Genomic DNA, 60,001 nt, shown 5'->3' with positions numbered 1-60,001 from the left:
AAGTGTGACCGTCAGGACTGGCTCTTGAGTGGAGAAGAAGAAGCGCGCGTTCTTTCTTTTCTAGGGCGAGAGCCGCTTTTGCCCTCAACCCATTACATGCAGGTGGAAATATAACGAAAATCCTCCGCCGCCGCTGCCGGAACGAAATGTTCAGGAAACACCAGCCTAACGAAGTACTGAAAACGAAACTTCTCCGTCGGAGGAAGACCTGACGGCGCAGCTGTGATCCGACGCTGCGGGTTAACCACAACGGAACGCGATAAACTAGCAAGCTCAATCACCACAACGTCACTGCACTGGTCGAAACAGGAGCCGACTACTTTGTCGTCAGTACGCCATTCGTTGCGCAACCACACACACGGACAGAGAGAAGAAGCGAAACGGAAACACAGCGCTGACACTCACAACTAAACTTTTTATTGCAGAAACAACACTTATATGATCAACCCCCTACGTTCCCCGCATGCGCAAACCGAGAGAACACATAGAGCTTGCGTACGGATAAAAGCTTCACATGAAGAAGGTGGGGGCTAGATACGGCGTAAATGTTGCCTTGTCCGCCCCCAATAAGTTAATACAAAATATTACGTTTTCTTGAATGTCGCCTTTCTATGAAAAAATCCCCAAGCTGGGCCATAATGTCCATATTTAAGGCTGCATCAAAAACCCACGAAAGCGTAAACATTCATGAAACATATTTTAAGTGAAGAGCCTACGATCGTTCTGTAGGGAACATTATGTCCTAGCCTAATCTAGAAAAAAAGAGATTTTTTGAAAATGCGTTTTACGAGCCATAGTTTCGAGCTTTCCGAAAAACGTCACATGCGGTTTGCGGCACTGAAAAATTTTTTCTGCCAAAAATATTTCGGCGCAACACTTCTTGCTTTGGATAGACAGTCCTCGATTTTTTTCATTCAAATCGCACATAGTCGAGTGCCAAGGCTGGGACAGTTGGCGTGGACTGACCCTTATATAATTACGGGACTGCTGTGTTGAAGGAAAACTTTGCCTGAATTGTTGGTTTCCCAGGGTGTAGCCGACGGTGACCACTGTCGAAAGTGAGGGGGGACTCCAACCACCCAACTTTTCTCAGTGGAGGAGGGGGGGGGGGGCTAGCACCCCCTTGCTCCCCGATAGATACGCCTACCCGTACAAAAATGTATGTAGACAGTCAACAGACCCTCTAAAAATGGGTTTAGACAGTCTATTGACTGTCAAATATATTTTTGTAAGGGTATACTGTTGTGTAGGGCAGGAGCGCGGCGTAACCCGCGGCGGGCCGACGGAGAGGCCGAACGACGGGAGGGCATCATAACTTATTTCAGCGCACACTGACACACGGACACAGAAAAGAAGGGTACACCACAAGCGCTACTATCAACTGAAGGTTTTATTCAGAAAAGGAACATATATATATCAAAGTAGTCACCCTCTGCCCATGCGCACCGTCGTAGTTTCAAATCCATGTCATCGTACCGTATCTCATGTGTTCATTATCCGCTTTGGCAGTGACACTTCTTTTTCGAAAATTGTCACTGACGGCTGGCTGATACAGGACGATTGCCTAATGTTGATGTGAAATGCCTCCGCAATCTCTCGTGAACCCGCGTGAACCCTACCACGGGTAAGCTAAACCAGTGGAAGTTACGAAAGTGGACAACGCATGTTGACAGACTTACGGAGTTAGTGTGGAACAATGTCCGTCCAACCCTGCAGGCTCCTAAGAAGGATGTGCCTCTGGAAGGAAAACTTCTGGTGTTAGGGGACGTACCCTTGAGTGAACGTGAACGAGATGTGCTGAAACTTGGACCTAAGTTCTGTTTAGATTCTTCTATGGGTACCGTGGAATGTTTGGCCATGACGCGAAATGCAGCGAGGTATGTAGCGGATACGGACAGGGATCGTTTTGTTTCCGAGGGTGTTGATGCCGTTATCAGGGCGGGTCCGCTAGAGAAAGGAAGAGCCTCTTTGGGACGGTTATCTGGCGCGTTGGCAAAAAAAGGTGCACATCTCCTTGAATCGGACAAGGAAGGCCACTTTGTGGTTCTTGACCAGTCCATGTTTGCGGAAAAGGCGTTAACAGCCGTCCGCAAGAACTTCAGGGAAGTACGTGATAATGCAACCAAGGCAAAATCACGTATTCTCGAAATGTGCAATCGGTGGAATTTGGCAGGTCTAACTGCCTCCGTCAGGAAAGAAACCCGATCCACATTGAATCTGTTTTTTGCCGCCAAGACTCACAAGCCAGGGATACCCTTTCGCTCGATTGTTTCGGAGCGAGGTACATGGCAAAAGGCCGTCTCCACGTACCTTCAAAAACACCTTGGATCTTTGAAGATCCCTGACCCGTTTTCCGTACGTAACTCAGCTGCAGTAACTGATTACTTTTCGAATTCTGATTGCACCAATTGCTACGGAATAAGTATAGATATAGAAGACTTGTTTTACTCTCTCCCGCATGATCTTTTGATGGCGCGGGTTGCAGACTGCATTGTAAAGGATAACGATGAAATTGTTTTTAGGAACAACTGTGGTATTACAGTGGAAAGCTTTCTAGAGCTGCTCAGTTTTTACTTGAACCACACCTTCGTTGACTTCAAGGATAAGCTGTTTATTCAAAAATCTGGAGTCTGTATCGGATCAAAAGTTGCACCCGTACTGAGTGACATTTTTTTTAGTAGAATGGACCGTGATTTACTGCCAGTTCTACATGGGGTTGCCAATACGGTATTCCGCTTCGTAGATGATTACTTGGTACTGGGCAGCAATGTGCCATTAGATACGTTTGTGCAGGATGTCCTGGTAGCCTTTGAGGCAAAAGGAGGAGGGCTGAAATTCACCTACGAGGTACCTGTTCAAGACACCTTGCAGTTTTTAGACCTTATGCTATATTTTTCAGCCGACCATACATGCTTTAAGTACGCTCCCCGATCACAAAAACCCCTTCTGAGCTACCACTCCTTCCATTCCAAGGTAATAAAAAACGGAGTGGCCACATCCTGTCTAAAATCCACTGTTACCAAGTCGTGTCATCATTTGGCACAGGAGAGTTTCAGGGAGCAAGTTATTAGGCTAAAACACGCCGGCTTTCCCGAGTCTGTTTTGCAGGAAAGTTGCAGGCGCCTTATTAAGCACATAAAAGGCAGCCAAGATCAACAGCAGGAACAGGAACGGAGCAGAGTAGCGGTGATACCCTACGTACATGCGCTGTCACACCGAATTAAAAAGACCGCCCATAGGTATGGGCTAAATGTTGTTTTCACGGCCAAGAATAAACTAGCCAAGCTGTGCCCCATGGTTAAGAAGAAGCTGGAAGATGTAGGACGAGGAGGCGCACAAACTTGCAAGATTAAGCACAACGTCTGTTTTGTTCCATGTGTGTTTAACCTTGTTTACTGTATTTCTCTCACATGCGGACGAGTGTACATGGGGCAGACTGGTCGCTGCATAAATATTCGCCTAGGAAGCACCAGTCATCTTTAAAGGGCAGGCCGCTAACGCATTTGGCCTTACACTGTGCAAAGTGTGGTTGCGAGGCGCGCTTTTCAAATACAATCATTTTGTTTAAGCATCATGATCGCACCGCACGAGAGATTGCGGAGGCATTTCACATCAACATTAGGCAATCATCCTGTATCAGCCACCCGTCAGTGACAATTTTCGAAAAAGAAGTGTCACTGCTAAAGTGGATAATGAACACATGAGATACGGTACGATGACATGGATTTGAAACTACGACGGTGCGCATGGGCAGAGGGTGACTACTTTGATATATATAGTATGTTCCTTTTCTGAATAAAACCTTCAGTTGATAGTAGCGCTTGTGGTGTACCCTTCTTTTCTGTGTCCGTGTGTCAGTGTGCGCTAAAATAAGTTACGATGCACTCATACCAACTAGCTCGTCTTTCAGTATTACTTCAGACGGGAGGGCGCGCGGAGTGACGACGCAGAGACCAAGCTTCAGTGAGACTGACGGGAGACTGCTCTCCCGCGTTTATTGCAGGAGGTTTTAAGGAGAGAGAAGAAAGGCTATTGGTCAGCGGGGCACGGGTCACATGACCGGCATGACCACGCCGGATTGGTGGTAGCAAAGAGGCATGGAAGAGCCCTAGCTCCACCTAGTAGCAAGAATAGAGACCTCTACCGCACTGGTGTCATAGCATGTCACCAGGGGTCGCGAGAGACAACATATACCCCTGACAAATGGGCACTCTAAAGTCCTTTACACAAGGGAACATCCGCCGGCAAGGTGTTCATGCGCAGTGACAAACGACAGAGGAGGATCTCCCTCCTGGCAACATTCCTTTCCGGGAAAGCAGATCCTGCATCTACTTTTCGAACGTAAACGGTATTCTCTCACATGCAGCTCTTTAAAGAAGGCTCACCAGGTGTCGCATAATTCGTGATGTTATAAAGATGTGCGGCCCCCCGAAAATGCACTGCTGAGGCAGTGACATCACCCTTCGTACAAACGCATAACATCACTAGCGCCGCCATGTTGAATTCCAGCATTGACATTTGCTTTGCCGATAGTGTGGTGCATTGTAGTCTGCACAATGGACGCTATCCAACAGCGTGGTTTTTAAAATGTATTCTCTCCAGCTGATCTAACGATCAGCACCTTTCTTTTCTCTCTTCTTTCTTTTTTGCGGCGCTCATCCGAGAAACCGGAGCTAATCGCGGAGGCCACGAACCACCTCAATGCAGCGCCATGTGTCATCAGCGCAACTTCTTTCTCCACAGAGTCCTTCAGAGCAACAAAAAGTGTTTAACGCAAAAGTACTTTACTCAGAACTTGTTGCTGGACTAGTTGGTACATAACTTTAAGTTACTTTACTTTTGCCTATGTGTCAGGGGTATTACAGTAAAAGTTCGTTAATTCAAACTCGGTTAATTCGAACTGCCGCCCTGGTCCCGGAAGAGCCCTGTGTATTTCTATGGGGAAAAACTCCTGAAAATTTGAACATGTCGGACTCCACAACACTTAATTCGAACTGGGAGCTCATGATTTTCCATCACTCCTCGCAGAAATCGGCCCAAAGTGATCAAAATATGTTGCAAAACCAAACCAAAACAAATTTACTAGAGATGCAAAACAACGAAACAGCAGCATTTCTCAGCAGATGAGAAGTCGAACGTTGCACTGGAGCTCCCAAGAGCTTTGCAACTTGCGTGGTGCTCTGGGATCGCAGAAGAAACACAAGCAAATACAAATTACTGCTTACTTTCAGTTTTCATTGCGTTAACTCTGGCATGTAAATAAAAGTGTTTTGCAGCACATACAGCGTCATAAATTTTGAAATTATGGCTCACTGCTCAGATGAATGCACCTCGGTACTTGTTTCTGGCATATATATTAATTCTCCACGAACTTAATTTACGAAATCACCTGCCACAAGCGTGGGGTAGCGCTTAATTCGCTATAATTAAGTCCAGAAGTGGTTTTTTGGGGTTCTGACCGCGTAGTGCAGCACTATCTCTATTCATTCAAGCACCCACCTGTTAATTCGAACAATTTCATAATCCCCTTCGAGTTCAAATTAGCGAGCTTTTACTGCATACGCTTGTCCCAAAAGGGAGGCAGCATTCCTTGAAGATGCCAGCGCGGCCACACTGCGATGGAAGGGGGGTTTCTTTGTGTTTCATTTCGCATTCATTGTTTTGTTGTTTCTTCTTTCTGCTTTTCCTATGTCTGTAGGAAACATCAAACCTTCATTTCGGAGTAAGCACTCATCTTGGTCGTTTATGTGTTTCCCGTCCTGCTTCACGCTACGCCAATTCAGCTAAACTGGAAAACCAACTAGCCCAAACCGTTAGTCTGCTAAGTAGAAAGACGTTGAAGTAAGCGTGACTATTACCGCAGTAGCAAGGAAGGAGCCTTCCCTTCTCCCTTTTATAGTAAGAGCCATGTGCTCCCCACTGTGTTGGGAGTTCGTACTGGTATGAGTCACCTTTCAGAGTCAATAGATGTAGAAACCTTCAATTTCATTCATCGTACAGAGTGTGCTCCAAAAGAGGGCAACATAGGTCACCACCAGTGGCTATATTAAACAAAAATTCTTCTGAATTATTCACAGAAAACAAGATAAGCTTTGTGACAGAGCTGAAGCGAGCCAGAGAAAGGGACTCGCGCTGACGACACACTCAGCCCTTTCTTGGACTACGTCTCCAGGTGCAGGGACCGGTTACCATGCATCTGGGATGACCTGGGCGATGTCGCATTGTCGCCGCCACTACAAAGAAGATAATCGGCTCCATCGAGCAATCCGCTTAGGTGCTTGCAGCAGTGCAGCGTCTAAGCAGGACTCTGGTCTAAGCTTCAAAGGAACTTCTTGGTGCAGTGATGTGGTGGCTGTATGGTGGTTCTGCCGGGCCCACCTCGCCCCTTCGCAGGGGTGGAACGAAGGTGGTCCCAAACGTTCTTCCCCTTCGGGGCGTCATGTTGAGAGTGTTACCTTATTGGACAAATGAGGTGAACAGTATTTTCCCTAGCAATCGTCCAAAACACATTTAAGCCTGGCTTCGGCCCACTAGAAGAGGCATCCACTACCGACAAGTAAACATCTCTTTACTTTTTATCTCCGAACCTCGCTGTGTGTCTTCCTCACTGCTACCTTGAGGCCTCCTGGCCGGATTGCGAGTCTTGACAGTGCCCTTTGAGGCTATTCAGCAACACTTGGCACTTGTCCTACTCGGTACATTCAATGGTGCAGTGGAAGTTAAATGACCTTGGAAGGACGTTCTTGGAATTGAGCGTGGCTCTGTTGAGTGTGACGACAAAAGTCCAAATTGATCGTCGTCTCACACCCGAGAGTAGAAGGGATGTTTTATGGGGAGCCGAGGAGTGGGACATTCATGAAAAAGAAAAGTGTGTCAATAGGAGGAGCATTCCAATGCTTTGTTTCAGGAAGGGTTGTTCATGCCCTCACAAGCTGCAAAGTAAGGTCTGCATTTTTTTCTAAGACAGAGCGAAGCATTGTGAACGGGTAAAGGAGAATCTCCTCCCTGCACTCTCTCTCTCCCTCTCTCCACACATTTTTGCCCTTTTCTCCTTATCTACGCACATTTCCAACAAAGGTTTCTTGGGTGCCGCCAAAGTCCCCTCTCTGGGCTGCTGGAAATATGCGTGACCTACACCACCACCTCCCCTCAAAAAAAAAAAAAAAAAAACACTGCCGATGCAATGACGTCAGCCTTTGTGATCCCACGTGTTTTGTCGCTAGTTTCGGTTTTAATGCATAGTCTAGCTACACTGGTGGCTCTGTTGTTGTCTTGTATATATGGGTGTTCTAAAATAAAGCGGCATTCGGTTTTGTTGTGTTATGGTGGCTTGTCCGCTCTCTTCTTCGCAGCCTCAGGCCGGGACACCACATTGGCGACGAGTTTTAATGAAGGCGTTACCTCGCCTGCAGCCATGCCGCCCGTCATGAGCTTCTCCGGCCTCAACCCACCGCCACCGTTTTTTCCCGCGCAGGGCCGCCCACTGGTTCCATGGCCGCAATGGTTTCACATGTTTGAAACCTTTCTTTTGGCCTCTGGAGCATCGGACTTTACGCCCAAATGACACAAAGCCCTCCTGCTACACAATCTGGGAATTGAAGGACAACGTATTTTCTTCACACTGCCACCCCACGTCTCCGAAACCACCCCTCCACCCCCCCCCGCGGGTTCTACCACGACTGAGACCGATGAAGTCACGAAGTTGGCCGCTGCCCCATCATCATACGACCAAGCCGTCACTGCGTTGACGCAGCATTTTGCCTCGGCAAGCAATGCTGTCGTGGAACGCCATCGCTTCCGCCTACGCACCCAGCAGCCAGGCGAGTCCATACAAGAGTATGTCGCCGCTTTACGGGAGCTTGCTTCTTCATGTTCTTTCGTCACCACGGACGACTCTCCCCGCGACCAGTTCGTAGAAGGCATCTCGTCAGAAAATCTTCGTGAACGTCTGCTTTTAGAAGGGTCATTGCTCTCTTTTTCACGTGCCGTACTCCTGGCACACAACTCGAACAGGCTGCTCAGCAAGTTCGTGAGCTTGTTTTCGGGCACGTTCAGCAGCTGACTTTGCGAGGCAGTCAGTTTTCAAGAGGTTCAATGTGGCCGCGCTCGTCTTCTCATTGGTTATTGTTGCCGCAGTCAAGCCCCCGTCGCCAGCTGCACGACTCAGTTTCCCTTGAGCGCTTCAGCGGCTCGAACAATGCGTCTCCGTGCTGTTATTGTTGTGGTTCCTGCCAGCACCGCTTCCATCCATGAAGTTGACTGCCAGGACTTGTCCAGTTCTTACCGTGGCCGGTCCTGCACGAGCCGGCATTTTCGTTGATGTTTCTTGTTGACTCGGGATCGTCTGTTTCCATCTTGGAAGAGAGCATTTTCAAGCAATATTTTGCTAATGAGTCGCTTCTTTCCGCTCCACGAGTGAAGCCGCTCGATTACTCCAAGCGCTGCGTTCCTGTACGTGGTTGTTTCTTCACGAAGTCACGTTCAAGGGATGTACAGCGTATCTCCTGCTCTATGTTGTGGTGGAAGGAACATCCATCCTCGGCATTGATGCGATCAGAGTTCTGGACCTGCACATTGAAGGGTCGTCCCTGCATTGCTTCGAGACGTCGACCATGCCAGCAACACTCGACACCGCTCAGCTCTCAGGCTCGTGCCAAGTTTCGCCGTCCAACTCCCTTCCGAAGATCCTGTCTAGCGAGTTCAGCTCCCTCTTCGGCCCGGGCCTTGGGTTTGCCAAGGGCTTCGTTAATCGCATCAAGACTTGACTCGAGGTGCTTCCTGTGACATCGAAACTTCGGCGCCTTCCACTGACACTCCAACCTCAAGTTTCGGAAGAGCTCCGTAGATTAGAAGATCTGGATGTCCTCGAGCGCATTAATGCCTCGGAGTGTGTCTCCCCTATCGTTGTAGTAAGGAAGAAGGACGGTGGCATCCGACTCTGTGTCGACCTTCGGGAACCTAATAAAGCTGTCATCGCTGACAGTTTTTCACTTCCTCACATGGAAGAGCTCTTGAACAGCCTCGTCGGTGCAACAACCTTCTCTAAGTTGGATCTTGCGTCCGCCTACCACCAGGTCCTGCTGCACCCCGAGAGCCGAAACTTGACTGCATTCGTGACTCACGACGGCCTGTTCCGTTTCAAGCGCGTATGCTTTGGGCTGGTGTCTGCCCTCACAGCCTTCCAGCAGCTTATGTCGCAGATTCTCAAGGGGTGTTCTGGCGTTTTGTTCTACACAGACAATACAGTAAAAGCTAGTTAATTTGACTCTCGTTAATTCGGAAAATCTGTTAATTCGGACACGTCATCTGGTCCCTGTAAAATAACAGAGAGCTGAGCTAGTTGGTAAGTATTCATTCTAAAAAGACAGGGCGTGCAAACAAGGACACAAGAAAGAAGTCAGGACACCACAAACGCCGACTAACAACTGAAGAGACGCACAACGGCTGAAAAGAAAGAAGGCACGAAAACTTATCTGCGCATGCCCATGCAACAGGCGAACCTATCAATCCGGCACGCGTGGCGGTCTACGTTGAAGATAACTGTTAAGGCATTTGATTTCATCTTTATGCAAGTTAATCGACGGTTGGCTCACGCATGCGTTACCACTATTCTCGATATGCCATGCTTCTATCATCAGGCGCGTTTCTTCATTTCTATGACGGTACAACACTGCGCATTCATCGAATTTTGGCGTGCACTTACAATCTCGACAATGTAAAGATAGATTAGAAGGTGAGCCTCCTGTTAGCGATCTCTTATGTTCTAATAATCTCTGGTTGATGCATCGGCCCGTCTGTCCTACGTAGAAGCGGCCGCAGCTGAAAGGGATCTTATACACCACACTCGTACGGCAATCAGTGAATTTGTTGGTGTGTTTTACGAAACAAATATCGGTCCGCTTCTTGTCTTTTACTCGCTCATTCTTCCTCTGCACAGCGGCGCAAATCTTACCTAGCTTATTGGCAGCCGTGAAAACAACATTAACGCCGTATCTACTTCCTACTTTCTTTAGCCTGTGAGACACGCAATGAATGTACGGTATACCTACGACACGTTTCTTCTTATCGCTTTCTGCAACCATGCTCGGACTTAACACAATAGACTTCTTTAAACGTTCAGCGACCGTGGCCACTGCATCACGAGGATACCCTACATCTAAAAGACGCGTAACCTGTGCGTTAAAGCTATCACTCATTTTGTGCTCACACGACTTGGTGAGGGCTGATTTAAGGCAAGACATGGCGATACCGTTTTTTACAACCTTCGAGTGCTTCGACGAAAAATTTAACAGCGGTTTCGAAGATCTAGGAGAATACTGCCAGCACACGTGGTTCGTCTGGAACGTTAAAGAAATGTCTAGAAATTGTATTCCATTATTCTGAGGCACCTCTTTAGTAAATCTCAGCCCACCTCCATTAATTTCAAATTTTTCGCTCACGGAAGTTACCACCTTTTCAAGGTCCTCACCACTACAAAAGATCAAGTAATCGTCCACATAACGAAACACCTTAATAACCGAATTACCTAAGGCGCCTTCCAAAAGATTGTCATCTACCGGACATGCCAGGAGGATATGTGCCATATTGACTGCGGAATCATGGCGTCAAGTGAGATTTTACCAGGAATGCCTCAAGGTCCGTTGTTCGACTTCGCGTGACGATCGCCGCCAGAAGCAGATGTACGCCGACTGGATGAGGGTAGCTAACCAGCATGCGGAATTCATATGGAGGGTAAAACTTCGAGAACTTCAACCATGTAAGAGGAAGATTATTTCTACTGTTTCATCGCAAAATAACTTGCTAGTCCTTGGAGGAGCAGCCTTAGATGATAGTCACCGTAAAACCCTAGCCTTAGGTCCTAAATACTGTTTTAAGCCGAACCTGAAACCAATAGACGTTTTAAGTTTGCCGCGTACAATCACTAGACTTGTTCCTGAAGAAGAGCGTTCCCACTGCATTTCAGACTGCGTTGCTAGCATCAAGGGTTCAAATATGCATCTCAAGTGTTCTGATCCTGTCCAGCCTTTGGTTAATTACTGTGTCGAAAAGAAACTCAGGCCAGTAATTTCAGATAAGGAAGGGTATTTTGTAATTATGCCGGACAGTTTGTTCTCAGAAAAAGCATTAACAGCCATAGAAAAGAATTTTAGGACGGTAAAACTTAAGCCATCGGTAGTCAGGCAACGTGCTGTCGACCTTTTGTTAAGACATAATCTTGAGAGAATAGCTTGTAATGTCAAGAAGGCTAAATCACTTACTTTAGAATTGTTTTTTTCAGCCAAAACACATAAGAACGAGATCCCATTTCGAGCAATCGTTTCAGAGCAAGGCACCTGGCAAGTCGCTGTATCTAGTTATTTGCAGAACTGCTTGACCTCTTTGAGTTTTTCAGACCCTTTTCGTATGCGTAATTCTCAGGCACTAGTGCAGTTCCTCTCCGAGGAGAACCCCGGCTGTTGTAAGGCTTTTAGTATGGATATTGAAGACCTGTATTATTCTTTGCCGCATGAGGAGTTGTTAAATTGTGTTAATGAATGTATTAACGAACAAGCGCACCAGACCGTTTTCACCGATAAATGTGGTGTTTCTACCGGGGCTTTTCTAGAAATCCTTTCCATGTATTTAAAGTCGACGCTTGTAGGTTGGAAGGAAGGCGTTTATGTGCAGAAATCAGGGATATGTATTGGTTCTAAGGTTGCTCCGGTTCTTAGTGATTTATACCTTAGCAAGATTGACAATCTTTTGGAAGGCGCCTTAGGTAATTCGGTTATTAAGGTGTTTCGTTATGTGGACGATTACTTGATCTTTTGTAGTGGTGAGGACCTTGAAAAGGTGGTAACTTCCGTGAGCGAAAAATTTGAAATTAATGGAGGTGGGCTGAGATTTACTAAAGAGGTGCCTCAGAATAATGGAATACAATTTCTAGACATTTCTTTAACGTTCCAGACGAACCACGTGTGCTGGCAGTATTCTCCTAGATCTTCGAAACCGCTGTTAAATTTTTCGTCGAAGCACTCGAAGGTTGTAAAAAACGGTATCGCCATGTCTTGCCTTAAATCAGCCCTCACCAAGCCGTGTGAGCACAAAATGAGTGATAGCTTTAACGCACAGGTTACGCGTCTTTTAGATGTAGGGTATCCTCGTGATGCAGTGGCCACGGTCGCTGAACGTTTAAAGAAGTCTATTGTGTTAAGTCCGAGCATGGTTGCAGAAAGCGATAAGAAGAAACGTGTCGTAGGTATACCGTACATTCATTGCGTGTCTCACAGGCTAAAGAAAGTAGGAAGTAGATACGGCGTTAATGTTGTTTTCACGGCTGCCAATAAGCTAGGTAAGATTTGCGCCGCTGTGCAGAGGAAGAATGAGCGAGTAAAAGACAAGAAGCGGACCGATATTTGTTTCGTAAAACACACCAACAAATTCACTGATTGCCGTACGAGTGTGGTGTATAAGATCCCTTTCAGCTGCGGCCGCTTCTACGTAGGACAGACGGGCCGATGCATCAACCAGAGATTATTAGAACATAAGAGATCGCTAACAGGAGGCTCACCTTCTAATCTATCTTTACATTGTCGAGATTGTAAGTGCACGCCAAAATTCGATGAATGCGCAGTGTTGTACCGTCATAGAAATGAAGAAACGCGCCTGATGATAGAAGCATGGCATATCGAGAATAGTGGTAACGCATGCGTGAGCCAACCGTCGATTAACTTGCATAAAGATGAAATCAAATGCCTTAACAGTTATCTTCAACGTAGACCGCCACGCGTGCCGGATTGATAGGTTCGCCTGTTGCATGGGCATGCGCAGATAAGTTTTCGTGCCTTCTTTCTTTTCAGCCGTTGTGCGTCTCTTCAGTTGTTAGTCGGCGTTTGTGGTGTCCTGACTTCTTTCTTGTGTCCTTGTTTGCACGCCCTGTCTTTTTAGAATGTCCCTGTAAATATACGCATCACTCTATGAGACTGGGCGCTCGTTATTTCGGACAGATTTGACCGCAAATCGGATAATTCGGCGACTTTCGGGCCGCTGGCAAGGCTAAAAAACGAAAAAAGAACAATTCGGAACAGAAGTGAAGCTCAAAGGCAGCATCGCCATGGACATCAATTATCCACTTGGCTTGACTTGAGACTGGTTGAACACCTTTTCTTCGCGTGTGGGTTTGGCGGTGCCATTTTATTGCTTTGTTCCCGTTGGTGTGCTGCATCATTGAACGCCGTTTCATCGAGGAACGATTCAGTACGGCTCCTTTAGCTTGATCGTTGCTGGTGCTTTTGTGCCGACTTCTCGTGTGAACGCACTCTCCGCTGATGGCAATGCCGGCGAAGTGGCCCAAGTACGAGGCCAAGGACTGCACCACCACCAAAGTAGAAATTTCGCGTGCCCTGAAAAATGGGCTCTCCCGACAAGAAGTTGCTCCTGTGCCACGACGTCGGCAAACAATACGACCCGACTCCAGCGATGCCGCAGTGGCCCAAGTGTCGCCGGACGACGGTGCCGATGATGAGCAGGATTTCGGAAGTGTTATGCCTGATGCAGTGACACTCGACAATTATATCGGCATTGGTGGTGGCGTTGCCACTGCCGACTCTCTAACTGATGAGCAAATCGTCAAGGAAGTGATGCATGGCGACGAATCCGAGAACGAAGAGCCTAAAGAGGAGCAGCCACACCATGAGCCTCGTACTGTGAAAGAAGCCGCGGAGGCCCTCGTCGTCCTTGGAGAATTTTGTTTTAGCACTGCAGGAGGCATGCGAGCTGCTGAGCACCTTGAAGGGCTCAGAAAAATTGTGTCCGCGCGAATTTCTGCTTGAAAACAGACATGCATCCGCGATTACTTTGTAAAGTAAAGGTATGTTGAAAAAACTCTTGCCTTTATTGTGTTTATTTCGACCATTGGATGATTCGGACGTTCGGTTAATTCAGGCATTTTTTCCGGTCCCTAGAAATCCGAATTAACGAGCTTTTACTGTATTACTGTGTTCGGCCGCTTCAAACAAGAGCACTTTATGAATTTGGCCGCAGTTCTCCGCGGCATCAAGGCTGCTGGACTCAAGCTCAAATGCACCTTTTGCATCAAAGAAATAGGGTCACAGCTTAAGGCATTTCACCGCTGCCTGAAAAAGTGGATTGAATACCGCACACCCCCGCTCCTACTGACGCTGCTGGTTTGCATTTGTTTCTCCGCACTTGCCTGCGTCTGGGCCTGCGAGCGTTGGCACACATACCTTTGGGGACGGTGCTTCACACTTCGTATGGACCATCAAGCCTTGGTCTCTCTTCTGTCATCTCAAGGCTCAGGAAGACGTCCTCTTCGCATCGCGTGCTAGTCGAACGTCTTATGCGCTATAATTATACGGTGGAGTACCGTAAAGGCTCGGATAATCAAGTTGCGGATGCCCCGTCCCGCCTTCCAGTTTCGCAGGAAGATACCTTGTTCAACGAAGAGGTTGTGTCTCTCATTGCCCCACTTTGCCTCACAACACAGCAGTTCCAGCAGTCCCTGCATGAAGATGCTACCTTGGAACAAGTAAAGGCTTACGTCTCATCATCTTGGCCTCCCCACAGGTCCGTCTCGGTTGAACTACAGTCGAGCCCGCTTATAATGAACTCAAAAGTGTCGCGAAAAGTGGTCGCTATATCAGTAGTTCGTTGTATATGGACTCGCCTTTAAAAACGTGCGCTTAGCGGCCAAGCCGTTTTTTTTTTTTCTCTGCACTTTTATTAAAGTGCACCCAACCCCTCCGGTGACAAGCTAAGCCTTTTCGTGTCGTGAAGCGACGCCCGCTACGTGCTCACGAGTGAATTACCCGCCTTTGCTGTGAACTGACACCGTTTCACCGAAGCGCGGTACTGCCACGTGGAGCCGATCATCCCTGGCTGGTTGCGTGCAGCGCGTCCCCTACTTGGCTCGCGGACTCATTGCCGGGCCGCTTGCTGTATGCCGTATGCGCGCGTTTGTACGTTTTTCGTGCCTGCTTCACTCTGGACCGTGCACGGGTGCGGCTAGCAGCCTGTCCGTTCAACGCGGCGAACAAGCATTTTGCAAGCAACGCGCACTCTACGTCACCACGATGCTCTCGCAGCCCTGCACGACGATGCGCGGCGCACTTGAGTTCTCACCTAGTCAAACACGCAGTATACGCTCGCTGTCAGTACATCGACGTTTCTCGGTGCCCGCACCGCTCAACAACAGCGAGCTACTTTCGTTTCTACGAAACGAGGCACACTTTAAAGCGATCTCGCACGACGCGGCGGCGGCGAACTTGCGAACGGCAGTATGGCACGCTCGTACCGCCGTCAATCCGCACAGTGTACGACGTACGCCACACGCACGGCCGAGCAGATATCTGCAGATGGCTGTGATATAAGGTTGTCGGCTATAAGTCATAACTGCACGTTCATCGACGGCCGCCACCTCGCCTTCGCTCTTTTGTGGTGCTTATACGCGAAGGCATCGCCGCAATCGCGCGGAAATCGTTATCACCGATCGACCGGCCTCTGCCGTTACCGAGAAGACGGACGACCTTTTGCAGCACATTGTGGCGTCAACGAGTTTAGGGACGCAGTGAACCTTTATGCGGTGAAAGTTATCGCGGTTATCACTTCTTGCATTTATGCCTTCTTGCGTTCCATTGATTGGTTCATTGTAGGCGGTCGTAGCTGCAGAGAACGGCGTCAGGAAAGGTTACCAGGCGAAAGCTGACCGCAAGTCTTCATGCTGCCTCCTCTTTTTTTTTTTTTCCTCACTGCCATTCTGCCACTGAAGAAAAGGCTCGAAAGTGAGAGACCTCGCTCGCAGCGTCCAAAATCTGCGTGCGGTGCTCGCCAATCAGGGATATCTTAGTCGCGAGTAAACTGGAGCGGCACGCTTTAGAAGGCCTGTTTTAACTTTCTTTCGCTTCGTGTGCGCCATATTTTACCGCGACTGTGTCTGAAGTGTTCGTTGTAGAAGTAGGAGGCTTTAAAAAATGTTCGCTATACCGTATTTACTCGATTCTACTGCGCCCTCGATTGCAACGCGCACCCGTTTTCCGCGACCAAAAAAAAAAAGTAAAACATCGATTGTAATGCGCACCCATTTTTCGTGAGAGAAAAGAACAAAAAAATGTCCGCAGGAGTCAAACTTCGCGCATTCAGAAGAACAAGCATTTGGGTTTTAAAGAACTAAAGTTTCAAAAAAGTAAAACACTAAGCCAAAAGCGGGCCTTGCCGCTAAACCTGTCACCACTACGGCGGCGATACGAGTCGTGTAATGGATCAGTCCTCGTCGCTGTCGGACAACTCCTTGTCGCTGTCAACGCACTTCGATTTCGGGAAACCGGCCCTGCTTTGGTCCACTGAAACCTTTTCGTGAAGCTTTGCTGTAAAAAAATCTTCTGCTTCTGTTTGCGCCAGTCTTGCACGCACGTTTTCAAAACTCCGAATGACCGCAATGCGGCCCGATTTCCGTCCGTCTCTGCACATGTAATAACTATTATTTTAAATGCGGCATCATGGTGCACTCGTCGAGTATTTGGAGTCGGCGCTTCCATGCCGTCGATGCGAACGCAAAACGGGATGACAATCTCATCACACGTACGAACTGAAACAATAATGGCACAAATGGCCAAGGCGCGTAGGAGGCGGCCATTTTGAAATGCCGACGGCAATACGATAACCCGAGTTTTTTTTTTTTTCGGTACTCGATTCTAACGCGCATGCGATTTTTGGACTCGTTTTATTGGAAAAAAGGTGCGCGTTAGATTCGAGTAAATACGGTATGTGGACACAGCTTCAATGTTTAGCATTAAAAAATCGTAAGTGCACCCAAATATGGTCGTTATAACCGATAGATCGTTATACGTGGGATCGTTATAAGTGGGTTCAACTGTACAGCCATTTTTTGCTGTGCATGAAGAACTGCCTGTGGTCGACCACTTGCTTTTGTGTGGAGAACGCCTCGTAATCCCTCCGCACCCTTACCCCACAGGTTATTTCCACTGCACACCTCGGGATAGTTCGCACCAAGGCACGACTGCGAGAGCGATTTTGGTGGCCTGGAATGGGCAGGCAAGTGGAGCTTGCCATCCACAACTGCTTAGTTTGCCAGAATGCAGACAAGAGTGCCAAGACTCTCTGCTCTGCTGCAACCTGTACCCCTTTCAGAGCGGCCATGGCAGAAGGTCGCCATCGATATTGTTGGTCCCATGGAAAGAGCACCACACGATTGCCGGTTCGCCATCACCCTCATAGACTACTTCTACAAGTGGCCGGAAGTAAAGTTCTGCAGCGAGGTGTCGACGCACACAGTGACAAGCTTTCTGCTCTCAGTATTTTCTCGAGAGGGCTACCCCAACGAAGTTGTGTGACAATGGCCCTCAGTTTTGCCCCCAAGAATTCAACCAGTTCCTGAAGGATCGTGCCATTCGCCTCTTTCACTCTTCGTTGTACTACCCCCATGCAAATGGACTTGTAGAATGCTTTAACCGTGTGTTCAAAAACTTCGTACAGACAGCTTTGCTGGAACATCGGCCACTCCACCCAGAGGTCATCGAGTACCTTGGCATCTACCAGTGCACACCGGAAGCGACAACGGGGGTCGCCCCGGCTCTGTTGCTGCATAGAAGGCTGCCGAGAACACGTCTGGACGTCGTCGGGTACCCGTCCTCTTCTTTCTTCTAAGACCCAGCCACCGAGCTCAGTTTGCTGCCTCGTAGGGTGAAGCAAAAGCAAAAGAGCAGCAAGAAGCAGACACATCTTCGTCGAGCCGCAAAGAGACTTCGTTCGGGTGAGGAAACCCGCCGTCACCTTCAAGGGAGACCTCTCGCTTGGCAGTCCCCGTAGAGTGGTGGAACAGCGCAAACGGTCCTCTTTCCGCCTCAATGATGGCAAGACATGGAATGCATCTAAGCTTGCCAAAGTTCCTTCAGATTCCTATTCTTTGCGTTCACTGGAGACTTGGAATGTGCCAGAGACTAGCACACCTGTGTCGCCGTCACTGGGAAATCCTGAGCTACCAGCTGCTCATGGGGCATCACAAGTGGCGGCTGCAGCTCTGCCTGTTCCTGTGACCTCACATGCTGCTCACGACGCCGGCACAACTGAACCACAAGCAGGTGAGCCTGCTGTGGTGGCCAACCAAGCTGTGAAGGCCAACCAAGCTGCTTCAGACCCGGGCCTCCCTGAACCACAACCGTGTCCGGCTCCAGTGCGGACTCAATTACCAAGGTCAAGACTCCCTCCGAAACACTACGACGACTATGTGCGATAGATAATGGTTTTTTTCTTGAGCAGTTTGTTTCTTTTTCTTCATCAATAATTAGTTAGTGACCAACTTCATGGGGAGGGCAGGGAGTTTCATACATTTTGTATACAGAGTATTCTTTTCTGTTTCTGGGTTGGTGCCTGGTCACTGGGTTGGTCATACACCTTGTGACGAGAGTTGTGCACAAAGTGTCTTGGATTTAACACACTAACACTGAAGGTTTTAAGGGGGGGAATATGTTGCGTCACTAGTTTCGGTTTCAATGCATAGTCTAGCAACATTGGTGGCTCTGTTGTTGTATATATGGGTGTTCTAAAACAAAGCGGCATTCGGTTTTGTTGGGTTATGGTGGCTTGTCCACTCTCTTCTTCGCGGCCCCAGGTCGGGGCACCACACCACACAAGTCTGGAAAGGAGGAGCTGCTTCTCTCCAATGGAAAGGACTGTTGGACCAGGCTAGCTATGTGAGCAATAACCTCCGATGAACCCCGTGAATTTTATTAGCCGGAAAACGACACCATGAGGGAGCGCAGAACCACATGCACACATTTGCGCTGGCCATGAAACGAGGTTCTTTACGTTTTGCAAGGTAGCATCAGGTGCAGCGCCACGCAGTCTTGTATGTTATGCTGTTGGCTGCTCACACGACGTTGCAAAAGAAAACAAGCCTTTTTGTTGTTGCACGAGGAAAAGAAAATATCAAACGGCAAGGAAGATGGCTGCATCATATCGGGAGGAAAAACACTGCCAACGAGGGAGGCATTGCAACATAAGTTACCCATTATAACTGTTTTGTATACACTTGCTTCTCAAAGTCTTTCAGATGAAGCTAAGGCTTGATACTGCTTCTTACCGATAAAAAGCAACGTGACATCACCGGTTACGTTTTCACAAACGGTTTCGATAACAGTGAAAACCCGACAATTCTAGCTCGCTCGTATTAGGTCGGGTACTTGAAACCGGTGATAGCAATTACACCAAAATCTTCAGTGTGTTATTTTTCCATTTCCGAACATTTACTGCCCGTGCAAATAAGTTTCACCAGAGTCCTTTTTGAAGAACGCTGGTTCCTCTCTGTTGCATTTCAAGTGAGCGCTTCAATGCGACACATGCGACACATGCGTTGCACTACCTTAAAAAATGCACGCCCTAATGTGAAGGAATGTGTCTTCACCTACTCGCCCTCTTCCCTTCAGTTACTGCGAGCTGTGCAATTAACACTTACGTGAAGAGTAACATTGTTTTTACAACTTCTTTTCTTTTAGCTACATTTTTCTTTGTTTTGATAATATTTGAAATAAATCTGTTTGAAATTAATACTGTTGGAAAGACCAATTCTTCCTCTATCATTTGGTACCCCCTGCACTTCAGCATCAATCAATTCAAGCGATCTCTCCGCGGTCACAAAAGTGTTAACCCTTTCTGGGTTTCACCGTACATGTACGGCGCTGCCTGTGCGTTTTCGATCATTTCTCTTGCTTGGAATGTGCTGCCACGCTTAGGGAATACGTGCAATTTGTTTCACAAGCCGATGTCTCTTCATTGGTTTCTTTTTGCTTTCCAAAGCAGAGCAGCAGCTTTCACTTGCACATCAGAATGCGCGCACGCGGTGCGGCTGGTTTCGGTTTCGTCCTTCGGTTGGTTATTGCTTCTCGCGCTCGCAACGCTGATGGCTGTCTGGTTTCTAATCTCTCAAAGGGTGACTGCTTGTTCCTCTCTCGTTTATTGCTCCCCGGGGCATGATTACATCTGTTTCCGTGCGGCGCTAAATTACACAAACGACGACGCTGTGGATGCGTTTCCCGTTTTGGAGACTCGGAAAAACTAACTCCGTCTCGTTGGCTGCAAGACGAAGGATTATAATAGCTTTTTCACTCGTTTTGCTTTCCTGACGGGTGCACATCATAGTTTTTTTTTCGTGCGCTCACTTGCGCAGTTCGCTTACGCTATGAAAGTGCGCGCCGGTTGCCCTGCTGCTAGTGAGTCGAGCGGCAATTCTTCCGATGCGAACTATTCCCCAAGTGCCGAATCAGAATCTGATTTATTGGATTTGAGTTCGTCAGACGAGGGTTTTCTGATGAGTTCAGACTGATGATGAAGGAGCGACATCTGAAAGCCATGCTTCAAAGACTATCACATGCTGAAAAGCTTTTAGTGTTAGAGCACAAACATTTTTCACCAAAAAAGTACTCTGGTGTGCTTATTTTTGTATGTCTGTGAGCTATGTTTAATAAAATGCATAATTTTTATTTATAAAAAATCATATAAGTGTTCTTTTTTAGGATTTTGCTTGATGTTACTACGAATAAACGATGTGTATGTAACAACAAAAATAATTTTTTTTGTCACCTTACAGTCACACAAAAAAAAATTTAGACAATTTTTTTCTTAAATAGAATCGTCTGAAGAATTTATTTCAGCAATAAAAAAATTAAACAACTTTGCACTGCATTTCACAAAAAAATTCGACCCTCAAAGGGTTAAGGAACCCTCCCCTTTTCCAGTGGTGGCACTGGGCCCTCCACATTGGATGAACGTCACGGACCATGGTCAGCAACAAGGAGCGCCTGTTATGTAGGACATTCATGCGTGTAACTTTTGCCCTCTCTGAAGTGAAAGGAAGGGCCTTGTGTTTTAAACTTTGACCACTTTTGCACCACGCAGGCATTTCATACTTTACAGACAGGATCTCGAACGAGCAATCTCAAGCCACACTTGCTTGTTTACGATGAGCAAGCCAGGTGGGAAGCCCTTGAAAAGGAAAGGTATCGGATAGAGAGTAAAGAGATGCTGCTGATGCATTTGAAAGAAATATATGCAGCTGGGTAGATCCCGAAATGCATAGAGCACATAGCTAGAACAGTACTGGAGTAGAGTGCCTGATCGAAGTGCACAGAATACACTCAAACCTCATTATAACAAAGTCACATCTGCTACGAAAATAACTTCGTTATAAACGTTTTTTTGTAACATTGTATCTATGACAAGACTATTATTCAATGACTTCGTTATAACCGATAATTCGTTATATCGAGGTTTGAGTGTAGATCTATATATTCACCACAGGGGTTTTCCTCGAGATAGAGATAAAAGGGATCAGGAAGTCTGTAGGCACAGTAGGCAGATGCAACATATGACGTATGTGAAAGACACTGTGTAGTGCATGCACCAGGCCTTGGCAGAACAAGAACACTGCATTAGACAGAACCAACCAAATGTGGCTGACCCACCTCCAATGTTGCAGCGGCGAGCAATCTCCCAGAGTACCAATCCCAGGGCATAGATGTCAGCACGCTTGAACGAGTCGAAGTGGTTCATGTTGATGCTTTCATCCAACACCTCAGGAGCTAGGTAGCGCTTGGTGCCCACACGTGGATTTGGCGGGATGTCTACAGAGTTGGTGGCTGAGTCGTAACGCACAGCCAGTCCCAGATCAGCAATGGCACATGCCCCGCTGCTCTTCACCAAAATATTCTTGCTTTTGATATCACGATGAGCGATGGCCGGTTTCCCTGCAGGCACAAAGGTATCGTCTGTATGACAGCAGTATCCCTTTGCACTACTCCCGAAGAAAATGGCCAACTTGTTTGCTCTGTTGGATACCATTATTACACCGGTCCTTTCTTAAAGGGCCCCTAAACCACCGAGAGGTCGAAATTTAGTTGTGGTGTGGCGGTTGTGCACGAGTCTTATAGCTGTGAGAATTTTTCGAAACAGTGCCGTAATAGCAGAGCTACACTCGTTTAATAATCCAAAAGAGCCCCTCGCTCTTTTCGCTTTTTCCTTCGCTATACTCTGTCTGTCGGCTTCTCTCCTCCTTGTTGAGTGCTCCTCCTCACCGTGCGAGGAGGAAAAGCGGCAAGCTCACGTACCTGCAAGCAGACAAACAGGTTCTTTTTGTGGATGACATGAGCAGACGATAATGTTCACGTCACAGCGATCACTGAGGATTACCAAAAGTCCCGGAGAGGAAAAGAGATTGCTTCTTGGAGTTTGTAGGGTGCCCACAGATCGTAAGTGCTGTCGCGTTTGGGATTGCTGATCATAAGGGCATTCTGAACTTGAGGCGTGCGCTTTTCAAAAATTATCGCTGGTGGTTTAGGGGCCCTTTAAGGGGTATTAACACTCAATCAATTTAAACTGATAAAGAATCCTCTCATTCATTGTGGGTATTATCAATAACATGGAATGCAACTCCTCAGCCTTGTGTAGAGTATTGTTTTTAAATTCCAATGCCGCAATTGGAGCAAGCTTGCATGTTCTAATGAGACAGTCAGAGTGGATGAAGAGCAGCAATCACTTCGTGGAGCAGAACTCCATTTGCTGCAGCCGCCCTTTGACACGTTCACCTGCTTGGTGACGCCATGGCAACTTTTCGTGGTAACGGAGGACTCCATGGACTACTAGCCAAAGCACATGGCATTGTTTCTGCTACCTGATAGCAAGAGCTCAGAGACTGAAAGCTGAAGTCGAAACGCGTGCGATGTATCGGCCATGCTGGAACCACTGCTAAGAAGCAGTCATGTTCAGCGTGCATCCACCGTTGAGAACTGGTGCTCCGCTTTGTTCCACCAGTGGAGGTTATGTTCCAATCGCAAATTACACCAGAGATGAGTTTGCTTGAGGAGGCCGGAGCACCAGAGAGCCCTGCTGGCACAGTGGAATCTCAGTAAACAGAACTACTGCTAAAGTGGAACAACAGTGGTTGGTCATGTATTTAGATAACAAAAAAATCACGCCATCTCCCGCTAAAGGGGTCCATGAGGCGATGCGAAGCAGCGTTCCGACATGTCGAGCCCGCGTTTCAGAGGGGGAGTGGAGAGGGGGAGGGAAGAGGAGTGGAGAGGAAGGGGAGAAGAGTGGAGAGAGGGAGAGTAGATGGGAGAGGGGGAGAGGAGATGGGGAGCGTAGAAGAGGTGTGTGGAGTGGGTTTGCGCATGCGCATAAGGGTGGTCATGCCACACACCACCACCACCAGTTTGAACTCCGCCATAAGATGCTTCGCATCTAAAAAAAACTTGAATTAGTTTCATCAAAGTTTTTCACAACTCCCTGTCAACAGAACAACAGAAGCAAGTTTTGAAGAATTTTTTTCCAAAAATAGCAACAATCTGGAGTAGATATGAAAGCAATCTATCCAGAAAGCAATCTCTAATATTATAACAATAATTTCAGGGGTTTCACGAGCCAAAAGCACAATGCGATTATGGGGCACACCGTAGTGAAGAGCTCTGGATAATTTCAACCACCTGGGGTTCTTTACTGACATATTACACAGTAAACAGCGCTCCGTCAAAATGAGATACAGACTAACTCCATTTGTTCCATTCAAAGTGCCATCAATGACCTTCTATTGCAGCACATGGTAAAATATCCCGAGTCAGGACAAATTGCTCCACCTGGCCATCCACAGCCGCATCTCCTGGCATTTATCCCCTGCCCAGGTCCACTTTGTGTCCTTTTAATAAGATACCCGTGCTTGCCTTCTCATCCACTCTGCTGTTCTCCTATGTCTCCCCTATCATCTTTAGTTCCAGTGCCTTCGTTGCTTTTGAGTTTATTTGTAATTCTCCAGGCCCCTTATGCTAAAAGTCGCAAAACACAATGGTTGTACAGTTCCCACTTTACTGGCAGTGGTAAGTCACCAGTCGAGAGTGCCTGCACACCAGCCCTTCTTCGGAGGATTTGAGCAAGGCTCCCCTGTGAATATGTGGCCGACTCCACTTGTCTATCACCAATTCTCAGGCCAGACCACCTTCTGCACCTTGTGGCTTTCTCTGCTTACTTCTTCAATCATTTTTTGTCGTCGTCTGTAAACCGTAAATTGCTAACATATTCTCCATTAGTCTTCATTCCTGTTTCTTCCAAACTTAGTCATCAGAATACTTCCTTTAGACAAACAGTGAATAGCAGTGGACAGATTACATCTCCCTGACGGATCACTTCATCGATCATGATTTTCCCGCTTTTCTTGAGGAGTAGCAGAGTAGCTGTGGAATCTCAATCTATACACGGTCTTTCAGCGAACTTACGCCAAGTATTAAAATAACACACAGAGGCACTACGCATCACAAATCGGCGCAGTATTGTTCCGAGTCATTTAGAGCACATCACGATATTTCTTTTCAGTCTGCCAAACTCGGTAATTAATAAAGATTGCTTAATGAACTTTTTAAACAGTAACTCTAGCCAAAAACCTTCAATACAAAAGTTGTAGCACTTGTTCAGAAACATCGGCTTAAGATAACACCCCTGCTTAGTTTTTTTTAGCCTTTCTTTAAAGGGCCCCTAAACCACCTCCGATATTTTTCAAACATTTCAAGTGAACGCGCATCGTGTGCAGAATGCCGTCACGATCAACGATGCCACACGTGGCACCGCTACAAGCCGCGGGTGCGCCACAAATTCCAAGAAATAATTTCTTCTCCTCTCCGGGCCCTTTCCGTCTGCCTAGTGACGTGTGTGATGTCAGTGAGTTGAATCCGAGATGTGGTATGCAGGCGATGCTGCGACTGGTCGAACAAGAACCTACGACTTCTGGTTAGTCTGCAAGCAGCTGCCCGTGCTCCTTGCTGTTCTTTGTCGTGTTGCCCTTGTGTGCGCGCTTGCGAATCGGCAACTGCGGCCCGTAACGCAACTGCCAAATCGCTATTATTCAGGCACCGTAGTTTACTTTGATTCCGGAAACGAGAGTGATAGTGATGATTAGCAGTTCATCAGACAAGAAAGACTGCTCCGAGGACAGCATCATTACGCTACTTCGTTATGCTAATTTGACTTAACATATGCAGCAATTTTTTTTTTCATCATTCAAAACATGCTTCTTAGAAGCAAAATATTCAATATCAAATTTGAAAAAAAAATAAACTTTTTAGACAGAAAAACACTAACAAAACAAAACGGTTAAGGGTGGTATGCCTTGCCTTTTCAGCAGCGCGTGCCTTGTAGGGCCTTCCTAACCTCATCGATAGTTACACTTGGGACTACAGTGTCATGCTTTCCCTTGGAGCAGGAAGATTAGTTCTGAGTAAAAGTCCTCAACCACCTTCATTATGTCATTAAGATTGTTAAAAATGATGCCGTATTTATCTTTGAGAGTATGCATTATGGTCTTTCCAATAAAGGGCTTTCTTGTGGCTGCCTTGATGCTGCTGGCTTTTTTTTTTTTACTGCTGCTTCTATCGCTTTCCCGATTATTATGCTTGTATATAGGTGATTCGGCCATAACTTATTATGGTTTGTATATCGCTTGTATTACCTGTTATGCTCGCGTACCGCTAAGTTTACCTCTTGTGGCAACCACCTATTATGCTTGTATATCGCTTGTGTTGCCTATTATACTTGTATATCGTTAAGCTTACTTTTATTGATCCGTTTTGGCAGCTCAGCAAGTACCACTTTGTCTCTTGAAGTAGTTACCTTCATCTGTTGTAGCTTTTCTATGCTGTCTTTAGTGGCTGTATGCTTTACCACTCATTTCAAGTGCAGCTTCATCAATTACTTTAATTTACGGTGTCACTCATACATCCTGTGTCATCATTTTTGTCTGGTTCTAAAGCAATGCACTTGTGCTCAATTAAAATACTGAATCTCTCTGCTTTTTAGGGGGGACGTTGGTCCTAAAAAGCTTTTCTTTATTCTTGAGTCAATATGAACCAAACTTCACTGCCTTGCCCAGTTTTTTATGCTGATTTCAAATCTGTAATTAGTTTTTTAATAGCTGCACTAATTCAAAAGATCTCAAGGTTCGAAAAAATAATTAGTGCCTGCTTCTTACGGGGCTTTTAGGCAATTCCGACCTACTAAAACCAATATGTAAGTGCATGGGCCCAATGCCCAGATCATGCTGTAGGGGGTGATGCTATTTTTATTCACTTGAGAGCACTGTGAAGGTCAGAAAACAGATGAACACTCACTGGTGGTTATTTTTTCTGATTCACTCTCATTAGTACCTTTAATTAAAATTTGTAAAATGGTGCTAGAGTAATGCAAATAGCATCACCCCCCAGATCGTTTCGATACGAGTAAAATGATACCAAATTTGTGATTTTTACTCAGCAACAACATAACATGGAAAAAAACCCCGTAAGGCTGAGTGCATTGAGCAAAAATATCAAACTGAGAAAAACGCATCTGAAGTTTCAGACAACTGTAACTTTTGTGGAAGTGCAGTCACAGCACTAGTGGTTATATCATTTGATAGGTTTCTTCTTCACAAGAACAGCCATACCAAATATGTGATCATGACCTGCCAATGTACTGGCAAAATCTTCTTATGAAGCCACATAGTGCACCCAGTACCAGAGTGATAACCTCCACCTTTAGCAGTTCATAGGCCTGTACCAATTCCTTGCAAGCTAAAGAAATACAAAATTTGTCTATGAATGAGGCTTTGCAACAGGCAAATAAAATAAACAGAGAGATTAAGTCTAAAAAGCATGTGGGTTATTCATTAAACCAAAAATCAGTTATTATTGTCCAGCAATAGCACTTGGCTCAACAGCAGGCAAGGGCTGTACTCAGGGTCCCCTGCTGGTTTGCGTCATTTTGAAAGTCTGTGCTTAGTGTCACTACTGTATAAGTGCTCCTTTTGCAACTTCCAATGTCAGTTTTTAACCTTCTCAAGGCTGTGGAGCACAAATCAATTTCCCAAAGTGAAACACGGCGTCTCTGCAATTCCGGTGTTGCTCTGTCAGGTCGTGGTTGAAGCGACTACCATTGCACCCTTGTCGACAGTATTGGTGGCCCTAATTTAATGCATTTCACTTCAAATGACATTAATTATCTTAGCACCACTATCACCAGCTACCTTCTACGAGAAACGCTTCTCGCGCGAGTCGCACCTATATAATGAAGCACAGGCTTTGAAAGCAGCCTATACCCTCTGCCTTGAAAAAGGTCACTGCTTGAGCCGAACTCGGAACGAAGCACAAGCCCAAATAACGTTTTTATCACGGATAAGTCCACGCAGATAAATTCTGTGCCATTTTCCTTGCCGCCGTTCACCAACATCCAACGGCTTGAACTTCCGCTGCTTCGTTGCGCGCTGCCATGCCAAGCACTCCTCCCGTCGCGTATTTCCCGCGCACTCGGCGTCCTGCTGTATGCCATACGAACTTCGGTTTCCAATGCCACTGAAGCGTTGCCTAATGATCCGATGGCTGCCGCTTGACCAAGGGGAACGGGCGGTTCTCGTAGACTCAACGCTCCAGTAGCGACAATAGTTTCGGCATCGCGCCCCTCGTACGCTTGGTGCGTCTTCTTTACACGAGAATTCTCCGATGTGCCAGCACAAAATAAGGTAACTGTGTGTCGGCGGGCCGCACGAACGTGAGCATAAGCAGAGGAAGATGACACTTGTAACAACACACGAGCACACACACCGGCAACACGGCAGCCGTGAGCTCAGAACAAAAATACAAAAACAAAATGGCCGCCTCGGGTTGCGCCAGCCAATGGGAGGCGCGAGAGAAGGGGCTCGCCTCGCGCGCGGCGCCTCTGGCCAATGAGCGTTCTACAACCACCCTTCGGAAAAGCGCCGATAGCGGCCGTTCTGTTGCAGTGACGCCATTTTGAAACGCAGCAAAATGTACACAAAGAAAACAGCTTCAAAACAAGCCAAAGATGGCGGCGATCAGCCAGCTGCTGCGCCCGCGGCGCGCGCGGGAAGTTTGAACAAATTTTGCCTGTTGAGATGCATTTTGCAGCTCCCGTGGCGTCTTAAAAATAAGTTTTAACCCATTTCCCGGGCGAAATCGGCGATAAATTTTTGAGAGCAGCTGCTTAGGGGTGCAAACATACCTAAAATGCGTTTTTCTCAAACTGATTTTCTGTCCATTTTTTACTATTCTAAGACCCGCGTCCCCCCTTAAACGAGGCGAATGTGTTTCACAACAGTTAGGGACTCTAGTCGTACAGAATTCAGAGGAGGCTAATGAGGTTAAGTTCTCCGCAGGGCATCCTGTGGGCCAGCAGAATGCCCTCTTCTAGCATTGGGTAGCACAGTAAGGGAGTGCCTTGTGTTGTAAATGTCCGGCCATTGGTAACACCGGAGTGTCCAGCATTCCTCTGCCACCGTTTTCATGATTGCCTGTGTGTTTGCTAACACGTGCAGGTCTGCTCCTGAACATCTACACTTTTGAGAACACCTACTACCATGTGATGCACGGCCGAGTGCCCCTCTACTGTTCCGCCTGCTTTCGAGTGGTTCAGCAAGGACCTGTTCAGGTGAGCATACTGTTACCGCTCTCTTTACCGGCATTGCTCAACTGGGCCAAATTTAATGAAGCATTCGTGACTTGTGACCTTAGCGGTTTTGCGAGCTGTTTGCATAGTGTTACTTTCAGTGCTGCAAGGTGTATGTGCACAATGGAAACAACGGGACGATGAGGCCGGACAAGCATTTCCGTCGTCCTATGCTTCCACTTCACGCTGTGCACTCTTGTAAACAGTAGTACAATGGCCAGCCGAATCTGTCACCCTCTTAAAATTTTCAGCTCTCTTTGACTGTATACGAACGAGCGTGACATCAGTGCCCTTGTTCATGACGTGCAACGTCTCCTTCTGCGTAGCTGGTAGGTTGTAGCTAACTGATAATACAGTAAAAGCTCATTAATTTATAATCTCATGGGAGTGCCTGCAGAGTTTGAATTAATAGAAATTGAACTAACTAAGGTGATAATCTGAAGGCTACCGTATTTACTCGAATCTAGGCCGGCCTCGATTCTAAGCCGACCCCCGAATTCGCAAGGCCAGAAAAAAAAAGAACTTAATTATTGTACTCGAATCTAGGCCGACCCACCACTTTCGCACATCGTTTTTTCGAAAAAGACATCGGCTTAGATTCGAATAAATACGGTATATGATAAGTAAGGAGTGGAAGCACCTCTGAAACCATCACCTTTTATTTGAAAAAGGAATTCATGATCATCTCTCTGTGTTTGTTTCTTACTATCACTGCCTGAGCTATTTGTTCATGCAGCTTTTAACGACCCGTAAAAACGGAATATAGGTCGAATCTTTTTTTAAAAAAAAACAGCCCTAAAAAGTCGACCCCTGTCTTGTATATCGGTCCATTGGCAGAAAACTTTGCAAGTCTGGCCACTATGGCAAGTCTGGCGCAAAAATTTTGTGTCAGTACCGCTTCAATGAACCCCAGGTGGTCGAAATTTCCTGAGCCCTTCTCTACGGTGTCCCCTGTAATCATTTCGTGGTTTTGGGATGTTAAAGGGGCCCTAGGTGACACTTTTCCAAGTACCGTATTTACTCGATGTACCGCAACCCTCGATTGTAACGCACAGCCGTTTTCCGCGACCAAAAAAAAAAAAAGAAACGTAAAACCTCGATTGTAATGCGCACCCATTTCATTTTTCGTGAGAGAAGAAGAACAAAAAATGTCCGCAGGAGTCAAACCTTCGCACATTCAGGAAGAACAGCATTTGGGTTTTAAAGAACTTAAGTTTCAAAAAAGTAAAACACTAAGTCAAAAGCGGGCCTTGCCGTTAAAACTGTCACCACTACGGCGGCGATACGACTCGCGCATGGATCAGTCCTCGTCGGCTGTCGACAACTCCTTGTCGCTGTCAACGCACTTCGATTTCGGGAAACAGGCCCTGCCTTTGGTCCACGAACCTTTTCGTGAAGCTTTGCTGTAAAAAAATCTTCTGCTTCTGTTTGCGCCAGTCTCGCACTCACGTTTCCGGAACTCCGAACGACGGCAATGCGGCCCAATATCCGTCCGTCTCTGCACGTGTAAATAACTATTCTTTTAAATGCGGCATCGTGGTGCACTCGTTCGAGTATTTGGAAGTCGGCACTTCCATGCCGTCGACGCAGACACGCAGAACGGGATGACAATCTCCTCAGCACCATGTACGAACTGAAACAATAATGGCACAAATGGCCAAGGCGCGTAGGAGGCGGCCATTTTTGAATGCTGATGGCAATACGATAACCCGAGTTTTTTGTGTTTTTTTTTCGGTACTCGATTTCTAACACGCATGCGATTTTGGACTCGTTATACCGGAAAAAGGTGCGCGTTAGATTCGAGTAAATATGGTAATCATTGAAGGCTTCACTAAAGGAGTTCATTGCCTCACGAACTGACCCACAAAAATTTTTGAATCCGTCAAGTATGAGTGGCATTAGAGATTTATAGCACGCTGTAATTTCTTTCTCTCTCCTTTCGTACCAGTGAGCACGCTGGAAGCTAAACAGGGAGTGATGGCACGGGTGAAAGAAGTTGCATCACGTGTGCGTCATGACCTTGAACACTTTCTTTTTTTCTTTGAATGCGCGGCTTACTTTCAGTGCGATTGCTTGCACGGGCATGTGGCGGCCTCCCACGGCAAGCCTCGGTAACTAGGCAGTCCGATGCTCAAATCAGCCAATGGCTGTGAATTTGGGTATATGGCATCATTTGTAGGAATGAAGAGGGAACGATTTCTAGCAGACTGAAATTTTGTAATTCCAAGCTGCGTGCTGCACTATAATGTTTGGCTCGCATGTTCTCAGGAGCCTCGACTACCGATTGGAAGCGTTTTGTCATGCTGAAAAAGGTGTCCAGGGGCCCCTTTAATCCCAAAATTATTATTATTACCACGTCATTTAGTTTAATTATCGAAAAAATCCATCTAATGAGGTGCAAACAAGCTTTTAATGTCACTTGGTGCACTTCGTTGTGTGATGCCGTGTTTATACGAAACGGTTGTTCCAAGCACAATGGTCATTTTAGCATTCCTCTTGTGAAGGTGACTCGTTGCCGTCGTTGATGTCAATCCCCAAGGTGTTGGCGGACCACCGCTGCATTGCTTGCTGCTTAATTGTGGAGCCTTGCACAAGATAGCTGGAGTTTTGCACATAGTTAATCGTGTTGAAGCATACACTTTAAAAACACTTGCACCATTTGGAGGGAGGGGGAGCATCTTTTTTGTTGCACAGCAGTAATTGTCATTGGCTTGCTGCATGTCTTTCCTTGCTTTAACTTTGTGTGCCTGGCACTTATAGATCACAAAAGGCTTGTTCGCTATCAGCTGTGACATAGCGTTCTTGATGGGAAGATGGCTGAGAACCAAGTCTTTGAGAATGGAAATGCTAACAAACTAGATGGTGAGCATCGGTGGAATAACTAACAACGCAATGGAGTTAGAATACGGGACTGTAGAGGAAACGGACACAGCACAGATATGTCAACACGGCGCTGATGAGTTGTGGGAGTCAACGATTGCTAGGTTTGGGGAGCGTGCCTGCTGTCTGTGACGATGCTTATGGCACTCTGGGATTGGGCGCAGGTGGCGGACTGTGGAGCACTACGCACTTCGTGCGCGCGGCAACCTGGAGCTGCTCGACGAGCTGAACGTGTTTGGCAAGACGAGCCAGATGGCCCGCATCTTTGGCATTCAGTTCTATGAGGTGCTGAGCCGAGGATCGCAGGTGGGCCTTACTCTGTACGCCTCTGGCATGACATGATGCTTGGTAGGCCTTACTTTTTTTTTTTCATTCGTGGACTTCTTTTTTCTTGCTAGGGACGAAGAGCCTACAAACGGTGTGATAATTTCATCTGCTGTTCTCCGAGTATGAGAAAATTACTATGTGAGAATTTCGTTACATTGAAGTTTATTGAGGTTTAACTGCACTTAGTTCTTTTTCCGCCGTTTGCTGGGAGTGCGCTTTAGGACTTTGTACCTTAAAAAATATATGAATGAGGAAACTTATGAGGCCGGGTCATAATGTACACAGTGTCCCAGAATAGTTTACGAAAGTAGGGCTGCTGTGGTAGGTTGGTAGTAGAGCTCTTTTGTCCACTTTATTTTATACTTTCTTGATTATTTATATTTTATACATTTCATTTAATAGAAACGGTTAATTTATGCTGTGCTTTTCCTGTCGTCAGTGTTTGTGGTCAATGAATCACTAGTCGTGGTAACATCTCTCAGTTCCGGGTGGATCCATGCTCCTGCGGCTGGCACGCAGCCACGAATGGTGGCCCTGAGTGCATCCACGGCCCAGCGTGCTCGGCAGCGGGCACCCGAGTTCATCCCTCTGGGTGCTGGAGCCCCGGGCGCAGCTCTATACGGACCCCGTTGTGGTGCTGGGACTTCCAGTCTCTCTACCCTTCGGTCATCATCAGCCACAACTATGCTTCTCCACCTGCCTGGGACGCGTCGAGAATCTCGGCAGGTGAGCACTCGGGTGGCGTCACTGTTGCCCGGCGGAATATGTAGTGCAGCATGCCACACACGTGCTCATACGTATTTAATAGTTGTAGTCGACCATTTTACTAGAGCTGTGCGAATAGCAAAATTTGGGTGCGAAGCGAAATTCGAATTATGAAGTGTGAGTGCGATCGAATCGAATATTTTTCGAATATTTCTCGAATATTTCTAGAATATTTTTTCGAATACTCGAAAGCGAAATTGCAAAAAAAAAGAAGTTAGAGAGGATTCCTACTCATATTCTTATGGGATAGCAACATGAAAGTGTTTCTTTTCGCTAGGTTGATGAAGCACTGGCGGGGAGGTGTTTCATAGTTGTCTTATCAAGAATGAGGCAATGTAGAGGCCGAATTCTATTTATGTACATGATTTGGTGCAACCAAAGTTTTGCCGACAACACTTTACACGTGAAAGGCAAAGATGCCATTTCCTCATCCTCTCCTGCTCCTCCTCTTTCAACTTCTGTGGAAGCCCAACTGATGTGGCAGCCAAGGGTGTGCTCCTGGGGTTCCAAATCTGCCTCGAAGACGTCGATCTATAAGATACATCTGAATTTTTGGATGCTAAAAAGCTTCGGCTTTCGATTTTTCGGACTTCCTGCCCAAATTTCAGGTCCAAAACAGCATAATTGAGCCCCCACCTCGGCCACATCTTTCATCTCCATGTTCAGGGGTGAGACAGCTGCGCATATTGCGCCTTTTTGATACGATTCCATTTTCCTGCGCCAAGCTGCTCCGAAGCATAAAAATTGAAAAAATTGCGCCGAACTGCGCCGAAACGACCCCGCAAGCAAGAATTTTCAAGCCTGCATCAGTTTCAGCATGGGAAAACGTAACTTTAGAAGCAGCGCCAGGGATACGTTCGCAGAACATGTTAACGCGCCCAAGCGTGTCCTTCTACGCGCCTTGTAATGGAGGCTTCCATAGTGCTGTGGTAATCGCCTCTTGAGTGGTTGTAAATACAGTCAACTGCCGATTTTTCGGACTCCCTAGGGACCGCGAAATCGTCCGAAAAATCGGGCAGTCCGAAAAAACAAATTCATGCACAGCCACGTCCGAAATAGCTTTAATGCCTCCCAGTACAATTATTAGGCATTTTAGTGCGCGCCCAGGCTCTCGCAAATACATTCAGTACCTGCCGCGAACCCCGCTTAACTACGTACGTGCCAACCGCCACTTTACATCTCGTGATGAGCGCCGCTGATAACAGCAAAGCGCGGAATAGATTACGGCTATCTCGCATGAAGCGTTTCTAAACGATGACGCGGAACACAAAGACTGTGGCGGAAGAGCGGACGACTCGTCCGGCATTCCCCGATGCGTGTGCGCATATGCGCACACACATCGCCGAATCGCCGCTGATACGCAGCATTTGCTGCCGTATCTAGCCGATCGTTTCTAGTTGTGTGCAGTACATCGCCAACTAAACTGACGCCGTCACTTTACTGTTGCTGTATCGTACGCACACATTTATCATGAACGGGTTCGTGATGCGCACTCGCACACGGGCGCGGCAATGGCGAGCTGGTTTCGTCCGCGAAGGCAACGCGTCTATGCGGCGCACTTAGCGGTCTCGCACAAGAGGCCAGCAGGAATGGCGGCGCGGCGCATTTGGGCTCTCGCCTATTAAATGCGTGCAGTACGCATGCAACTGCGCTAGGCCACGTGCACTACCGAGCAGTTAACTGAAGATGCTTATCGTAAGGGTTGTCAGCGATTAAGTCGTACCGGAGCGTTTGCCAGCTGCCGCCATCACGCCTCCGTGCATTTCCGCTGCTTATCCGTAACACCGCCGCACGGCGCCGCGATAGCCGCCCCTTTGAATTTCTGGTCTGCTTCACCCCATAACGCTTCGGCATTGCGACAAAGCTGACTTTCGGACTCTGCTACTGTCGCACACAGATCGACTTGCGTACGCGCTGGTTCAAACCTAAGAGATGATTGACGCGGCAGAGGTGAGGGCTCCAATTAATGCCTTTCGGACCCACAAATCGGACAGAAAGTCCGAAAAATCGGACACCGAAGAGTTTCAGCGTCCGAAATTTCGGACGTTCTTAACATTGACGTCTATGGGGCTGGTGACGGTGCCGCGATAGTGTCCGAATTTTCGTGCATGTCCGGAAAATCGGGCGTCCGAAAAATCGGCAGTTGACTTATATGTGACCCCCCCTCCCCCCATGCGTTCACCGGTGGCCGCCATACCGCTTTTGTTCTTTCCTGATGTTACACGTGAAGGCATCGCCGCAATCGCGTGCTAGTAAGAATCGTTCATTGGCCATTCAAAGACTTACTGCTATGTGACTACAATTCTTGTGCAATCAGTCTTTTTTATTATTTGAAAAATGTGATGTTTTTTTCTTTTTTTATTTTCAAATGTAAAGTGAACCTAGGTAAAAACTTTTTTCATCTATTTCATATGTTGTTACCCGGGTTATATAAATTGCGTAGTTTGTAACAAGGTAGTGTAGTTCATACCTGGCAATAATCTGTTAAAAAAAGCTTTCTCCAAAGGCTCTTTGAACGTTATGTGTATTCTAAGCCGATTAAAATGTGCGTTTCTTCCTCCAAGTTGCTACAAATTTGTTTTTTTCAAGCTCCAAAAACGACATAATAAATGCCACTAACTGCTCCCAAACAAGGTTCTCCTGCTCCTAAATTGAAATTTTGCTGCTCCCAAAACTGCTCCCAAATCGATTTCAGCCGTCTCACCCCTGCATGTTGGAACCAGCGTTTTCTTGAGTTAATACATTTGTGACTGTAGCGGAGCTTGAAAGGCAGCTTTGCCGCAATACCGGGGTGTGATGAGGTGATGCATATTGAAAATCTAGGGACCACTTCCAATCGGATGTGTTTTGGCAAAGTTCGTAACGGAGCATGAAAGGCAGCTTTGCTGCAATACGAGATTGTAATGAGGTGAAGCATATTAAAAATCTGAAGGGGTCACTTTCAATCGGACATTGACTGTATTTGTTTTTGGGAAGTTCGAATAGTTCGAATAGTAAAATTCCAGTGCGAATCGAATCGAATAGCAAACACTATTAGAAAAATATTCGAAATTTCGAATATTCGCACACCCCTAATTTTTACCTAAGTTCAAAATCTGAAGTTGGGGCGTAGACTTACAGTCGAAACCGAAACTAGTAACAGCGGGACAAATGAGAAATCGGGGACGCCGTGGCGTGGTTACAACATTGTGTTTGCTTTGGGGCCGCACGCATTGTCTGAAGAAAACAAAAACTTTTTCTTTGTTTTTCAACTTTTACCAAGCCGTTGTTCGCCATCAGGAATGTCACTGCTGATTGGGAGAGTGGCTCTTCCACCAGCGATCAACACTCCTTAAGTTTCAATAACATTTACTGGCAGGCTAGTTGGTGATGCATAGTTCATAGGTAAAAACAGCAAAAGCGAAACGAAACACAAGGAAGACACAGGACAAGGTGCTGGTCAGTGGTCAGCACTCCGTCCCTTGTCTTTCTTGTGTTTCAAAGAAGGGAAAACAGCGCTGAATCTGGACGAACACAAAGGAAGACAGACGACGCCTGTCGTTGTCTGTCTTCCTTCCAAATTCAGCGCTGTTTTCCCTTCTTTGCACAATGTACCAACTTGCCCAAGGAATAAAGCTTGCTAGGGTTAACCTTAGCAAGCTTTATTCCTTGTGTTTCATTTCGTTTTTGCTGCTTTTACCTATGGACTCCCTTAAGAGCTGTGTGTGTACCATTTTGAAGTGTCAATCATTGGTGGAAGAGCTGCTGTTATAATCAGCAGTGGCACTCCCTACGATGAACAGTGGCTCAGCAGTCATTTGTTTGGGGGGCACCGATAGTTTAATGGAAGAGCTTCTCTTTTTGACTCCCGCTTTTTTATTATCTAGACGGCCACGTTTGGCATGCGGGCGGGAATTAAAATCTGCCCCGACCACCCAGACAATCCCAGCAGTTCACTCTGCCCCAGCCCTCCCCCCCCTCCTCGCAACGCTCTCTTGTTTTTTCGCCTTCGATTGTGCAGTGCGTGCCGCATGCACTTCCAGTGGTGCCTGCGCCCGCTGTAGCTGCCGACCAAAGTTTTCTTGTCTGCCATCTACCATGCGGAAGCAAGCGTGGGCCAATAAGCTATGCGTATACAGTCGAAAACGGATATATCGAAACCCACATATATAGAATTTTTGGCTATATTGAACTCGCAAATTATCCCCTTGAAAATCCTTTGTAAAAGTATAGAAATTTCGCACGTCTATATCGAATGGTATTTTTATCGCCATCGGATATATCGAACGCCGCGCGAGCTGGAAGGTGCATTTCGGCACTCGCTAAGCCCTGCGACCTTCGCGGCACTGCGCCTCAGCCGACACCCGAAACGCTTGAAAAACGTGAGGGCGAGAGGGCTCGGACTGTACTCCTGCTGGGCGCGTTCTCCAACTTGTGGAACAGCTTTTTTTTTTTCTTTTTTTATGCTTTCTCCGCGTTACTGTCGGCTCGGAGAGCAGGAACGAAGGAGCCGGTGGCCTCTTCCTTTCGCCATTTTTTTTTGTTGCAGTTTTGTGAGTTTTGTTCAGCCAACCACAGCCCGCCCCTTTCGTATTTGCCCAGCCAACCACAGCTCGCGCCTTTCGTACATCGCTGCTGCCCTCGCAGGTAGCCCGGGCGCCCGGGTAGCCATCGCCGCCATCGCGACTGATCGCGAGCACTTTGTTGGCGGAGTTCACTTCCGTGAGTTGTCGCATACCACCGCATTCCTCTTTTGCGTGCGTGCTCCCCTGCGAGCTCAAAAGCATCGAGCTGAAGTTTCTGCTGGCCAACACGACAGCGAAGCTGCAACCGCTCGACCAGGCATCATCAAGTTCTTCAAGGTGGGCTACAGGAGGCAACTGCCTTGATAGGCTGCTGGTCAACCTCCGCATGGGCACCGAGCTGAAGGTTGACCTGCTTGGTGCCATTCAAATGGTGACGGGTGCCTGGCGAGACGTGAAGACGGACACAGTGGCCAACCTGCTTCCGGAAGGCAGGCTTCGTGACGGCGAAACTTGCGGAAACCAGTGAAGACGGCGACAACAAGTGCATAGACGACGCATTTCCCGAGTAGTCGTCCCTCTTGCCGGCTGCCGTTCCACCCGAAGTGTCTGCGTACGATTTTGAGGAAGCGGACTGCATAGTTCAGGCTGTTGCGAGCCTCGCTGACGAGGACATTGTAGCTGCGGTCGCAGGGACCCAGGATGCCCAGGCCGACAGCTCAAGTGGCGACGAAGATCGTCCGGGCGAGGTGGTGGCTACACGCGCGTACTCCGTTGCTGAAGTGGCGGCAGCATTCGGCTCGATTCGCCGTTTTTGCGGCGACATGGAGTGAACCGGGCTGTTGCATCTGGACAGCCTCGATAAGATCGAGGCCGGCGTCTTCAACTTCATTTCAAAGACTAAGAAGTAGGCCAAGATAAGCGATTTTTTTTCGCACAAATAAACATTCTGTTGCATTCGTGTGTGTGGAATTAGTTGTCATTCTTGAATGCGCAGATTGTAGGTGGTTGTCCGCCACTGGTAAGGTCTCGGGGCCTGTATTTTTTATATCGAATTTTTCATATATCGAACTAATTCGCGATCCCCTTCGAGTTCGATATATCCATGTTCGACTGTATTCACCGGCACGTGGGCCATTCCACGTGTCACTGTTGTACTTGATCATTGTGCTTTGTCATAAGTTGGCATTGCTTGATTCCTGTCAAGCAATGCCAACTATGCCATACTGTGTAAATAAAGTTTTATACAGCCACCACTATCATGCCTAGTTAATGGTCACGACGCATTGAGATGGTTCACCGTCTTATTCCCATTTCAGTTCGGCACCTTTCGGCTGCTCTTCACTAGAGGTGCCCCTGCAGTATGTCAAGGTGGGTGCTCTAGACATTGACAACCTGTTTTCTAAATTTGCCATGTGCTGCTGCAGATGTTTGTTTTCAGTGATGAACTTGAAGCCTTGTTAGAATGAAGTTGGTGGGGGAGCCATGATTACTTTGTTTTATTGATTATTCTCTATGCCCAGATTGCTTTTTACTGCAATGCCTTGTATGCTAGTATAAGGAGCCGCACTTGTGTGAAAGGTGCCCCCAGAAGCATAGCTTTTTGGAGAACGTCCCAAGGTACAGTAATACCTCGTTAACTCGAACTCGCATATCTCGAAAAATCAGGTCAAGTCAAAATTTTCCGCGGTACCGAACAATTTCCCATGAATGCAGTGTACTTATTCCCCCTTATCTTGAAGTATTTCGGTGCCCACTTTCGGTTATCTCGAAATCTTGACTGAGAGTGGAACAAGAACTTCGCCGCCGAAGCGTTTCACAAAAATACTAGCGGCAAAATGTCATACGTTTCACGAGGATCGCGCGAGGCTGCCGCGCTTGCGACGAAGTGGACACTGTTCCCGAAAGTGAGGTCGAAAACCTAGCGGCATAACAACTTTGTCAAGCAACCCTGTGTCACGTCATGTGACGCCACAGACGTGCACAGAGGCAGGCCCTGCAAAATAGCACGGGTTGTGCATGTCGTTTTGTTTACTGTCAGAGATGCGATTTCAGAATTTTATTTACTCAAGGCACGTTGCATGGATTTTTTCATCCGCCATGCGATGTGGTGAGGATAACGCCAGCCAAAGCAAAGCAACTCACTAATGCTGCAAGAGAAAGGTAGCCCTAATCAAACAAGCAGGTTCGAGGCTCGAAGTTTCCAGACGTCGAAAACGGCGCTGATTGTGTGGTGGCATCGTGCGAGAGGAGCCCCATCCAGTCACCACATGGACAGAGAAGGCTGATTTTCTGGACTTAGCGGTGGGCTACACTGATCTCGCCTGCAACGTCGGCTGGTTTGACCATGTTCTTATGCGAAACAACGTGGCGTCACGCGCGGTGATGGTGGCCATGTTGACGCAGCTACTCAAGGAGTGACGACATCAGCCGAAACAAGAAACATGCTTTGCTTGATGCGAAATAAAGTTGAGTGCAGCGGCGCGGATGATCGCCACATGCGATGTGTTAAGCAACTCGAGAAAGCTTTGCTAGGTGCAAGTGTTCCTGAGAGGCAGACCAGCCTTAGTTGGTCTTTCTGCACTAAATAAAAAGGCAGTGCCAAAATACACAGCTGGTTGATAGCTCTGGTATGTCATTATTTTTCTTTAAAACCTTTACAAAGAGCCAGTTAGGTGCTCCTGTTAACAAACTGGTCAGTAGTGATAACGTTTTTAGATAGAACTGGACTTCTCAATGGAATTTGCGCAACTTTGCTTATCTCGAAATTTTTTCTTGTTTTTACTACTTCGAGTTAATGAGGTATTACTGTAAATGTGATATTACCTGTGGTTAAGCTACACCCCTGATTTTTTAGAAGGTTGGCAGTGCCATCTGTTGTGTGGTCAATAATGCTGAAGCTCCCTTTTTTTTTTTCGATTTCAATATTTTGCAAAACAAGGCAGCCATGCCGAGTTTTTCACACCTGCAGGTAGCAAATCATAGCACCTGAAATTTCAACCCTTTCTATGACACATTGCTTCTGCTAGTATCTGGGAAGTTACCATTCATTATGCCAGGTGATTCATTATGGGAATAGCCAAGAATAGCCACCACCACCCCGTTTCATTACTTACAAACCATGTGTAATCGAACCACTTATTTTACACATTGAAGGATACTTTTAAAGGTAAACATGTTCGACAGCAATCTGTCTGGCTGGGTGAAATTATAAGAATAAAAGGACTCTCTAGCGACGTTTTGTCTTTAGTTCTTCATTTTTAAAAAACTGACCCTATGTTTCGAGACCCGTTCGGTCTCTTCTTCAGGGGGTGGCTGCCCGGCCGGGCCGGCTCCGACAGTGATTTCCATTTGGGCAGCATGTGTCTTTTGTGCATCTTCCGTTTTGTGCATAAAATTTCATCCATGTTGTGGTCTTTCATAGGATTGATTTGCCGTGATGTCATAATATGTTTGTGAAAGCGCATTTGTCCATGTCTGCAGAGCTTGCGTGACCACATCACCGTGTCTCCAGCCGGAGTGGCATTTGTGAAGCCGTCCATCCGCAGAGGCCTGCTGCCACAGTGAGTTAACGAAGCGTTTGTGCTCCCTATGCTTTTTACCGGGCTCTTTGTACAGATCACCGGCAGTGCTAATTGCACTGGTACTTGCGTTAGCATGTGTTGTACTGGTACTCATTAGCATATGTTCCACTCACCTGCACAGTAATACTAGTTGGTGTCATGTAAGGTAGCAGCATTGCAATGAGGATGCTAAAAGCAACAGAAAGTAAGGATTGCGACTAGTAAGCTTGACTGTGTCATGGGGCATGTTTCCGAGTAAAATTTGAGTAAGAATTCTGCACACAACAGTGAGCAAGCTTTAGCCATTTAAGATTTAAAGGTAACAGACCTCACCAAGATTACAATACTTACTTGCATAATGATTGCATCTTGAAATTTTGTCATCAAAATTTGGTTTTCACATGATGATTGCAACCGGAACTAGACATGTGAGATCCATGACATTTTCTGCTGCCCGCGAGCAGAAGCATGGCCTCCTAAATCTGTATTTGCAGTTCGAAAATGGTATCTATGACATACTTTAGAAAATGATTTTGAAGCAGAAGCATGGCCTCATAAATCTGTATTTGCAATTCGAAAATGGTATTTATGACATACTTCAGAAAATGATTTTGGTGCACAGAGCTAGCAAAAGTAAGACCTTCAAAATTTGTGTCTTGTGCCTAGTGCTGTCACGTTGATGTGAGCTCATCATAATTGAGAATGCTTCCATGCTACCCTTGGTCTGATGCTGATCACGTTGCCTTTGTGTTTCTTGTGTTCTTGAGTTGTCGGGCAAGTGTGTGGCATACGTTTGGTACTGTTGATGTGGTTTTGTCTGTCGACAACTCCTTGTTTGAGAGTGCTGCCTTGTGCAGTTTAGGAAGAGGTGAAGCAAGGGCCGCATTTTTGTACAATTGCCTTTGGAGGTACTTGCTGCTTGGGGACACCAACACGTCTGGCAATAATCTTAAGAAAATACAGTGAAGCCTCGGTGATACGAATCTCGCGGGACCACCAAAAATATTCGTATCATCCGAAATTGATATCACCGGAAAGCATGGAAAATTAGCATGCGACAAAAGAAAGCTGGCGTACATTTTCATTAATTTTTTTAGGGCCGCAGCAATGTCAGGAAGAACGCTGAATGATTGTCGGTTAAGTTTTTAGATGTCGGAAATCATACCAGCACTCGTAAATATACGGCCTGTGCGCGCGTATTTAATTAATGAATCAGGTGCGTTGTGACCCGCGACAGCAGTAGCCCTTTCCAAATTTGAGTATGCTTTTTTGCATGACACCGGAGTATTGCAGCGGAGTATCACAGAGGTGTTGGGGATGTTTTTTGGGAGATTTACGGCCGTGCCCACACAAGTACGACCTCAACGGTCGCGCATGTTGACGTTGTGAGGCCTGACTCCTTGGCCAAGACCGTCCTCGGCTTCTTTCAGTCCTCGTCCACCTTTCATGGGATGTCTGATGCACGAGGCGGGCACGTGTAAACACAGTACGACGACAGCAGCCCGCGTCGACGCGTTAGAAAAAAAACATGGCGCTAATGTCTTCTGTAATCTAAACACGAAGGCACACGGAGGCACATAAGAGCCTCAAAGATTCGCGCACACAACCTCGGAGGCCATGATACGTCTCTGAAGGTTTATTCTGACCGTAAGAAAAGTGTTTTCTAACGCAGTGATTCTGGCGATTTGGCGGTGTGGCGCGCATGCCCACGCGTGCGTTCCCACGCTCGCACGTGCTTGGCGCGTCTTCGTACCTTGGCGGTAGCGTACGTTCGTATCAAACGTCGCTGGGTGAAAATTGGTTCGCAGCAACCACACTCCATTACATTGCAGGCCAATGGGCCTTGACCGGGACCAACGAAAAATTCGTATCACCCCGAAATTTGTATGAGCTGTGATCGTATCACCGAGGTTTCACTGTATTGCCAAGAGTTATTGCTTACAAGGCATGAGAGGCAGTGTCGTCATTGGTCATAGCAGCCCTAGATTAATAAGTTATGCCACTGCAGGTGCTCAGAAACTGTGACCAAAATTCACCAGGCAACCCTGCAGAGTTTTTTCTCTACATTCGATGGGACTGCGACAGTTCCCCCAGCAATGAAACTTCCTGCCCTGACAGTGAACCTTGCGGCGACAGCAGTGAGGACTTGGACTGAATAAAAGTTAGGGCTCAGTTATAGAATGAGAGAAAAATAAAAGGGCATTGTGTAATTCATGCAGCACCTACATAACATAAAATTTTTTTTTGGAGGAGACCCTGTGTAATGATAGCACCGCTAAATTTGTGTCAAAAAAAGAGAGAGATTTATGATTATTATCCGAGTAAATTCAGTATATAATGATTGGGAAGCAGTACATTCCCTATTCATATGTATGTAGATAGCAACTACTGAAATAGATTCCAGTGTCACCTTCATGTGATCTGCAGTCATGGCCTGAAGTTTGACTGCAGTTCATGACTTAATTTTGACCTTATGATCTTTCTTATTGACACGGAACTTTTGTTGCTATCACTCACACTTAGGCAGTTTTTGTTTTTTCTGGGTGAACATTGTGATCTGAATAATCAAACAAACTGCTTGTCTACTTGCAGGATGCTGGACGAAGTGCTCGGCACACGGATTATGGTCAAGAAGGCCATGTCCCAGTGCACAAACAAGGTGAGCTGTCGCAGATTCCACAATAAGACGATTCGTTTTGAAACTATCTTTGTATGACGTGGATTTAAAGTAGTGCATTTTTAAAACCTACTTCGGTTGAACCCACTTATATAACGATACTGGATTTAATATGTCATTTGTAGCATTGAGAAGCTGCTGCACCACTCTCCTGTGTATGTTTCCTGTGCTGAAGTAACCCGCTTATGCAGTGCCGCCATGTCACGCTGTCAGGTATAACGATGTCTGGCTGCTGGGTGTTCGTGCCCAAAGGTAATGGGATGCGAAATCTTTGAAAAGAAAAACAGCAATTCGAGTCTCTGCATTCTTGCCCACTGCCCCAGATGGCCACCGCATGCTCATGCAATAAAACCCGTTTTCAAGCCTTCGTCGCATCACCAGCTTTGAGTTCTCTTTTATCACCCCTCCACCCCTCCAAAGAGAATTGGACTGCACCCATATGCACTCTATGTAATGCAGCATCTGAAACTCGGAGGGGGGGTATTGAGACCAGGAGCTCTAGCTCTGAAATTGAACACCGTAGCCATTACTGCTCAGACACAGGTGTCGATAGGATTTGGAGAACACCCTGAAAATTTTTCTGTTTGCAGCGTAGAGAACCATGCTTTGCCAGTAGATGGCATGTAGTCCAGACTCAGCGTTATGCTTCGACATTCTAAGTTCTTTAGCCAATGAAAAACCTTCAATTGTTTTCTTTTTGCAGGGCCTTCGGAGAGTGCTGGATGCACAGCAGCTGAGCCTCAAGCTGATTTCCAATGTGACGTATGGCTACACGGCTGCCAGCTTCTCGGGGCGCATGCCGTGCGTGGAGGTGAGGCCACCCTTGTGCTGGGAAAAAGCATGCCTAGCAAATGTAGTTCCGGGAATGGCCAATGTGAACCACGGCCACGGGAATGGCCAATGTGAACCGTGACAGACGTAACTGCCCTGCTTTGACCAATTGCGTGCGGCTGGATGTAACGTCACGCCTCCGTGCTTATTTGGAATGCGTACAAGATTGCACCACAGCAGTGCTTGTCACTTTGCTGTAGATTTTGTAATGGCTGCATTTAATTAAGAAAGTTTCCAGGCTTTGTCTGAATTGACCTGTTATTGAGGTAATGTTATCAGTCCAATTCCTATTCACGGTGGTAACAGAAAAAAAAAATTGTGAGCTATTCCACTCTGTGGAACTGGATGACCAGCGAAGCTCTTCAGCGCATGACACGGAGGTGACAAAATTTCGAACATAGCCGATCACACGCCCTTCAACCAAATCAGAAATGCATGCCCAGAAAGTCCCTTTGAATCTTGCATGTGCTGTTTTAAAATTTTCCCTTTGAGCAGCTTGTCTCTTTTGGCCACATTCTCTGTTTCTTGACAGGCATTGTCTTGTCTGGGTTGCCGCATGCACTTGGCGTTTCGGGCACAGTCCTAATTGGCGCTGGGGTTGGCCCATTATGTATGGCACATACATTTTTCTTGAAGCACAGGAAAAATACGTGCCACCCTAGCCACATACAGCTTTGCTGTAGTAAAACTGTATGTGAAGCACCAAGTGCGTTCTAAGGTACTGTAAGTTATCATGGCCAAGATTGTGTTAAATACATGGGGTCCAGTTACCACGGCATTGTGGAAACTCTATCCTATGTCTACAAATTCCTGAATCTGATGTCTTTGACTATGTTTTATGCCCTTAGAACCCATTCTACACAGGGTTCTCATACTGGGTTTTTTTTGTGTTCCTCGAGTAGTAAGAACATATATTGTTGCAGCCCCTCTTTGGCAGATTTTTACTTTGCAGTTTAGATTTAACAAACCTGCCACACCCCACATCTACGCTAATGCTATTTTTGCCAGAATCACCTCTATAGTAGTGGCACATCACTGCGTGAATCACAGGCCCACAGTGTCTACGCTTAGCCTGTCCCTTTTGCGCTTGTTGGTGGTCTGCAACATGAGAGCACGAAAATACATGGGTACTTGCACGCTGAGAGTCACTTCTGTATACACATCAGTGTCACCATCATCATGGTTTATTTCAAGTTTCATTAGCACATGAAAAATACGCGTGGGTTAGACCTATTGCCGATTATAAGTTGACTCTGAACACAGCCTCATGCTGCGGCCATAGCTCACCAATAAGTTTTTCAGAAGAGGGAGTGATGCAAAGAAACATTTATTTACCCGTGAAACATTGCTTACAACTCGTCGTCGCTTGAGAGAAGGACGCAGTCACGGTCATTGCCATCGTGTTAGCCACTGCTCCTGCTCGCCGCCGGAACAGATGCCGGTGGTCGCGAACCTAATCACGAACCGCCTCTTCAACGGCAGGGTATCGTCCAGACTTCGGTCCGCGAAAGGAACGGCGTGTAGCAGCGCACGCGAAGATCTTGGTCCTTTGTTTCCTCCATTCCCTCACGCACTTTCATGACACATCAAACTTGCACCCTGCTTCAACGTTGCTTTCCGACTCTGCGTAGAGGATCGCTTGCCTTTTGAAAGCAGCACTGTGCTTTTGCCGGCGTAGCGGTGGCATCTTGGCGTCCATTTGGCAGCGTCGCAAATCGCACACACCACTGCTCGCAAGCGAAGCGAAATGCAGAAATGACAAACAGGCGTGAGTGCAAAAAGACGTGAAGATGCTTGTGGGCGCATGTGACTGGTCATGTGGTTTATATCCCCGCGAAGTGTTGCCAGCCCACACGGTGCTGCCAGCTTTTCTGTGAAACGCCGATGGTTTGTCAACGAATCGTTTCTATTGTATGAAAACAAAACTGCAGGGCGCATCGCAAGATAAATTCCTCTTTATCGTTCGCCCTCTGTCAAAGGTTTGAAATGCTGCTTTCGAGGCCGTGTTTCCCAAGCAGTTCGCATTAAAGGGACACTAAAGGCAAATAACAATTTATGTCAGAGTGAAAGCCCAATGTATGACAACTTCTAAAACGGCAATATTATCAACAGCAGTGCCCTACTTACCGAGAAATTAAGATAAATGTATCACATGATGAGCGCCACGAGTGGGACATTTTCGAAGTGATCCCGATTACGTAGGGAAGTCGGCCTACAATAAATCACTAGTAATCAAACTAGCAGCAGTAAAAAAAGAACATTCCGAGCAACAAAAGACGTAATAAAATGCTGTTTGTTCGTTTCCGCTTGATTCATGGAAAACAAAACCTCTGTGGCGTTGCCATGGGGAACGGCGCTCGTGGTTCAAACATGGTTCAAAGGTTCCGTTTTCGCCGAACTGTGCCTCGCCCGTCTCAGTGGTAGTTTCGGGATCGCGTACTGCCGTGCGTGTTTTGCGCGCTCGTGAAAGTCGCTCTGACAGAAAGTTCGACAAAATGCCGCATGTGTGTGATATTGCCGGATGCCCGAATGGTGCACAACGCCAGTGCTGCAGCAAGGAAACCGGTGTGTCTTTTCACTGGGTGCCGCGGAATGAACCCTTACGCTCGAAGTGGCTTAGTGTCGTGCCATTGCGCCAGTGTGCTAAACAGTCAAAACCTCTGTGTGTGTGCTCGCTGCACTTTCGTACTGAGGATTACGAGACCAACCGCAACCTGGTGACAGCTTTGAATGTGCCCATCTGAGCAAGTCTTTGCCGCAGCGCCGTTGTTGCTACTGTGGGTCCCGCTACTTCCGCTCGGCTGCTACTAGTGTCGGCGGCCGCGCAGTAAAAGCGGGCAACGTTGGGCACGGCAGCAGTGACATATGAGAGTCGTATTTTCAGGCGGGAGATTTGAAGCGCGCTAACGCGATGCGGACCACTAAAAACGTGATTTTATTTCAAAATAAGCACTTCCTTGGCACAAAAGCAGCACTACGAGGTTTCTGGACCGCTATTTCAACAATCAACGTCGACTTAATATTTGCCTTTAGTGTCCCTTTAATGCCGCGCGGCGGTGATCTCTAAACGCGCTCCGTAGTTTTGCCTCTCGTGGTTTTGCTATAGCTTCACGATCGTCGTGGCAGATCGCAAAAATGCTTGGCTCCGGAAGCGGCGCACACACGTTGGGAGATAGCTGTTGCCGCGACTCTGCTGCCTCTGCGGCTGACGTTATCGATGCGTCGAATAGCAGGAAATCCGAGGACAACGACCTTTCGCCAGACCCCACAGATAAGTCAACTTGACGATTCTGCGTATAGGTTGACTCTGATTATAGGTCGACCCCCGAACTTTGGAAGGTCATTTTTATGAAAAAAAAAAACGTCGACTTATAGTCGGCAATATACGGTAACCATAGAGCCATGACCATAATCATTAGGAGGTTTAAATTAAATATGTAATTGGAAGAACAAATTGTGTTTACAAAGAAGATATTTTATAAGTGCACTTTAACAAAAACAAGAGAAGAATAATTAAACATAGAGTAAAATGTAACGAAAATGAACACGTTTATGATAAGACAATGGCCACATCGTTCAACATAATGGTGTTACTTGCATGAAATGATTGCATGCATGTCTGTTGGGTTGACTTGTTGCAGCCGTTTCAAGTTTCTGCAAAGGTGATTATTGGGTGCTTTGCACTGTGCATTTGACTTGTTTCACTTAGGCAAAGGGCCTTTGTGATGAGTAAAGTGAACTTGAATTCAGTTGAGTTGAGCCTGTTAAAAGAGATCTTGATATTTTGTTTTACCTAAGTAATTAAGAATCTGCAGTGCTTGGTACTATTGCGAAGCTGTTTTATGTTTGGAAGTGGTGTGCGTGCATGTTATTGAAGAGACGTATTCTGTGATGGCAGCTGGCGGACAGCGTGGTGAGCAAAGGCCGTGAAGCCCTGGAGCAAGCCATCCGCACGGCTGAGGCGACTGTTCCAGGTGCAAGGGTCGTGTACGGCGACACAGACAGGTTTGTCTCAACCTGAAGTTATTGTATAATTAGTATAACAATAGGGATGGGCAAATAAGAAATTAGTGGCTCGAAGCGAATAGCGATTTGGTCGAGTAATTTCTAATCGAATATTCTAGTAATATATATTAGACATCATAAAGAAATGAACATTTTATCATAATTCAACTAGCTTGCACAATATTGAAAAAAAGTAGAACTAGGCTTGAGCAGATGTCACGTTTACGGTTCGTAGTAAAGTGAAGGCAAATTAGAATAGCAGTAGTTTACACATTATAAATGGTAAAATATCTTGTGTTTAAAATCCCCTATACTTAGCCCGCATAAGCTGTACAACATGCTTTCAAACTTCAAATAAGTTTAATCAGGGTGGAGGTAAGATGTGCATATACCGTATAAACGCGTGTAAGGGCCGCACTTTTTTTTCAAGAAATGAGGGCCAATTTTCAGGGTGCGGCCCATACACGCGACATTTTTTTTTAAAGTAAAAACGCACCAGTTAGCAAACGAAGAGCGTTTATTGCAGTATACGACATTTCTTGCGACATACGTGCTCAATCGTCGTCACTCGGCGAGTCCTCAGACTTGGAGTCCGAGATGAGATGGTGTGCTGCAAAGCGCCGTCACCCCACATGCAGTCATCTTCCGTGCCATCCAAGCTGTTAGATATCCCGGCGACTTTAAAACTTCGGGACACAATGTCCGTCGACACCGAGCTCCACGCAGATAGGATCCACCCAAGTACAGTCGCCAAGGCTAGTCCCTTCACACGCAGCATGTCCGTTGTGAGTGCAAGACCATCATTCCGCACTTCAGTCACATAGCGGAGCAAGTCTTCTTCCAAATCGGGAAACTTGCACTGCTCTCCTCGGAAAGCGCGCTTAGTGCTGTTGGTGTTTCGCAAGGCTTCTTTTTGAGCACACCAACATCGAACACACTTCTCGTCAACGTCGAATTTTCTGCCGGCGGCACGTTTCCCATGCTCGAGAGCATACTCGATCACCTTCAACTTATAGCCAGCAGTGTAGCTATTCAGGTACTTGCCCATCTTGCCAAAACGTGAACGCCGAGTAGAAAACAAGCTAGCACGAAGGTCATCGAACAGTGCAGAAAACTACAGCAAACGGCTGGCTGAACTGCAAAAACCGAACAACGCGAAGACGCGAACGCCATTCCAAAGTTGGTGATGCTAATGCCGATATGGATAGCGCCGATAGCGCGTTTGTGAGAAGCTGAGAAGATGTGAGAAGCTAAAGATAAAATCCTGCTTTAACCTTTAGTTGGCGGGTCTATGAATACTAATAAAAAGTTAAAATTTTTAGCCCACTTCACGAACATCTTAACACGAATAAAATCTAAAAATATTTATCTATATACTCTGGTGACGATGATGATGGTTGCGTTTCCTTGCGCCATCTATCGACTACGCCTAGAAGCTTACGCGCGCGCGCATTTTGAATACGTATTGGTTGAGGAAAGTGTGGGTGCGGCTCTTACGCGGATTTTTTTTTTTTTTAGAATATGCACTTCAAAAAAACGGGGTGCGGCCCTTACACGCGTTTATACGGTAAGCTTGAAGTGTGGCCTCGCGGCATTGTGAATTTACCCTGGAAAGGCGGTTTCACGGTACAGTGGCCGCACGCTGCAGTGAAACCACTCTTTCGTGGTGGGGTTGGTGTGGCTACATGTGATAAAATACGTCATTCGTTCATTTTGAATGCTTACAATTTAGGAAATTTTTAATTTGTTCAAAGTGAATTTGAATGCTGTAATATTTGTTCGAATATTCAAAGTGCTTGTATATTTGCCCAGGCCTACGATAACTCGCATAGGGAATGAAGGGTTGACAACCGAAGAAAAAGGAGCTGATGCGTCTGCAGTGTCTTGTAGACATAAACAGTTTCTGTATTTCGCTACGGCAACCCCATACATCTTTCTTATTATTGAAACTACTGTTAAATGGAACATATTATCACAGTCCTTTTAGGTTCTGCTCAAAAAGATTCTGTTGTGTATGTGTACTATCATGTTCATTATAGCTGCAGTGGCCGAGTTGTTGTGAAGTGATGCCCTAAAAAGAAAGTAGAGAGGCTTTCATCACACTGGTAATGCACACACTGTCTGCTTTCTTTTGTATGCTCCTCACACTGGCCAGCTGTGGAGGTCATAACAAAAAAATATATATATATAAAATAAAGAGAGAAAATATGCGATACCAAGGCAGCGTGTGTGCCATGACGAAGCACACTGTGCCAGGGCCCTGATCGTCTGTGCTGCTTGACAGGCCACTGTTCTACTCCTCTGATAAGAAAGCACAGTGGTATGCGAATTGCTGGATTGGCAAATCTGTCTCTAGCTTTTCTTGAGAGCAATGTTGTTGCTACAGTTAATGAGTGTGTCTCACATTGAAACCACTTCGTTCCTTCATAGCGAGGGTAACTTTCTGGCAGACTGAATGCCTTAAGGTAGCATGCGAGGGATTATTGGTCAGCTGCCAGCTCGTATAAAGATCACGTGCTTCGTGACGCCAGTAGGCTGAAAAAAGGGTTCCACGCTTGCCGTCGCGGCTACAATCGGCGCTTACTAACACTCCCAAGTTTAAAATGCACATATATACCCCGTAAAGTGGACGGGGGGATGACCGCCGCTGTAGTTCAGTTGGTAGAGCCTCAGATGCGTTATTCGAAGGTCGCAGGTTCGGTCCCTGCCAGCAGCAAGTTACCTTTTCGTCCACGTTAATTTTTTCATATTTACGTCATAATTAATACGAAATAATATCCCCTATACTTTCCTTGGCTTTTCCTGTCTGTTCTAATTAATGTTGAACACAGTAGCATTGCATTTAAGGGGAGATGCTACTCGAAAAAAAGTTTCTTTAATCTAGCCTAGGGCAATGAAATTTTAGCTGTTTACATAGTTTTCTATGCTGATGTTAAACATGTAATCAGTTTTATAGTAAGTTGCATAGTATTTGTTTTGTACCATGACAATGTGTAAAATATAGCTCTTTTTGGACACACTTTTTCTGTCACTAAACTTTTATGGTTAAGGGCCATTAATGGCTCATATTGTTCCACATTAACTGTAGAATGCAACTAGAAAGTGTGTATAAGACAGTTTAATGAACGAGAAAAGTTATAATATGATAAGTCTTAAAATACTCAGCCAATACTAATTGCTTACGTTAAGTTTGTAATAATTATATAAGTGATACCAGGTTTTGAAGGAGATAATAGCAGGAATGTATGAGAAAAATTTCGTTCATATCTGGCCATCAGAAGTATCAAAAACATGGTGTCCAAACTCAAGAAGTTGTCCAAAATTGCGTCTTGAGAAAAATGCATTTTAAAGGTAGAAATGAAAGCTTGTCCATGTGGCAAAGATATGTTTTTTAAAATTATTGCTTCCATCATGAAAGCTTGGGAATCATGGTTATTTTGAGCATGTGGCTTTGGTGAACTCCTCATGAGAAATGCAATGGCAAGCAGCCAGGTGACATTTTCCAGGGGACTCTAGACATTGAGCTCTTTTTCTTTTCAGTTTTTAGTAGCCACTATGTGCTCTTTAAAAGTGATTTTAACCTACTTTGAGTTTAAAGACAGTGTCAATTTTTTTTTTCATGAAAGTAGAGAACTAAACTTGACAAAACAAGGAAAAACAAAAAAATATCTAATTTTGGAAAAAAAAGCATTTTTCTAGTAGCATCTCCCCTTAACATGCTTCCCTTGTTTTATGCTGCGCCAGCCATGATAGCCTGAGGGTTAAGGTGTCGCACTGCTATGCTTGAGGACGTGAGCTCGATTCCCGACCATGGCAGCCATGTTTAGATAGGGTGAAGTGCAAGTACACCCGTGTGCTTCGAGTTGGGTGCGCATTAAAAATGCGGGGAGTTAGCACTAAGGCACAGAAAGCTTGGCACCACAAAGCACGAGCCCGTTGCTGCTCGTACTTGGTTTCCATCGCATCGGGGTCTTCACTTTCTTGCCGCCTCGCTGGCATTTTTTGTCAAGCATAGTCAGGTACGGCTCGTCGCTGCGTCTTCATGGCTGCTTCCCGGGCCAAGTAGGCTGTATTGGCATGTCGCTGCCATTGACGTTCCTGTCGACTAACACGTCTAGCTTTGAGATGTGCGCCTTCCACCTCGGGAGTACACACTTTCTCAGGATGCTCCATGACTGTGTGGGCACGATCGGGTGCAGCCAGGCTAGGCACTGCAGAGCAAAGGTTGCGCGCAATGTCTGCATCGTTTGGCGGGGCTACTGCGCATGCGCGGCTTGGCCAGGTGGTGTGGTATCCGGTCACTAGATGACGTGACACAAGGTACGCGCGATGGCTCCGTAAGTGGCCGTGGCTTAGCAGCAGCTGCTGTTATTTTTGTGCATGCGCGGCTTGTTGAAATTATGGCACTGTTGCCCAGCTGCAGTGCGGCTGGTTGCTAGGCTACACGAGGCGAGGTTTTTGGGTCACGACAGACATTTTATGCCGAGTTAGAAGAGCTTCAGTGCTAAAAACACCAAGTGGTCAAAATTAATGCGGAGTGCCCCATTACACTGTGCCTCATATCGGGGTTTTGGCGTGTTGAAGCCCAGCAATTATTATTGCTATCGTACAGAAGCGAGTCCTGTAGCCCAACATTTGATATGCTTACTGTGCAGCCTGTTTGTACTGCTGGAGGGCCGGTCCCGTGAGGAAGCCTTCCAACTCGGCCAGGAAATTGCCGACCGGGTGACGGCACAAAATCCACGCCCAATGCGCTTGAAGCTGGAAAAGGTACGGGCCCACTTTTCAGCTCTCCATTCCGGATGGCGTGTCGTGTGTGTTGTTCGAGATCTGCGCTTTTATGCTGATTTGCAGGGCTGTGAAGTCTCAACTATATTGAATAAAACTCGATTGGCAGTACTTTGTGATGGACTACAGTTGCACTTCGGTGTAAGAGACTTCAGTATAGTGAAATTGTCCTCGTAGAAAGCTATTTTACTTTTCATAACTTCATGTCCATAAAAAACCGTGAATATTAACCTCGATATAATTATGTTTATCCACATATTTAATATAGCCAAGTTTCATGGCTGCTGCAGTAGAAGGCCTCTTTGTGTCCTGGTGATGATAAGATGTCACCAGCTCCAGTACTCTAAGACCAACATTGATAAAATGTCTTCAAATTTGCTTTCTTTTGCACACGAGAAACAGGCTGGAGTTTCTTTGACTTCAAAAGTGTGTTTCAATACTCCTTTACAAGGACAGTGAGCTTCCTTTGCAGCTAAGCTCTTGTGAAGGCGTATGGTAGGACTTTGTGCTAGATTAAATATTTCCTCGGCTACAGTCAGCAATGCGTGTGCTTCTGCAGGTGTACCAGCCGTGTGTGCTACAGACCAAGAAGCGCTACGTGGGCTTTTCTTATGAGAGCCCCGACCAACAGGAGCCCAAGTATGATGCCAAGGGCATCGAGACTGTACGTCGCGACACGTGTCCTGCTGTTGCTAAGGTAAGGATGCAGAGCAACTTTTTCTGGGTCTGCTGCCCTTTTGAGGGACTTTACTTGTGCTGGAGGGCAATTCGATGATTCGTGGGGAACTCCCTCAGGCGTCGGGAACGATACGGAATTTTTCCAAGGGACTTGTTTCTTTGTTAGACACAATCAAAGGCATCTATTAAATAATTAGGCCAGGGAAAGTTAGCATGTGAGCGTTTATTGGTCAGCTGCCGCCTTGTTCTAAGATTGCATGCCCCGTGACGCCCCTGGCAAGAAGAGTGTTCCACACTCGCCGCCTGGGGTACGAGCGGCGCTGGCTAACACTCCCAGGGATTGCATGCTCAGAAATGCCCACCGAAGTGGACAAGCAAGCACCTTCCAGCATAGCTCAATTGGTAGAGCATCGGACGTGTAATCCGAAGGTTGTTAGCATGCGAGTGTTTGTGAGAGGCTTTTAGCATGTTTTGCACAGATTTGAGGAAGTGGCTATATTTACACACGTGTTGGAGGCTAAAACAAGGCAGTGGGGTAGCAAGGCAGCTTAACTGGCGCATTGTTGCGAGTGCATTCAAAACGTTCCCTAGCCCAATTGCGTGAAGTCTTTGATCAAGCTTGTAAAACTTTCTATTCTTTTCTTACTTCTTTATTTTGTTTTTAAATGCGAAGCATTTCTTAGCGAACTTCTGCGACTTAGAGCGTATCTATCTAGCCGCCTACGACTTTGTGCTATCCTGGTCGCTTGGTTTATCGAATGTACACCAAAATTGGTATGGCGTAACATGACTGTATGACGAACATAAATGACAAGTCATAACATGAAAATCATGACACGCATGTCATATACAGCATGATTTACATGCCACGCTCATGGTGCGCTGGCGGCCGTTTCGCTAGCTTGATATACACCAAAATTGGTATATTGCGACGTGACTGTGTGACGAACATAACCAACATGAGTTAACATGAAAATCATGACACGAATGTCATGTACAGCATGACTTACGTGCCACGCTCATGGTGCGCTGGCGGCCGTTTCACTAGCTTGATCTACCTCGAAATTGGTATTGCGTGACGTGACTGTGTGACGAACATAAATAACACACGAGTTAACAGAAGATCATGACACGCATGTCATGTACAGCATGACTTACGTGCCACGCTCATGGCACGCTGGCGGCCGTTTCGCTAGCTTGATATACACCAAAATTGGTATATTGCGACGTGACTGTGTGACGAACATAACCAACATGAGTTAACATGAAAATCATGACACGAATGTCATGTACAGCATGACTTACGTGCCACGCTCATGGTGCGCTGGCGGCCGTTTCACTAGCTTGATCTACCTCGAAATTGGTATTGCGTGACGTGACTGTGTGACGAACATAAATAACACACGAGTTAACAGAAGATCATGACACGCATGTCATGTACAGCATGACTTACGTGCCACGCTCATGGCACGCTGGCGGCCGTTTCGCTAGCTTGATATACACCAAAATTGGTATCTTGCGACGTGACTGTGTGACGAACATAAATAACACGAGTTAACATGAAAATCATGACACGCATGTCATGTACAGCATGATTTACGTGCCACGCTCATGGTGCGCTGGTGGCCGTTTCGCTAGCTTGATACACACCAAAATTGGTGTTGCGTGACGTGACTGTGTGACGAACATAAATAACACACGAGTTAACATGAAAATCATGACACGCATGTCATGTACAGCATGACTTACGTGCCACGCTCATGGCGCGCTGGCGGCCGTTTCGCTATCTTTATATACACCAAAATTGGTATCTTGCGACGTGACTGTGTAACGAACATAAATAACACGAGTTAACCTGAAAATCATGACACGCATGTCATGTACAGCATGACTTATGTGCCACGCTCATGGCGCGCTGGCGGCCGTTTCGCTAGCTTTATATACACCAAGATTGGTATCTTGCGACGTGACTGTGTAACGAACATAAATAACACGAGCTAACATGAAAATCATGACATGCATGTCATATACAGCATGATTTCGTGCCGCGCTCATGTGGCGCTGGCGGCCGTTTCGCTAGCTTGATATACACTAAAATCGGTATTGCGCGACGTGACTGTGTGAAGAACATAGATAACACGCGAGTTTATATGAAAATCATGACACGCATGTCATGTACAGCATGACTTACGTGCCACGCTCATGGTGCGCTGGCGGCTGTTTCGCTAGCTTGATCCCCGAAGTTGGTATTGCACGACGTTACTGTGTGGCGAACATAAATAATAGGAGTTCACATGAAAGCCATGACACGCATTTTCCTCAATGACATACAAGACGATGTATGCAGCTCTTTGCTGGCTGCTTCACATTACATCGATTCCCACAATGCGTGGGATCTGCCGTCTTTTTTATGCATGTGAAATTCTGGTTTGCAGAAAGAACGCCACGCTGTACAGTAAAAGCTCGTTCCTTCGGATTTCACACGACTGGAAAAAATGTCCTAATCAACCGAATGTCACATTATCGAGAGTGCCACTGAAACAATAAACAAATGTCTCCTAAATCAATGTACTTCTAATTTCTGGACGAATATGCAAATCGTGTTCTTATTTTGCTTAAGGGCAGTCCAAAAGCAGGAACTCCTATTACCTCTGACTTCTTTCATAATTAACGAAAGTCAAGCCCAAATTCATAACCCTTACGGAAAACTCCAAAGTCTTAACACATGTGCCAGTGCATTGCATGCAGTTTTAATTACATGTGGTTTATATTCTAGCACTTTGGACGGCATAGAGGAAGTCTGGAATATGAATACAAGACAGTAATAGTGAGAATGTGGCTTGTGGAGTGAACTGGGGTTGTGGGAATCTTAAACAAAAAATCTGGCATCTGTCCGGCAGGCAGTGCTACCACTCAATGACAAGAAAACTCACGACCAAGTTGTGACGTCATCATGCTACAGTCTGTTGACGTTCAGACGACATCATGTCATAGTCTCACGTGAAATGTTCATCGAAATAATGTGGGCACCAACGTTGTTGTCATAACCGGACTTGCTGTGCTTTTGCATTCAACGCAAGTGAGGGGACTTGGCTGCCTCTAGCATTTTTTACTTCTTTCATCTCTCTTGTGGCTTTGTACTTTTAATTCTTTTCATAATGACTAGGCTTGTGCAAATACAGTAGACTCTCAATAAACGAAACTCTCTTAAATGAAATTGCTGCTTAAATGGAACAACTGCCTCTAACATGATTGGTTTTGTGCTTGAATTCTGCACCCCTTTTCATCTTTCAGTAAACGAAACTCCTGGTAAATGAAACATATTTTCCTGGTCCCTTCAGCTTTCGTTTAACAGGAGTCTACTGTAGTAAACTTTAGGTTCGAAGCGAATTTGAAGTGAATAGTGATTGAGTCAAATAATTTCGAATCGAATTCGAACAGTATATATCACATATTATAAAAAAAAATTGCATATTTGTGATGACCCAACTAACCTGCACAATATTTTTTAAAATTGAAACAAGGCATGTGCAAACGCCATTCTTCTTGGTTCAAAGGGAAGTGGAAGCAACTTTGAGTAGTAGCAGGTTTTGACTTTCGGTAGAATGCAAGTGATAACCTGTAAAATATGTTACGTTTTAAAATTTACTATACTTAGAGCATATAAGCCATTATAACGAGCTTTTAACTTAAAAAATGATTAATCGATGTGAGGGTAATTTGTTCGTTTTAACCTTGAAGTGGGGCTTTGCACCGGTGCGGATTATTCCCTGGATAGGTGTATTCACTGTATCGCACCCCTCCACTGCAGTGAAACCACGTTTACAGGGGTTACGTGAGGTTTGTATATGTCTGTTCGTTCATTTCGAATACTTCGAAATTTAGTATAATTTAAATTCGTTTTGAAGCGAATTCGAATATTCAAACTGCTGGAATATTCGCACAAGCCTAATAACAACCATTATTGATTTTGAGTTGTTTCAGCTTTCAAGTCTTGTGTGCCATTGTTTGTACATGTACTTGTAACCAATTTCTCTGTGGTGAGCAGACAGTCAGCTGAACTTTGTTTGTGCGCAGCTCCTGGAGAAGATGCTGCGTGTGCTATTCACGTCAAGGGACATGGTGGCAATCAAGCGCTTTGTCAAGCTGCAGTTCTCCAAGATCCTAGCCGAGAGGGTTAGCCCCCAGGACTTCATCTTTGCCCGCGAGTTTCGTGGTCTACATGGATACCAGCCCACTGCGTGTGTTCCTGCCCTTGAAATTGTCAGGTGAGAGTTAATGTACCGAAAAAGCTATGCAAGTTATATGTTGGGACTTCATTAGTGGATATGAGCACATCATATGTTAATTTCCTCACCATAGGTTTACTAATAGATGAGAACATCAGTGTCAAAAGTTTCATTTTTAAATGTCCTGCTGAAACGTCCAATGGGTGACGTCACGGATTTCAAAGTGTTTCTTTGTACTTCGGCCACATTCGCTTAACAAAATTTCCCAAGAATTGGTATGTTAGTCTGACTCTCTCAGAAGACTATGTACTTCATTTTTATCGGTTAGAAACTGTAAGTCCTAGCAGATGCCATCAAAATATATGACGTCACGGCGACTGGTGGGGGAACTTGAAGGTGGAATTGCCTACCGCATTTTGTTTTTGTGCGTTTTCTCACTTACCAAGCATCTTCTTGCAGCAAGAGCGGTGTCTTTGCTATCATGAAAGAGCAATTTACTAATACGAGAAAAATCGTTTTTCTCTTTAATGTCCCTTTGAAAACCTCAATCATGTGACGCGACTTTATCAAGACCCTGCCTCGTATGGCGACTCTGGCAACGTCTGAGAAAAAAAAATTTTTTTATTCAAATCTGACAGGCACCAAATTTTCATGGGTTAAAAATAAAAAAGTAGAGCTGTGCGAATAGCAAAATTTTGGGTGCGAAGCGAATTCGAATATTGAAGTGTGAGTGCGAATCGAATCGAATATTTTTCGAATACAGTTGAACCCGGTTATAACGAACTCGAAAGTGTCGCGAAAAGTGGTCGTTATATCAGTAGTTCGTTGTATATGGACTCACCCTTACAAACATGCGCTTAGCGGCCAAGCCGTTTTTTTTTTTCTTTGTGCACTTTTATTAAAGTGCTAACAATCCCTTCGGTGACAAGCTAAGCCTTATCACGTCGTGAAGCGACGCCCGCTGCGTGCTCACGAGTGAATTAACCGCCTTTGCAATGAGCTGACACCGTTTCACCGAAGCGCGGAACCGCGACGTGGAGCCGATCATCCCTGGCTAGTTGCGTGCAGCGCATCGCCTACACGGCTCGCGTAGTCGCTGCTGGGCCACTTGCTGTATGCCGTATGCGCGCGTTTGTACATTCGTGCTTGCTTCACTCCGGACCGTGCACGGGTGCGGAGACTAGCCTCTTCGTTCAACGCGGCGAAAACAAGCATTTTCCAAGCAACGCTCACTCTACGTCTCCGCGATGCTCTCGTGGCCCTGCACAACGACGCGCGGCGCACTTTAGTTGTCACCTAGTCAAACACGCAGTATACGCTCGCTGTCAGTGCATCAACGTTTCTTGCTGCCCGCGCCGCTCAACAACAGCGAGCTACTTTCGTTTCTACAAAGCGACGCGCACTTTAAAGCGGTCTCGCACGACGCGGCGGCAGCGAACTTGCGAACGGCAGCATGGCTAAGCATGGCGCGCTTGTACCGCCGTCAATCCGCAGTGTACAGCGTACGCCACACGCGCAGCCGAGCAGATATATACAGATGATCGTGATAAGGTTGTCGGCTATAAGGCATAATGGCACGTTCATCGACGGCCGCCACCTTGCCTTCGCTCTTTTCTGATGCTTATCCGCAAAGGCATCGCCGCAATCGCGCGGAAGTCGTAATCACCGATCGACCGGTCTCTGCCGTTACCGAAAAGACGGATGACTTTTCGCGGCACCTTGTGGCGTCGACAAGTTTAGGGACGCAGTGAACCTTTTACAGCGAAAGCTGTTATGAGATCATTTCACCGGCCGTTTTTGGCGCCGTAGTTGTCCGCCGCCGCCGCCGCCGCCGCCGCCGGTGTCCGTAACCAGTACCGCTCGAAATAAGAAAAAAAACTAAATAAGAAAAAAATTCCAGGATGGAACGAGGTTCGAACCTGGGCCCTCTGCGTGGGAGCCCAGTATTCAACCTCTGAGCCATGCCGGTGCTTGAAACTGCTTTGCAAAAAGGTCCTATACAGGCTTCATGTCGGGAAGGAACCACATTACCATATGCAATATAGCGTGGTAGAAGAGTAAAATAAGCACCAAGCGTCGCACAACGCGAATTCTGTAACCAGGCGGCACACAATGCGAATTGCGCAACGAGTAGGTTGTTGAATGCTTCCAACCCATTACCAAGGGCTCTGCCATAGTTCTTCACCGTCATCAGGCACAGCATCAACAAAGTGCGCATAATGCCTTACATGCGTTTAGCAGGTACCAATGCTCTCCGTAGAATGACGA

At 46.4% G+C, this 60,001-nt stretch overlaps 1 protein-coding gene across 1 annotated transcript; it reads left to right on the top strand.

The window, feature by feature from the left end:
* The first annotated feature begins 32,191 nt into the window (after positions 1–32,191).
* Positions 32,192–57,776, top strand: LOC119378680 (DNA polymerase zeta catalytic subunit-like). The gene is made up of 10 exons (XM_037647727.2): positions 32,192–32,202; positions 32,251–32,421; positions 38,282–38,333; positions 40,446–40,525; positions 43,118–43,184; positions 43,906–44,013; positions 47,932–48,038; positions 52,694–52,808; positions 53,386–53,523; positions 57,582–57,776. The coding sequence occupies exons 1-10, from the start codon at positions 32,192–32,194 to the stop codon at positions 57,774–57,776; spliced, it is 1,044 nt and encodes a 347-aa protein (XP_037503655.2).
* Positions 57,777–60,001: the final 2,225 nt, after the last annotated feature.

Source organism: Rhipicephalus sanguineus, unplaced genomic scaffold (genome assembly GCF_013339695.2).
Source record: "Rhipicephalus sanguineus isolate Rsan-2018 unplaced genomic scaffold, BIME_Rsan_1.4 Seq923, whole genome shotgun sequence".
NCBI lineage: Eukaryota > Metazoa > Arthropoda > Arachnida > Ixodida > Ixodidae > Rhipicephalus > Rhipicephalus sanguineus.
The sequence above is the reverse complement of the archived record's forward strand: the minus strand, read 5'-3'. Positions and strand labels throughout refer to the sequence as shown.

Excerpts from the sequence above, each read along its gene's own strand:
- LOC119378680 (XM_037647727.2), top strand. Across the intron at positions 38,334-40,445 it reads TGCCCCTGCAGTATGTCAAG|AGCTTGCGTGACCACATCAC; the intron begins GTGGGTGCTCTA and ends CCATGTCTGCAG. Across the intron at positions 53,524-57,581 it reads CGTGTCCTGCTGTTGCTAAG|CTCCTGGAGAAGATGCTGCG; the intron begins GTAAGGATGCAG and ends GTTTGTGCGCAG.